We start from the raw sequence: 72,089 nt of genomic DNA, 5'->3' as shown, positions 1-72,089 counted from the left end.
GGAATCACTTCCAGATCCCTATGTGCAAGACTTGTTTGTACCTCTAGGACCAGGTGATGTCAGTTTGTTTGTATACTCTCTGTTCCCAAACACCTTCATAATTTTCTATGATCTCTCCTGTTTCTCGGGTCTCTGTTTCATTATACCTCATCGTCTTTGAGTTAGCCCAACAGAAGGACTGATACTAGCCCTTTTTCCAGCTGATCTTTTCATGACCCCATGAAAACCATTTTCAAGCAGTCAAGAGGAAGGGCTGAAGCAGGAGACAGCTCAAATGTGGTCCACCACTTTATAAAGCTAATACATTCAAACTCCATCTATGTAGAGATCTACTCAGAGGAGGAAATGTGCCCAAGTCACAGAGATTTATCAGAGAATGTAGCTGATAAGATGACAAATGTCACCAAAGTGTTCTTCCTTATTTGTCTGTGGCTTGTTTTTCGCACAAAGAAATTATTGTACAAGTTTTGGAAAAAAAAGAAAACAAAACCTAAGCCTGAAGCAGATGAACACAAGGGAAAATGGAGGTTGAAAATAAAACTTAGAAGACAAATGAAAACCTTGAGTATATGCACTGTTAGCAGCTTTGTCTACAATATATGCAGTAAATACCATCCACTGCAACTTATCTGAATTAGAGACTTAGGACATTTTTTTACCAAGACTGAACATCTTAAGCATTTGTATGAGCTGACATTTTTAATGTACTTGTACATTTCTACACAAACAATGGATAAAAAATGAACATGAGCCTTCAATCCCTCATGTCTAACCCCCGCCTTCCTGTGCCTTAAATATATCCACTTGATATTTAAAAAAAATAAAGTTAAATAAGTTCAGCTGTAATGACAATGTGATGTATATTGTTTTTGCCAAATTCAAGCTTGGGAGGAAATTATTTTCCTTTTGCTGGAAGAATTATACACTAATTAACCCTCTGGAAATAAGTATTTAAAATGGAGAGTGCGTTAGAAATTTAAAGAAACATTTTTACATGTATATCTTAGTTCATTTTTTTAATGTGTAAAAATGTTTGAGGATTACTTCATTTTTCATTCCCTCCTCATCCGTCCTCCCTCCTTCTGTCCAATGTAGGCCAAATCCTGCCAGGCAGATTAACACAAACTCAATAGGCCAAATTCCAATGTGAATTAAATAAGAGGTAAATTGGCAATATAAACAAGCATAATTTACATACTGAATGTTAAGAGCTGTTTGAGAGAATTGCATGGAGGAAGTCATTCACAGTGCATATCAGGGTTTTTTTAGTCCATCAGAACCTGGAAACTATGCCATATAGCACTGAATGCCATCTAATGTTATTGTATATATTAATATTAATATGATCAAAGCTTATAAAATAATCCAATAAAAGTAGAAAAGGAAAAGCAACCTCCGGAGTTAGTTTTTCTTAGTTTTCTTAGCTTTAGATTATAGAGAAGTGTGTCTATTTGCCTATTTATGTAGGTCTAGTCCTATCCAATGTTTTTCTTTATGGTCTGGATGAGTACGTTTGTTAAATTTGTAGATGACATCAGAACAGGAGGAACAGCAAATGCTTTACAGTACATAATTACAATTCAAAGTGAATTTGAGATAAGAGCTCAAAAAAGGAACTCTCCTCAGTAGAAGCAAATACAATTTTTTAAAAGCTAATGATTGTGAAAATACAGAATAGAAATCTCTTAGCCAACAGATCAACAGAAAAAAAAAAAGGAATGACTTTTTCATGAATCATAACATGAATATAGCCGGTGATATAGCATTGCCACAATAGAGGTAAACTCTATGCTGAAATATATAATTGAAGGTCATCCCTACAAAATCTGCTCAGCTTTTGGCCTCAGCAAGAGCACTGCCCACTTTAGATGTTGCCTTTCTAGTTAATTAGGGGGGAATTAACAAAAAGGGAGGCCAGCAACCAGAATCTCAAAAACCATCACCTGGGAGAAAACATGGATGCTGCTCAGCCTAGGAGAGCGTTGTGAGGGAGGATGAAATCAGTCTTCAAAGAAAGTAATAACCTTTATTTTTCGTTGTCCTGATACAGTGGAAAAGACAAAAAGGTTTTAAAATCCAGCGGGGAAAAATTGCTTCACGTATTAGGAAGAGCTCCTGACAGTGAGGCTAAGGAAGCAAAAGGAAAGGTTGTCTGTGGAAGCTGTGCAGTTTCTACCTGTGACAGCCCTCGAGATGAGATTACACAAACATCTGTAAGGAGCAACAATGACAGCCAGCCAGGCGTGGGAACAGAAGGTGGACCTCCATCCTCAGGAGGCCTGAGAGACCTCCTTCTGGCAGGGGGGAACATCTCAAATTCTACGAGATTCAGTGATGTTACGGGTAATGACAAGAAGTCACTGGTCCCATCACACTTTTGAATAGCTGAATGGAAATGCAGTGTTGCCTGTGACAAGTTATTTGCTTAGCGTTATTGTTCATGGCTCAGTGAGGGTTGGAGAGCATGCCCTTAAGCAGCCATGATGAATACTTTTGTTATTTCTAATCCATATTTTATAGTGATGTATCTCATTCTAAGGTGCTGCATGCAGGAAAGACAAGACAGACAAAAATATTAGAGTCCATATTCATCCCACTTTTTTTTTTTTTTTATCACGTGCTAGGAGAGTAACTTCATACTGCAGTCAAGGGAAAATAATAGTTTCAATCAGAAGTCAATTCCTATTTTTGGGGGCATTGAATCATTGGACGGAGGTTCTTATCTCTTCCTACTGACTAGGGGGGAACCTGAAATGGTGAGGCTTCTAATTCAAGCTCCTGAGTTAACTTAATTTAGGAATGATGTATCTGTTGTACCCCAGCACACTCAGAAAGTTAGTTGTGACTTGTGCTGGGCCTCATCACATTCCTGATTTAATCAAAATGAGTGTTTTGTTGAACAGAAATTCTTGATTGTTGTAATACAGACAGATTATGCCAACCAGTTTATTATTATTCTAAAAAGATTTTAAATAGATCTATGAACAGGTTTCTTCACCCATATTTCTTGCTACTTCTGTCAGCACTAAGGCATGGAGCCCATCTGGCCTTGGAAACATTTTTTTTTTAATTTTTTTTTCATGATGCTGATTATTCTGAAGACAATTGTCCAAAAGGAGAGTAAGAGACGGTTGCTATTTTTCTTTGCTTTTTCATTGGCTAGAATGTCTGTCTCCTATTGCAAATTGACTTAAATTCCTTCCATCTGCTGCTGGGAAACTAATCTAAATGTAAATTAAAATAAATACATTTCTTAGAAAAAAAGAGGGAGGGAAAAAACCCCAAACTTTAAACACTCCGAACCTTAGCATATTTCGTAGTGTCCTAATTATTTTTGTGTCATCTTTTGCTTGCTTCCAAAAATATTTCTAATGATATCACTCAGGTTTCTTGGAACAGTAAGAAGGACTCCTGGGTTGCAGTTATTTTATGAATAATCAGGATGGAATATTTTAGGAACTTCAAAATTCTTTCCAGACTTACAGACAAATGGGGATGAGACTGTTCACCAAATTTAAACAGTGACAGTAGATGAAAAGAAGCCAAGCAGAAGACTTGGACTGTTGTTTTTAACTAGAATAAGAAAGAATATTTAGAAGTAGCTAGCCTCTTTTTATTACATTTTTTCCCCTTTCCAATGACTTTTTAAAAATATTATCATGAATACAGAATCTCAGTCTCAGAACAAATCATGCCTAGGCAATGTATTTACTCTGTTCCTGCAGTTGCTAGGAATGCTCAACATATTATAGACTTCAGTATTTTGTATAAAAAAATATCTTTTGTATTACAAAAATGTATTTATCTTCCTTTTCTCCTTTCCCTTTCCCTTTCCTGAAATGTAGCTGATGCAGTAAGGTTGCCTGAGATCCTTTTTTAAACTGTGCAACTCTAAGGTTTCCTGTCCTATTTTATTCTGTGAAATACATGTTCTTTTAAATTTATTCAAAAAATATCTTTCAACAAGTAAGAAAAATCTAATTCAGATAATTGTTCATAGCTTATGCAGTCTTTTAGCATCAGGTTATCAGTTCAGATCCAACCCAGACAGAAGGGGGTCAAAAGCAGCTAACTGCTGCTAAGTGTTTGGCACCCTCTTGGAAAGAAACTCCAGTTCGGTATTCCTGGTGGAGACCTGTTCCCACCACACTTCCCCAGGTTTGGCACAGGCTGACAACTCCCAGTTTCCACAGAGAGCTCAGGGAGAGAAGCGGACACCGAGGGAGTATTTCTCTCCCAAGCATGGCTGATATTTTTATATCAAATTGGAGGTCTCACAGCAAGAGCTCATTCCATCACATCTCCCTATGATCTACTGTAACAGCCTCTGGATAAATGAAAAGGTTGTTGGAATTTAAAGACAAAAGAAAGCAGCTAGTATCTCAACCCCAGCATTGCACAGGTCAAGTCATTGCTCCCTACATGCCTCATTTTGCCTATCTATACCGAGCACAGTAACACATACTTTCTGTAGCTTGCCTGTCAGTGTTATCTCTTGATATAACGAGAATCAGAGATAGAAACTCATTTCTGTTTGCAGTTTGTTCCAATAGCTAACAATTTCAGCTGTCATAAAAATCATCTTTCGTTTTTTGCGTCTTTTTCTTTCTGACCCTCAGCTTTGAGTTATGTGCTTTTTTATATATCCCTGTTTAATTATATTTGGTCACCAGTAAATTAAAGTCTGTATTTCCAGTATCTTTAAGAAATCTAAATTAACCCACAAAATAAATTTAATTTTTTTGCCTTCATCTTAATTCTAAAAAGGACTGAAAAACAAAATGCTAAAGAGCTAGTTCTTTCAGCTTGACTAATAAAGGCCACTCAGGTTCTCTGTTTTTAGTTTTAAAATGACTGTTTGAACTACCTTCATTTCAGACACTGAACTCTAAATGAGCATTCACACATCTTGGTTCTTACCTCAGCTGGAAGTAAGCATGTCATTAAATTTACAAAGTAAATTTTAAATAAAAGCAGCATAAACAACAAAATGTTTGAAGATGGCCTAATAGCATATCAAAACAACCCGAGCCAGCAAAATGGCCAAAAAAAAACCCAAACAAACAAAAAACTCAAAAAGCAAAAGTAACCAAACAACCAAGCCCTTCACAATCCATAGAAAACTAGTTCTTAGCTCAGTTACTCATTTTTATGTTCGTACTTTTGTATGAGGTGTCTCGGAGCAGTAGCAGTGCATCCACATAGTTTTGCCACAAATGGTCACGAACCCATGGGTGCTGTGCCTTCCTGCAGCACCAGCTGGAATCCAGGCAGGATACTCAAGGACATCCCTGGTGCTTCCAAGCGTCTCTGTGCAGGGACAAACTCGCCAAATGGTGAGTCCCAAAGAAAACCCCTATTTTATCATCATATCTGAAGCATAGCTGTGTGTCTGGCTGCCACATTTCTTGCTCTGTGTTTGCTCAGATTCTGCAGCCCAGTAAATACAGTAATGCCAGTGCTAATAAGAAACCATGGGGTTTACAGTAATAACATATTGGTAACAAGTGAAGGCTTGTATTAACAGAACAACATAAATCCTCAGGACCTGTCGGACTTCCTGGACTTGTCTTGGCTGGCCTGAAGCTTATCTGAGCTTGTTCATTAGCTGTAGCAGTAATTTGCCACAATGGCTGTTCTAACCAATTATTAGCTGTAACTTAACCTCTTGCAATTGTATAGTTTAGCACCTAAAGAATTTATACCACATAAAGCAACAGTCTAACGAACAAAAGGACAGCTTTGTGAGCAAAGCTACAAGCAAGTAGGAAGAGCAAGGAGGATAAAACATTGTCTCAAAACACCTAAAACTAACCCCAAAATACCCAAGACTAAGGTGGAAGAAACACCAACTGTTTCTGTCCCACATAAATTGCGTGAGGTGCAAAGGCTGCGAGTTATTCCCTTTCTACCCCACTGTCCAGAACACTCTCCTAAATTAGCACATCCCAGAGAAACTGCAAATTTCAATCTGCTTCCAACACAGACTGGACAAGAGCAAGTAGGCAGTCTGCCACTGTTCTTCTGCTTTTCAGCACAACAGAGGAAAGAGTAACACTCATTACAGCATGAGTAAAAAAAAAGCAACAGCTGTGTCACTCCTCAAAAGGGTGTTACCAAGACCTTATGTTATTTATTATCTCCATGAATTATTATGAAGTAGGCATAAAATATAAATATAACATTGTTAATCATAAAATGCAGGAGAAAAAAAACCCAGTAAATTAGAGTAAGGTTGGTTGTATTGTTCAACTTGTAGATTGTCAGTGAGTAAAAAGCCTCTGTTCAACAAAGCCCTATGGAAACTAAGAAATCTAGAAAGAAGTAGTGCAGTCTGTACCCACTGAGCAAGGATCCAGATCTAGGAACCCAAAGAGAATAAGGAGTCAGTGGTAGATGTTTAACTGGATGGAAAAAAAAAAAAAAGTGGGAGGATCCAGAAAAAAATATTCAGAAACTGCAGAAAGTTACAGTGCTTTAACTTTGATAGGTGACTTAATTAAAGGCAAGAACATCCATTGAAAGAAGAAAATAGTGTGATAAGAAACATATAGCAAGGAAAGGTATACAAAGCATTAGTCATACCCTGGATATAAAACTCAGTTCAAGAGAGGCAAAGTGAGTATGTAGCCTGTGAGATGCAGGAAATAAAATTAAGCCTAGGATTAATATAAACTGGTTTTATCTAACTTTTTTTCTAGGAGTAGATGATTTACATTAGCTCCCTAGGCTCCTGCAATAGCTGTGAAAGGGTCAGGTAGATCCTATGTGTGAATTATCAAACAAGGCCAGACGTGTCATAGAATGGAGACAACTGTCCCTTGCACACCCCTCTTCCAGCAGGGCAAAGGGGGAACAAGTGATCAGTTTAAGTTAGACACTTATTTTAGAGAACTAATAGGTACATGGGGGAAATCCTATCCCAGAAAGGTACATTTTTCCTTTTAATCTTTAGATCATGGAATATGAGCGTTACTGATGTACCTGCTAAAACTTTTTAGAAGGTCTTTTAAGCACATCCTTCTCTTCAGGTTTTGGTTTAGTGAAACAACACTGGTCTGGAAGTCCTCATTCTCCTAAGTATGGACAGCTCACTGAAGAGAGAAATAGCCCCTTACAGACAACAGTAGCATACCTGCTTCCTAAAATTGAAGGGATTTTGTAACCTTCAGAAAATTTGTATGCTCATTTAAAACATAAAGGGCAGACAAACAGTCACAGAGGAATAGAAGACCTATATGTGTAATCTTTATTGTCCATTGCAATTACTGTTGAGGTACGAGGATAACTTTTAATTTTGTCATTCCCTTATCACAGAGAAAGGAGAAGAGTTTGATTCTTTAGAAAAAAAAAAAGTAAAAAAAACCACCAAATATTCATACCAAGAGTTGTTCCTCAGTTCAATGAGAATCTTTACTCAATTTCCAGGTAAATAGGGGAGATTGACATCCAGAATGAGCTACAGTAAACACAAAAGCCCCCACATTTAAATGCAAGAAGTTAGTATTATGAGTGGTGGTGTTCCTAAGTAAATGAAACGTCTGAAATGTGGAGTGAAGGTGTGCAAGAATAAAAAACATTATGACATAATGGTTTTGGTTTTTTTTTTAAGTAGGGGCAAAGTAGGATTATATTTAGATCACTTATTTTAGGTACTGATTTGTAAATGGCACTGTATAGAAGGTAGTTTTATTTCAATCCACTGACTGAAATACAAAATCCATAAACTTAACAAAGAATTATCTAGTTCTTTGTATATCTTAACATTTAGGACAGTGGTCTAGAAAATAAGAAATATGAACTGTGATTTCAGATTCTCTCTTTCTTGGAAAGGACGTTTTATTTACAAGGAAATTGGAAAAAAAAAAAAGGAGTACTTAATATAAGCAGGATGTGATTAAACAGACATTTCTAGTTCTATATGTGAATGTAGAACTGAGGATTGCTCAGTCTGAGGTAGATTGGTGTTTTATCCTAAAAGGGACTAAGTGCTGCCAAGAGCAGGTGGAATGGAGAGCAAGTGTTCCTAATTGCTTTCTTAGAAAAGACCCCCTAAATTTCAGCCAAGTTCCAATTTAGACAGGATATAGTCAGTGTGATTCTTGTTTTCAGTCTAGAAACTGAAATGTTCCAGGAAATGGTATCTACAGTTTTCTGTGGGGTGCTTTTTGTGGGCAGAGGAGGGGAAGTGGGAGTATAACATCTTGGATGTGCTAGTTTTTCTTCCTAGTTTCTTGCTAGTTTTATTTTTGTGGGGGGTTTTTTGTTGTGTTTTCTTTGTTTGGTTGGTTGTTTTTGGTTTGTTTTTTGTTTGTTTGTTTTGTGGGTTTTTTTTTTGTTTTTTTGGTTTGGGTTTTTTCTTAGATAAATAAGAGTTGTGCTTCTAGGGACCACAGTCTGGTACATTTCCCAGAACTCACTTGGCCTTGCAGAAATTCATTTAGATAAATAAATGAATGATAAGTAAATTCTTTTGCAGGGCAGCACTTCTGCAGTGAAACAGGGGTAGCTGTTATGGGTGAGCAGTCAAACATTGCAGTATTTAACAACTCTAGGCAGGTTTCCTTTTCTGGGTAAATTTCAACTGTATGTGGGCTCCAAGACTTGGATGGGAGAATATGCTAGGAATAAAGCAAAAAGTTTTTCTAACAGATAAAATATATTCCTGATCCCTATGTCGAATTCATATATAGATATTACTTCATAAAGCTTTTAGCTCCCTTTTTTATTTTTACAGCCTGCACATTTTATTTTTACATTGGTCACTTCCTTTAAGAAATACTTGTTCTAAATTCCCAAAGGTGAAAGCTTTTTGAAGTTTCGTATTCACACAAAGGAATATATTCAAGATACCCATATTCACAGGTAAAAATCAAATATGATAGTAGTAGCTAAAATCAGATTCATGAATCCTGTGAAAGTTAAGTTGTCCATAGTAGTATTTGTACTTAAAACATTTATCTGTATATGATTTCTGGAGATGGAAAAAACCAGGAACCATTTCTTTACAGGTTTGGGTGTACAATCTCTGGTTTTCTGCTTTAAAAATCTAGGGTAGGGAAGCTTTTTTTTCGTTCTGCTGTGTTGATATAGGACTCCTAAGTTCAGAAAGTGGAAGGGAAATTTTCTGCCCTCCAGTCTCATGATTTTGGCCTTTCTTAGTGCAAAATGAGGGTCTTTCAGGCGTGAAATCAGAAAAAAGGATCCAGTTCACATGATGGCCAACATGAAAATCATTCTGGGTGGTGGAAAACTGTTCTCTTCTCCCAGTAAGGATTTTTCTATATCCTTTCTGATATGGTCAAACATATTGATTTCAGCAAAAGGTATAAAATCATACAGATTAAAAATCATTAAATATTAGTGCTTTATTTTTTTCTTTCTGTTGAAACTCAAAATGTTCCATGGAAATTTTCAGAGCACTAATTTTCTGCCCCTTCTGAGAACAAACATATTAGAAGACCTAACCCAAACTATCATCACCTGGTAGTAATTCTGCTGTTGGTTTCAGCTGGGGAGGATTATTATCTTCATTCAACAACACAGTCCACTAAAAATGAGAACCCCAGTACCACCTTGTTATTCCTTTAACCTCACTTGAAAGTAAAAGAAGGCTTTTTCTTCTTCTCATATCTATCGTATTTGCAATTTGGCTTATCATTTTCTGTGAAAAACTGGAGAAATAATTGCTTATTAGTAGATAACAGAGATATATTATTTTTTTCCCCAGGAACGGAGATAAAGTCACTAAGAGTAAGGAAACTGAAAGACAATCTAACTGGTGAAATTAAGGGCAGTGTTTCCTAGTTATACCACATGTCCTCACAGAAGAAGAGAAAGGCCTGAAGTCTTTTGCCATAACTTTCCTTACTGGGTCTCCTGGGAAGCAAACTCAGGTGTGAAAGCCACTGGGGTCTGAGATACGCTCATGGAGGGCCTGAGACATGTGAGAAGCACCTTTGTCTCCTTTCACACAGAGTTATCCCAATTACTGAAAGCAATTTTGTGCATGTATTTCTTACAAGGCTCCTTTGCTATGTTTCCATCATTGGGCTTAAAATCTGCCACCCTGAAATACTGATATCTCCTAAGGAGTAGGTTTAAAACTAGAGCCGAGTCAGTCTGGAATGCGATTAAGCTGCAATGGTAACTTGATCTGACAACATCAGGAAAAGTCAGCACTGGCTTTGGAACAAGTAACTACCCACAGTCTGCCTCCTGTTTCTCGCTGAAAGCCAGCAGCATCTGGGAGAATGCTGCATGAGAGCAATTGGATATAATAACAGAGGTGTGCAAAGTCATATAAATCCGAGCACAACTTTCAGTCATGACCATCCCTCCAAAGCAAGGGGAAGGATCAGAAATTTTTATTCTTTCTGGAGAAAATAATAATAATAATAATAATAATAATAATAATAATAATAATAATAATAAAAAAATAATAATAAATGCTACACAAAAAATAAAAAAAAAGTTCTGACATTCCAAAGGTAGCTATGCTTGTGCCTTTTTTTTTTTCAATAAGAAAATTGCACTCCCCTGGTGACAGACCTGCTGAATATTTCTTTCCTTTAGCAAAATCCGGATGTACTGACATTTCATGTTCTTGCAAACAAATTCCCTATAGGATGAGTATATGATTTGTATCATTATTAATTTTGCATTTGGACTTAGAATTGCCGCTTCAAAAGATTTCACCTAATTTTGGTGAGCATGTGCTTATATGCAAATCAACTGCAACTCCCGTAACTTTCTTCCCATTATTTGTAAGACAAAGCAGTTACAAAAATTAAAATAAAATCTATTAACTGCTTATTACTGCGGGGGGAAATAACATTGCATCCAAGCTTACATCAGCAACGGTTGATTCTGAAGCAGTGACTGACAGCACCCAACTGACTAAGTAGGTTATAACAGGCTAGAACAGCCAGTAGAGTGCAGAGGACAAAACACTGGCCTCTAAACTTCTCTTCAGACAAAAGAAAACCAGGAGAAAAGGAATGAAAAAAAGGAAAGACGGAAGAAAGAACACTCTGCAAACAGTCACTGTCCCTGTTCTGTTGTGTGGCAGCAGCAGCAGCTTGTAATTGCCAGCTTTCTTTAATTCATAGTTATATCTTGAGGGGACAAGAAAGAAAATTCTTTGTAACAGATAGCAATAAAAGTATTATTCATCTAATCATTCACAAGCACGTGTGTTTTTATTTGAAATCTATGCCTTCATGTATCCACAGCGTATCACATACCTAGACAGGCAGAAGCAGCTACAGTAGTGTACAGGGACATGATCCAAATGAACACCACTCCACTGCACAATAGCACAATGTGCAGCTGAATGTGCTCTGCCCGGCTGGACACAGGACTGGAGTGCATTCAAATGCAAATAACATATATTTTCTACAAGAACTTTGACCTTCTGAGATTTTGTTTCTTCCTTTTGGGTCACTCCTTTCCCCATCTCTCTGCAACAGCCATGAAATGCTTTTTCTCCCACCCAAACCCCATTTTTACTGTCATACAGACAAATTATATTGCTCCTTCATGTCTAAGCACTCAGCGTAAATGCAAATATATAATATCACAACATGAGGTAAAAACACACTTCAGGACATTTAAAATGTCATTTCAAAACCAAATTCCTGACGACTCTCAGGCACTGACTTCTATTATTGTACTGCTGCATTATGGTGATTATAATTTCACTATGGGTCAGGCTGCAGGACACAAACAAGGAGAAAATCAGTTCATAAAGCACAATTCCCCAAAAATTCCATAAAACCACAGTGAGGTGAAAATGTTCTACAATTTGTCCCAGTGCAGATCAGGATATTGTGTTCAGGGGTAGCAAATTATATTTCCCATTTTATTTTACATTAAAAATGAAGACACCTGATAGACCAGTTAATTCTACTTTGATGGACTTAGGTTCCCAGATGGACACATATTATATTCAATAAAGTTGTGGCTGAGGCCAGGCTTTGCCTACAGTTTGCGTGATTCACAGGTTTTAAAGGCAGTGGGAACAATGGGATCATTAAAACTGACTTCCTGAATACCACAGGTCCTTTTCTTCAATGGAACATCTCCACATCATTCGCACTGAAAGATCCTCCAACCCTTATGCAAACATTCTCCCTCTCTTTCAAGACTCGCTCAAAACTTAGCTACTTCAAGAGATGCTTAATCTTCCAGAGAGGCATCCAAGCTTGATTTAAAGGCATCAAGGCAAAAAAGAATCCACTTTTTCCCTTAGCAGTTTGTTCCAGTGGTTAATCACCCACGCTGTTAAAAAATATTGTGCTTTATTTCTAATTTGTCTGGCTTCAGCTTCAGACATCGTCTCTTGTTATGCCTTGCTCTGCTAGATTAAAGAGCTTTTTAGTAGTTAGTGTTTTCTCCCTGTGAAGGTACTTAGACACTCTAATCAAATCACCTCTCAATCTTCTTCTTGATAAGGTAAATAGGTAAAGCTCTTTAAGTGTCTCACTATAAGGCATTTTCCATGGCTCCTAAATAATTTTTGTAGTTCTTTTCTGCATCTTCTCTGATTTTTCATCATTGTTTTTGAAAGATGAGCATTAAGAGTATTAAAAAAAATAGAAGAAATTCTAAATCTGTTTTATCTTTGTCATATATAAATGTTAAACCAGTCCCTATTCCTACTCATCTATTTAGACAGCCAGGGATTGCATTAGCTTTTTCACATTAGAGGCACAGTTGGGAGGATTTGCATTGGCTTGTTTGTACACTGTAGCTCCTAAAAGCAGAGCTACTCCTTCCCACAGCACAGTGCAGTCCTCTGTTTCTTAGTTGTGCCCTTCATTTGTTTGACTGACATTTATTCTTTTTATATCACACCAGAAAGAACACAAATATTTTCATGCACACTTAGAAATCCTGTTGGAGGAATGTTGCTAGAGTGGTACTCTCTTCAGTAAATAATTACGCCTCAGTTAAAAATCAAAGCTTTAACAAAACAGAGAAAAAAAAATAAAGTTGGTGTAAACCAACTGCATTCAATGCATAAGAATGTGTGAAATAACATCCTAACAATGAAGAGCACAAGAATGGTGACCAAATTCAAGTGGTTTGTTTATATTTAATGTTTTCTTTACTGTTTAGTGACATGTAGAGTGAGACTTATTCGCCCATGTTAAGGCAATTCAAGTAAATTTCTAGCGTACAGTAGTCATCATACCACCGTCTAAATTAATGGCAAGACACAAACCTCTACCTAGAAAAGTCATCCTGCCACCTTAAACACTATTTTAGGATGAAATGAATGGCCCTCTAAAGGTGCTTACCCTTTTCTATTTGCAACAAAATTGTTTTATGTGATTACCTTACATTAGTCACCTAATTTTAGATGGCTAAATTTAGGTGAGTTGAATCCCATCCTTATTGCATTGTTTAATGTTTCTGTGAACTGTTAAAACTACTATTTATCAGTAGAGAGATGGTTGCTACGTAGTAATGGGTGACATGAAGCATGAAATGTGTTTAAAGTGTTCTGACAATTGAAAGGAACAATATTACTCTGTGAATTCAGAAGTAGTTTGTGTTTTTAAGGCCACAGAAAAGGCAGTTGCATTTAATTCCAGAAGTGGATATGTCATTACATTACCAAAGTTTCAGTTACCTGAAATGCTATAAAATCATCATCATATCTATAGAGAAGTGTAAGGTATTTACTACAGGTATTTACTTAATTCTGACAGATTAAGGAATTCTAATGGGTGGTGAGATGGTTAACTTACAGATGATAAAATGAATAGTGGAGTAGTTAGCCAGAAGTTATGTTTACAGTCCAGGGAAAGAAAATATGTACAAAAGAAACAAGATAAGTCAAAATTACTAAACAAACTGTTATGTAAACTGATGCATAAATGGAGTCATAAGAGACATTTTAGATGAAAATAGAGATTAATTCCAATTACTACATTGACTAGTATGTCATAGCTTGGATAAGAGGAAATTTGTGCAAATGAATTGTCCTATGAGTCCTATGAATATTTTCAGTCCTAGGTGAGATGAGGAGAAATAGCCGAAATGTTTTGAATAGCTTGCAGAGCAGTTTTTCAAAAGCTTGAAGGAAGTCAATATTTCACTTCTAAAGATTGTGATTGGCTCTCAGATTAATTTAGGTCTTTTGTATTTTTATTAGCTTCGAATCCATACCTTTGATTAGTTGTCAATCACAACTTGCTTTGCTTTTCTGACCTCTAAACTCTTTCTATGGTGTATCACAAGAAGATACATAAATTTTCAGGAAGTTCTGATGATTTGAAGAAATAAATGAACAAAAGTCTCACACCCTTTTGGTCGAAAAAATTGAGATGGACAAATTGAAACTATCAGCAACAGGTAGTTGTTAATTGAAACAAGGGTGTAGTTATCCATCAAGAAATGGAAGTACATTGTTTATAATTCAGTAACTTCATAGACAGTGTACCCAAGATACTTATTGTATGAGTAAATAGAAAATAATTTATTTTTGAATAATAACAAATGTACCTAATATTAGAGATGGAGTTGTTCTGCACACAGGAGTAGTATTCATTACACTTTGTTTTAAGCATGGAAAAGGGTTTGATGTCTAATATAAAACAATTTTCTAGACTATGACAAACTAATAGGAGGAATTTTTCCCATTTCTTCACACTTCTAGAACCAATACTGTAATATGGTCTTAGTTTAGTCTGTTGTTACTTTACACCACTTCCAAAGTCAGGAAAACTAGTATGATATTTGTGTAGCACATACATATCACTATGTAACTATATGGAATCATATCAAGAGACCACCATAATAGAGAGTACTGTAATATATAGGACTTGTAATAGAAAATATTTCCAGTTTTGAAATAGAGTTGAAGTGCAACTGCTGTATTACTGCCACAGATGCTGTGTTAAAAAAAGTCTTTTCCATTCTGAAAAATAGCATTTTACATAACCTTTTTCATTATTACTGTTTTCATTTTAGATTATGAAACATATTGAAAAAGCAAATGAGGCTTTCATATGTTTTTATACTGCTCCTGATTTGGTTTGATTTTGTGGTTTCTGTTTTTTTCTTTTTAATGTTGATTCCCTTGCATCCTACCCCTGAACAAAACCTCACCTATGCAAGTTTACCTTATTCTTTCAGAGCTTTTTTGAGACACATACAGTCTTTACAGTCAGCAAGGGCAAAACACAAATAGGCAAACAAAAAAAGAGATACGTGGTTCAAAGTACGTTACATTGAATAAAATCTAAATTCTTTTAGAAGCAAGCAAGACTACCAACCTCTGTAGTGTCTGTTTCAGAGTACTGTTCATCTAACCAGTGGGTTGCTTCACCACACGTTTAATTTTTATGGAGCTTCAGCTTTCCATATCTTGCAGGATCCAGCCTCATTCCAGTTTTGGTGCATGCATCTTTCATGTATATGTGGATGGTTATTATAAATAAGCAGCAGGGCTTTAGGAGAATGAATCTTGTCAGATGAACTTGATTGCTTATTTATGACAGAATTACAAAATTAGTGGCTGAAGGGAATGCATTTGGCATAATATATTTGGATTTTAGTAAATCATTTGATACAATGTCTCAAAAAATTAGTTCAAATTGGCTCAGATATGAACTCAGCTTCATGTACTGAAAACTAACTGAACACCCATAAAGCTCGAGTAATAGTAAGTGGCACTGAATGGAGATGTCTGAAGGCCCAGCCAATATCGAACTTTTTTCATTAAATGTGCATGATGCTGTGATGGAAGGTTATACAAAGACAAAGAACAAACACATGGTCTGAGTAAAAATGTTTGGGAGAGATAGGTACTAATTTATAAGGAATTGGAATTGATACCTCTCTTTATTTCCATTAAAAGTATTTGGAATATGTTGAAGGAGCCAGAATATAATCACTACTCTAAACTTTCCTTTTCTCCCTTTTTTTCCAAATATAAAAGCATTATATGTTTTATATTTTACATTATGCACTGCAGATTGAATATTACTGTTACAGGACCTCACATCAACTAAGAATTTTCTGTGGATCTTCCTGAGTCTCTGCTTAAGGTTTTTCATCCTGAAAGAAAATCAAAAGAACCTTAACAGCAAAGAATTTAGAGTTAATTAGAATAGGCTGGCTATACAACTTTTCCTGGGATCAAAATAAGGCCAACTATCCTATAAATATCTAGGTTGTACTTTTGGTCTTTTTTAAAAATGGATTCAATATTTACCATTCTTCAGTCTCTGAGAGCTTCACTTGATCACTACAGTCCTTTACAGATGATGCAGAGGTTCTTGTGAGGACATCAACCACCTCAGCAGCTTTGGGTGCTACAGGTTTGACCTCACCTTGCTGTGTGGGTCAAGTTACCTCTCTTTCAAATTACTACAGCAGTCAAATTAATTTGTTTTATATCCCTAAATGTTTGCCCAGGTGAATGAGGAGGGAGGATAATCTGACTTATTACTATAGAGTATATCCTTATCTGGGCCAAAATTAGTGCTTTAGAATTTACAAAAGTCTATAGCTGTAACATTATTCTTATAGGATATTATTATATCCCATTACTGTATCATATATATATATATGTCATGATCTTAAGGCAGTCTAGACTTCCACAGTATGTGGGAAGTGATTTGAAAATGTTTTGGCTTAGGAATAGTTCTCTTTCCTTACCACTCTTTATGCCCCACCTTGCTGTTCTTTCTCTCTCTCTCCCCTTCATATTAGATTGTAAGTTCTTTGCAACAGGGGCTGTTCATTTGCATTTGTTCTATAATGTGCATGTCGTGCTTGAGAGATACTGACTGTTCTGGTATACATGAGTGCTGGCAACAAGCTCTGCTTCCGATAGATGTACCTGAATTGAACTGTCAAATGGTAAATAGTGTCTGTGGCAAGTGCACTAACAGTGAGTGGCAAAGAAGCCCTGGAGATTGATGAATAATAAATAACAGCTCCCCTTTCTTTGTTAGCAGTATGTCCTTGTTCACCTGTGCTCATGCTGGGCAGATGGTAGGTGAATTCCACAGTGCTGGCATGTGGGTGGAGGGGATGTCTTCACATGAGGAATCTTAGTGTTAGCTTAGTTTTTATGTCAGTGCACCTTCAAAAGTAGCGCGGCTCGGTCTGTTTTTTTCCCTTTGCCAAGTTTTTGCAGTGACAGAGAAAAATAAAATGGCAACTGATCAGAACAATAGGTCACTTCACTGCAAATTCCACACTGCTAAATCCAGGCATCATTGAAATTTAATTTTAAAAAGAGTGGGAGTTATTAGCGATATTGGTAAAGCATAAACTAATCTCTCTTTCACTTCTTTCCAAATATTCCACTGCCTCTTTCACGAAGCTGCTGATGAGATTCTATCAACAGGTATATTTTGAGCTTATTATCTGTGTACGTGTTTATGTTTAGTAATAATCAATAGGGAAGACACCCTATCCAAAATGTCCATTATCAGTGAGTGATTCAGGTGGGTTTTAGTCTATTTAAGTTTGATTAAATTGTCTGTAGTAAACCAAAAAGTAACTTGTTGAATGAAATAAAGGAAACTGTTGCTCTTGGTGAAATTCTGGTATTCAGATGGTGGTCATCGTGTTTGGGATTTACAAAAAATTTATGCATGACCATAAAAAATTTACTTAATCACCAAAGTTTTCCACTCATCCAAGTGTAGTGATTATTTGATGATTTAACTAGTACCACCAGCATCTGATTTTCTGAGTCCGTGGGTCACTCTCATCTATTTTATTTATCTGCTCTTTCATTGGCAATGAACCATGATGCTGTAATGGAATTAATGAAAAAGAAATTGAATGTTGTGATTGAAAAATGGTCTCCAGCTTTGAAAATAAACATGTCTGCTTTGCTTGAATACTTGTATTCACTATCTGTTGGAGGCCATTATTCAGTCACAACATTCAATACCAATTACATTATCGGGTAAATTCTCATTTTCTTTTCCAGTAACTTACAAAAATTTGTGCTTAAGTTGTCTGAACCAAGGACGGACATGTGAAAATCAAAGGCCAATGAAATGAGCAGAGTCAGAATTTTGGCCACAGCTCTAGGATAAGTTTTACTGCAATGTAGACAATTACTTATAGTATTTTAGGCCTTGACACTCAGTATTAATCATAGTAGAATTCTACTATAACTCAAAATATCACCCTCTCTCTTTTATCAGATCTACAAGTCCTCAATTTTATGACATATGTGGTTGTAAGAAACATTTCTAGGTTTCCACCTCTTTTTCTCCTGTTACCCTCTTCCCTAGTGTCCCAAGGCCAGTGTTTTCATCTACTGAGGGTAGTGGTGATGGCAGCAGGTGAGTCTTCATTATCCTGAGTCCTTAGCTGAGACAAATATCATTCTGATCTTCGTAGTTTCTTCTTCCTCTGGGATCTATGTGGAACTATTTCTTCATATTTCTAAACATGTTTTTACACCATGCTCTTTTTTAAATACTCTGTGCTGCCATGTTACACCCAGAAGTACTATATTTTTTCCCTTTTATGAAAAATACGTATTATATCTTTGTTATCTTTGTTACCACTTTAACTAGTTTTTTCCATCTTCAGTTTTTTCCCCCTCCAACTAGTTTTTCCATCTTTGTTACCACTTAAACTAGTTTTTTGCATGTTTGTCATTAACTGACACAAATGAATTGTTATCATCCATGTGGTCTCCAGTGACAGCATGTGTCCTATCTTTTATCAACCCTTGTCCTCACTTCTCAAGTCTTCTTCTATGTCCATATTTCTCTACGCTATGTCATTGTGTTAGTCACAAATCCCTTATGCTACATAGGTGAACTAATTATTGTTTCTATCTACATATAATGTGATTGTACCATACAACTACAAACAAAAACAAAGCAAATCTACCACACACACTCAGGCAATTAAAGCAAAATGCATTTACAGCTAAGCCAAGTAAAACAGATCTGCAGGCAGGCCAAGAAAAGATCAAACAAAGTGGAGGTCTTGCTAACTCCAGACTTCAGGCCTTCCAAACTCATGGCAAACTGTATGGCCTGCTATCAACAACACCAATAGAATATTACAGGGCTACCACTGTTGCAGCACCAAAAATAGCCTTCGTGCTGCATGGAAGGTAAGGCTTGTAATTTCAACTAGTTGTGTAGACTTACTCAGCCACTAATGGAGAGGATTAGAGATGTCTCGGATGGAGTTCATCCAGTTCCAGAGTAATGTCTTAATAACTAAGAAGCTGAGGTGGACCAGGATGTGGAGCTTTCCCTTTGTTTCCATTGACCATAGCAGAAATTTATATTCCTTTCTGAGATAATTAGGCACTGGATGCAACTTGTCTGGATGTCAGTAAGATGAGGAAGCTCATATCCAAATTTTAAGTAAGAAAGTTGACAGGATAAGATTTTGAGAAACATTAACATCCTGCTTTATTGCCTCCATTTGTTTTTAGATTTGACAGACTAATTCTATACTAAATAAGACTTCCCTTCTTGAGATGTGTTTTGTGATGGTGTTTGTCACAGGTACTGTATCTGACGAATAAATAATAGAAGTAATGTCCATATCTAATGGAATCAGAAAGCTTTTAACAAGTTGATTTGTTTCCATTGCATTTTCTACTCATTGTTTCCTTTTTTATATTTTGATTGTTTTACTTGTATAAATAATAAGGTCTCCTGGGAAAAACTCTATATTTGTTTCCCTGGCATTATGTTATTGGATCCTGTTTCTGGTTTAGGACCCTAAATGCTACCCTAATCAAGGCAACTATTGTTATCATGTAATCATGCTTTCTAAAATTGCTCCATTTTCAAGTTTGTCATGAAAATGTTGACTGAAATTACTCCACTCCCGTTGCTATTTTACCGTGTTTCAGACACTTCTACTGAGACTTTCAGATCACAGAATCAAACTATGATTCATATTCTGAGTGTTCCACCAGATGTACACTGGTGACTACCAAAGTTGATCACATGACCTACAAAAATTGATTTACAAAAAGAAATTCACAGGATCCTTTTTAGCGAATGATGTAGGTTTTCTAAAGAGAAAATGGGAATCAGACCTCTGTTTTATGTTTCAGGTGTGTACTTAATTTGTTACCATAATTCTGTTTTATCCCAGATGTTATGTTCTCCAGAAAAGAAGTATATCACGTTCTTACTTGAGTTTTATCATGGACTGCCTCTGTAAAAATATGTGAATGGGATTTTTTTCTAATAGAGTTTGCCAGGAAAAAAAAAAAGTCTAATTCCCTTTGAAGACTACCAAGAGGACCAAGAGCTTCACATTTGTCAAAACAGCTAAACTAATCCATTGTAATTCTCAAAACACTATTTTATGGTATTTCTTTGGCCCATCTTTGGTATATGGCTAAATTTCACTCTTAAAGATTCTTGAGACACAACAAATAATAGCTAACAAATGCATTCCATTTACACTAATAAATGAACAGATCATTCATCTCTGGCAGCTTGTGCATATGGACTATTTAAATTGTCTTCACTTGATATTATAAGAAATACCATTCTTAATTTGTTTGGCATTTCATTATTTTAGTTCTCCTAAATAAATGAATTCTGAAAGGTTACAGTAGAGATTCCTATCAAACATCTTATCTGGCAATGAACAGAGAATGGAAAAAAAAAAGCTGCCTATGTACATTGCAAACTCTAATCTAAATATGTCATTTATATTGCGAACAAGTTGTTAATGTTGTCCTTGAAAGTGACCTTGTGCTGAAGACATGTAGAAGGTTGCATTGCTGTCTTTATCTGAGCTGGCCTCCAAGCTTACTCACTCTCCGCCTACTTATGGAGAAATCTATCATTTAGATATTCATATTCAAATCAATCTACGATAATAAAATGCTTTCAAACAGCTTTGGTAGAAGGGCTTGAAAACACAGAAAATGCTTTTTTGGAATAATTTGTAAAAAATGTGCATGCAGAAAGATCTGCTGATAATTCATGTGAAGAGAGAAGCTTGTGGAATCATTAATCTCGGGGGTTCTAAGTGTAACCGGAACCCCGATTTCTGTCTGATTGGGATTCATAAAGTGTGCAGTTGCCTTTTCTTTGTTGTGCTGGCAACTAAAAATTCGTCTTTTAGCACTTCAATTTCCCTTCTGTGGAACAGGAGATGATATTGCATTTCCTCACACAGCAGAGCTAGGAGTTTGATTATACTTATGTATATGAGATCCTTCTATTTGCAAGTGGCAGGAATAGTAATGTATTTAGAAGTGAGGTATTTTTAGGTGTTGAAATACATTGCCAAGAGGCAGGACATGCTGATAGGTGAGTTTTGGTGTACTGTCTGAAGAAATGAGATGCCTCTACCTTTATACTGACCTATATGGTCAGTATAAAGAGGATTCCTTTATACTGACCATTTGCAAAACCATCATAACTTAACTGGATAAACTATTAGATTAGCCCATGATTTGTGGAATTCATGAGCCTCCTTTTCACTATGAACTTGTGCAAATGATTGGTAGAAACAGAGTAGATCACATCATACCTAGGAACATGGTTGAATTAGCAGGGGAAAACACATTTCTGGAAGAAAGCTTATTTAGTCTCTCCTTCTCATTTTCATTTGCTCTTTCTTTCTTTCTGTTATGAAGCATTTTTTCCCTGACATCCTGACAGCCAGGGCCAAAGCTTTCGGAAATCAAATGTGAACTCATTTTGAAATACCAGCAGCGTTTGAATTTTAAATTAACCTATTTACAATGAAACTATGCCTGCTGATTGCCATCATCTTCAGGAAAATTAACAGTAACGATCATTGGTGTCATAATGCAATTTCCCCGCAAAAATCACATAGGCTTCATTACTGTTTACATAAATTGTCATAAATACCAATTATAGCTGAACATAAAATGTAATGCTCTTTTTTTTAATCATAATCACACAATTGTTCTTCTAATTCATATGCTGGGGGAATAGGGTTTTGATTCAACCTTTGTTGTGAAGGAAATGTTTTGGTGGTAGTTAGTTTTGCTGTAAGTGCTTGTTGGCTTATTTTCAAATCCTCTCTCTCCCTTTCTCTCTCTTTTCCTCTCTCCATTTGGATCGTTTAGTCCTTGTCCCCTGTTTGCTTTGCCCTCTAATACACCAAAAGGAATGTGTGGATGTGCTAGTAACAGACGAGGGAGATGCACCGTTCATGTCCTCTAGACATCGGACATCAGGCTACAGAGGAATAAGTATTTCCAGTGGGAATTTATAACATCATTCTGTGCAATTACGTAGAAGACCCCATAAAGGAATAATGTAATAATAAACCTGTTAAAAGCACAAATTTGTTATACCAATTTCTGTTTCTCTCATAAGTCAGCAGAACAAAGAGCTGATAAAGGGAATGACATGTTAAATTACTAAATTAAAAACAAACAAAAACAAACCAAAAACAAAGGCCAGAAGAAAAGGTCTGGCTTTATTTTAAGCACACTGTTTGGTACATATATTTTTGAGTAACTACATTTTAACTGTCAGCCACATGCTACATAAGCAGTGCAAGGTGAGCACTGTGTAATCTCAGGGTAATTATCTTGCTATTTTTGTCTTCCAGCTTAAGCAGCAAGTGTGGAGTCCAGTTCCAGGGCCTGCTCCTGAACACTGAAACCCCTCCCCTCGGGCTGCGTGCGTGAGCATATTCATATATATATATGGACAGATGAGTGTACACATACACTTCTGTGTGTGAATGTGGACAGTAAATGACAAAATGGTAATTACTCACTTGAGGAATTCAATTTCTGGAAAGAACAGCTCTTTCTCCTGTTTTTAATGGTGTGCTCACACCTCTACTGATGATGTGGCTCAAGTTGCAGCCCCTTATTGTGTAGATAGGTGGGACTAAGAGCAGTTTCCAGAGAAGAGGAATTTAAAAAAATATTGAATATCATGCAAGGTAGTCTGGTACTTAGATAACCTTTGCTAGAGAGAAAGGGAATCAGATGTTGAAAAAAAATGAGTTTTCTGATTTTAGTCCAGGCTTTAGAGCAGACAGATCTGTTCACAAACCAGAAAATCTGCCTTGGAGGTTTTGTTAGTCTGGGTAGCAGTCCAGAATTTTCTCCCTGAGCTTGACATATTCAATATATTTGCTCCCTTATCCACTTTGCACTTACTAGATCCATGCCAAGCACATCTGTAATGTCTGCTCAGAACAGTTGGGGTTTTTTTCTTTTTTTTCTAAACAGCCTGGAGCAGCCACATTGTTAATCTTACTCAGTTTTTCTGCTGTGGTATAAATTCTTAGGATAATCTTGATCCGTGTTCTTCACAGGAGTTCGATGAAGAGCACTCAAGCATGTATCCCCAAATTATGGACCATCCATTGTCAGAGGGAGCAGATTCATCTGCAGGTCTATTTGCCAATACAAAGTAGAAACATTATTTTTCTTTTGACATAATTAACGGTCCCTCTATAATATGGATAAAATATTTCTTGCAGAGATCCCACTCTCCTTTTTCTTTCTCCTTTATTTCTGACTTTTTTATTTGGTAGCACTGAACTGAATTTGTAGATTTCAAATAAAGCAGGTTATGAGTTGCAAATTTACCGGCTACAGATGTTTAAACAGAGGAAGAATACCAGAGTGTTGAAAAATTTGTGATATTTTGAAAAGACTATAAAATATTTGCTTTGTCTCCTGCAATAAAATAAATCTGACCCTACTGCCTCTAAATCAATGAGAATCTCGCAACATTGGAGGATTACTACCGGATATGATGTGAATTGTCCTGGATCTTGACATTTTCACTTCAGACCTCTGTTCTCCAAAGTCAGTGGGTGTTAAGAGGGCATAACAATTCTACCTTTGTTATCTCATTGAATCGTTGGTCGTAATCAAAGTATTTGTAAAGATGTTGAAAAGATATGAAATATTCAGCGGTGAGTGTATTTCGGTCTGGGTACTTTCCATAGTAATATTTTTCTGGGCTAATCCTATGACCCGAAACTATAGGTTAAAGATCCACCTTCTGAAAAAGTAACATTTTGTGTGCTTTGGCATCAAAAGAGATATGTATTGAACCATCATCACTGATAGCTTAGGAGAAATAGATATCCACTAAAATAGGGAGCGCAGTACAATAATTTTAATTTAGGAATTCAAGTTCTCAGACAATGCTTAACACTTCCACTCTTCTTCCATAAAACAATGAAATAAAAGAAGCTAATCTTCTCCCTCAGAAGGAAGCTATCATTTTGTCCCATCAACAAAGTGATGTTTTTCATAGACAAAATGAGAGTACAGAAAACAATAGAGTGGTTTGAAAATCCTCTTTTTTTTTTTGGACAAAAAATATTAAAGAAAATCTGGGCATAATTTCTACATAAATGCAGGTTAAACACAGAAATACAATACAATCAAAACTAATTTTCAATAGATTTGTGAAACCATTCAAGTAATTTTTTGGATAAAAAGTAATTTTCAATAGACTTGTGAAAATATTCAAGTCATTTTTTTGAAAAATCACACGCTTTTCCATTTTTCTTACATTTAAAACAGATGCAGATGTTAATTTTTCCTGTTGTCAGTTTTTCATAGGTTAATTCTGGTATAAGTTAGTAGATGGGAAATTCATAAATATTGATTAATCTCATTATTATCAGAGATGTTGTTTATATAACTAATGGTCATGTTAATGTTCCTGTACGTCTCTAACTGTGACTTTGGCTGTGACTACTATTACCCTCTTCCATTTCTTGCCACTATTGTCTCAAAGAGCAATGTATGTTTTTTAGGAATGGGAGTTGTCTATCCCTTTGTGCTCATATGTTTTTAACACAACATTCCTTTAAACCAGATAAGACTCTGCTAAGGGATTACAGCAGCTCAATCTGTGTTATGTTTTATGGTTGTGTAAAATGGCAATATTTCAGTTCTGAGTGTTCAAAAGGAATCTCTCAGACTTCTTGGATGAATAAATATATTTCCACCCCCAAAATGTTTAAATTAAAATATTTTTAATGAAGCAATTCAATAAAAGAGAACATTTACTTTTCACTTTTCCTTTTCATGTGTAAAAATGAATAACTGAAATCAGCTTTGAATTTTCAGTTCATCAAAATTCACTGGTTGTAGTGTCAACAAATGTCTTTGGCATAAATTGTGACAAAATTACTACTACTATTACTAAACCATAAACCAAGCTAAAATACAGTAAGAATGCATTAGGGAACTAAAACCAGGTCTTAGAAAAAGTTATCTTTCTGGTTAAGAAAAGCATTATATTCAGGAAGGATCCAAAGACTGAAAATTACAATGACATACCATTTTCAGTTGATTAGTCATGGTGTCTGCAATAGATTAGACAAGTCACATAGTATGGCTATACTTTCGATTTGAATTCAGTAATATACAAAGAATGACAAATAATGAACACACACACACACACAAAGAATAACAAATAATAAATTATATGCACACATGGGAATTTCAAGGTTAATCCAATACAAGCTGAAATAATGAAAAGATTCACTTTTTATTTCAATAGAATTTGCATCAGACCCATGAGTTGTTGTATAAACAACATTAAACATTAATTTCTTTAAATATCTGTGTAATAAAAACTCTTATAAATCAAAGCAAATAAAATGGAAACAAAAAAGGCTGAAACTGCATACTGAAGAGTAACAAAGAGTTTGAGACTTCGGGGAAATATTTGTTGGGTTTTTTTCCGGTTGCTTTGTGGTTTGTTTCTGGTTTTAATTTTTGCTAGCATTTAACTGTGCTAATTAATTTTATAAAATTATATTCAAGAAATGTATCTGTGGTATGGATGAAGATGATTATTACAAACTTGGACTCTTGTTTATTGATCTAGAAGAGGTCAAGAAGTTTTTCTTTTCTTAGTTGGGATTTTGCAAGAACTATTTCAGAAAAAGTCTAAATAAAGGATGTCCAATTATTCATGGAAATGACACATAGTGTGCAGAATAGTGCCTGATAAGATCTTTTGTTGTAGTTACTTAACACTTGTGAGAAATTGTAGAATCTTAGAATGGTTTGGGTTGCAAGGGACCCTAAAGATCATCTAATTACAACTCTCCTGCCATAGGCAGGGTCACCTTCCACCAGACCAGGTTGCTCAAAGCCCCACCCAGTCTGACCTTGAACAATTCCAGGATGAGGAATCCACAAATTAACTGGGCAACCTGTTCCAGTGCCACACCACCCTCACACTAAAGAATTTCTTCCTAATCTCTGATCTAAACCCACCTTCCTTCAGCTTACAGACATTTCTCCTTGTTTTATCACTCCATGCCCCCATGAAAAGTCCCTCTCCAGCTCTCTTGTAGCCTCTTTAGGCGCTGGAAAGAGCTCTAAGGTCTCCCCAGAGCTTTCTCTTCTCCAGGCTGAACACTCCCAACTCTCTCAGCCTGCCTTCACAGGAGAGGTTCTCAAGCCCTATGCCCAACTTAGTGTCACTCCTCTGGACTTGTTCCAACAGGTCCAGAAAAAGTAGGCCTTCAGGGCTGCAAGGATGCATTCCCGGGTCAGATTGAGCTCTTCATCCACAAAATGCTAACAAAAAAATAGGTACTGGCATTTAAGTTACTGGGAAAAAAAAAATTCTACAGTTGTGCCTAATGAATGCACTTGCAACTGCCTTGTAAAGGACCAAAATTTGATTTCTCTATTTTGGTAAAGGAAAATGGAAACACATAAAGAGGGATCACTGCTATAAATTAAAGCCTCTTTGGAATACCATGCTAGTTGCCTGTTATTCAAGCAAGGACATATTTTGATCTGTTGTAATTATTTTAATTCCATCCTAATGCTAACTTCCAACTTAAATTTTTTTTTCTCTAAAGGTTTCAGAAAACCCTTTTGATTTTCCATATGAAGTTCTTTAATGCCATCATTATCAGATAACCAATCTGTACAGTATGGAGTCACTTCCTCACTCAAAATTTTATGGTAAGAAAGACTTTATTTTCTTATTTATTCTTTTAAAGCAGGATTTCCGTTCCCCTGCTACTACAGGTGTAGTAGTCTAAGGCTTTGTATTCTGGCACTTCTAGCCTCCTCCTTATACCAGATCTTTTCAGTAATATTATAAAATGTTATGATACAGTTATATTTTACCCAGTTTCAACTGATCAGGTTTTCAAGGGCACACAATATATTCCTTATAGCATTCCAACTTCCATTTGCATTAGTAGTTCCTTCCCATGCTGCGGGGAATATACGTAGCATGTCACCTTTTTTACAAAGCTCATTAGCAAAATCATGGAGTAAGATGAGGGTTGAGTTAAATATTGGAAGAATACATTGAGCCATCAGGTGCATTCAGTCACGTGCACTTCCCCATGTGTTTCTTGTGGTCCAAGAGACAGAAATCTCTAGTTTAAACTAACACAAGGGTTACACATTGCTAGAAAGTTAACTTTTTGTGTTGGTCTGTATTGCCTAGGTGTTTATGCCCAGCCAAGATCTATTTTCAATGCATTAACTGGGGGAATTAAGAATTCCATGAATCTTTAACTGGAAACAGAAGATGTTTCTCATGAGCAGAGAATCTCTTTCTTACTGTGAACAACAGAAGAGGTAGAGGAGGAAGTGAAGAGGTACCAGCCTACTCTGTTTGGAAAGGTAATTATCCCGGAGTGTATCAGACACCACCTTCTCTTATGTTCAGAATGAGCTGTGTGCAGAAGCAATAGCTTTAAACCACAAATTCCCAGTGCCCACGCTGTGAATGCTCTATCTGAAAACAGTAAAAGGGAAGACAAAAGAAATTTCACCATTCAGTTACCCTTATTGAGGGATACAAGAGAAAAAACACATTTTTTAAATATTATATGTCATCAGTTCCATCATTATCAGACTTCTTGTGCAAGAATAAATGTGTCGATGAGAGAATTGATCATATATGAAAGTTATGAATTTTAAGGAGGCTCTAGTTCATTTGTATTTTATCAAATAGTTCCTAATGATGTTCTATAATACAAAATTAAATAGTTCTGTCTCCACTGTGTGTTCTTATTCATGAGTTGGGCATTAATCGTTAAACAATGTACCTGCTTGTTTATTTGTACTAGATGTGATTATTTATATTCTGAATAGTCTGCAACGTCTTTAACTGCATTGCCTAGCCATTTTTATAAGTTTAAGATTGTGTGGGGAGAAGGGAAAGGTTAAGTTATTGAACTCATTTCCCTGCTCTTGTAATGGAAACCATTTTCTTTATTATTTTATTAAAAATAAATTGATTTTTTAAAAAGACAAGAAATAAGAGAGCTATAAAAATATGTTTACACCTGCTACTCCACTTGATATGAATGATATATGTACACTTAAAACATGTCCATATTCTTATTGACAACTATTTGAATGGTGGAATTTTAATAGGTTTAGATACTTCACTAAATCTGTTTTTTGTTAAGGAGTGAAATTCATATGACCGGATACATGCATTATTTAGCTCACTGAGAGCTATTTAGATTTTCCTTCTACTTACTGAAAAGGATAGGTAAATTTAGATAATAAATCATATCATGATTCAAGGCAATGCCTGAGATAGACCAGATAAACAAAGTAATAAAATGCTTAGTACTTTTCATTAATTAGGGGAAATTCCTCAGACATGCTCTGTAAAACCAGGGAGTTTGTTAAGAGGAATTTTCTCTTCTCTGAAGTTCTATCCATTGTCCTTGTATGAGGCCTTATGAGCAATATCAAGTACTGTTTTACTAATGATAATGATAGGATATAATATGAGTTTTAAAATTACTATCAGTATACTTGTGTTTAGCCTTTAGCAAATGTAATGTTCATTGTGAAGTACATTTTGCAGAAGCTCCAACAAACATAGACAGAGCAAAGAACTTTACAGCAAATACAGCTTTTAAGGTTCCATAGAAAATAGACTTCACCTGAGTCTTACTAAGCAATATATTTTGATTTTGAAAATACTTTTTTTGGATGTGATTTTTTTAAGTGTGGATTTTCTTTTTTAGTGTGACTTTTTAAACTTAAGATTTATTGCAGACTTTCATGTCTGAAATAGTAGCAGGATTTTTATTTGTCTATGTATCTTAGCCTGAGGTCTTAGGTCAAATCTCTGATTAAAAATTGACACACACACACATCTCTTGGTGTAAGGATTCAGATATTAGAATACCTGGTTGAATAAACAAAGCAATTTTTTTTTTTAATATTTGCCATAAAATAACTATAGATATAGTTAGACAATACATTAACTGATTCTAGCCAGTTTATTCACCCTCCTTTATCTCCCTCTGGGTTTTTCTATGATTCTTGATTCCATCCATGTTTTACTTGCATCTAATGAACTTTAAAATGTGTTTACATCTGTAAAAGACATTATTATAGTTCATCTATATTCTTTTTTGCTGGAGTACTCACATGAAAGAGGACTAAGTTTATTGGAAAATTATCTCTGAATAAGACTCAAGGAGGGATTCACCTCTCCTTAAGTTATACTTCTGCAGTGTAGAAATATACAGCTCATCTTCTTGATCTAAACACCTTCAGAATGAAGTACTCTGAATTCTCACATATTATCTATTTTAGAGACCTACTTCAGAAGAGTGAAGTTTTGTCTGAGCTGTGGTTAATTCTCTCCATTGATTACACAGGGATGTTTTGTAAGTGAGTAGTTCAGATAAAGTTGTTTATAACTTATATCTGATTAGGTAAATCCTTATTTGAAGTAGTTTCTTTTATCTTTTCCATGTCATATATCACAATGGCCTGAGACCAGAGAAGTAGGATAATTTAATTCAAGATCCAGAGATATCAGACTAAGAGCTATCAGTATTAAGCAGTTTTACGTCAAACCAGTAGTGTGTGAACTAACCAGTTCCTAGCCATATTAGAGTCATAAGAGACCTGTGTAACCTATTCAATTACCATAATAATTTCCTAACAGCCCTGAGGGTTTCTTTTTGGAATTTTCTTCCCCAGTGATGCTCTTGTTTTAGGCAATGCACAAATCCTCATGAGTTTCAAACAATTCAGTTAAGCTGGGAGAACACAGAAAATACAAAGAAGATGGGGAAGTAATTCTAGGGAATGATAGAGCCAGACAGAGCCAATCATGAAACATCAACAATAATGTAAGGCCAAGAGACAGTAAAAGTAGAACAACAATTAAAAATAACAACTATCTGCTTTAGAAGAGGGAATTTATTGGAGCTCCACCTCTAAGTCCCTGGTCTGCATCCAGATCTAACAAGACTGACCAAATGTCACTCCAATTACACAGCAATAAAAGTTCCAGAGTAAAATGAATTCCACAGTCTGAACTCAGCTTCAAGTGGGCATTTGTCTTCATTACAAGACTAGCACATATTTGGCACAGTTTGAACTCCTGTCTTTAAAAGTGCTTCATAAGTTAATGAACGGGAAGATTGAAACATTTGCCTAGCGCTTAGTAACTACCATATATCCAGGACTGGGGCAGGGGATAGAGCGAAAGACCTCAACTTCAACATCCTTTCCTCTCCCTTTTTCACATACAAAATGGATTTACTTCTTGTGGATCTTTCAATTTTTTAAAAAAAACAAACCAAACCAACCAACCAAACAAACAGAAAAGAAAAAACACATCACACCAAAAAAAAACCAGAAAACAAACAAACAAAAAAAAAAACCCAAGCCAACAAAAAACCACAAACCAACCCACACCAAACCAATACATTTCCTCTCTTTCTGCCCTTCCTGTCCTTTTCCCTTCATTTCCTTGCTCTTCAGTGCTACTCCAGGACACTCCACAAACTTGCCACAAAAATTTGGAAGTTCTAGATTTTCATTGCTTTTCCATAATTCAGTGTTCCATCTTTTAGCTGTCATAACTGCCAGGGAAAAAAAATAAAATAAAAGAAGTTGTAAAGATTTCAGGATCAGACACAAAAAAATCTTTCTGCTCTACTACTAAATTCAGTCTCTCCCATCTGGAAGACCTGCAACTTTCCTTGATAGCTGCAAAATAGTAAGTATATTGGTCTGTAACATAGGTTTTGAATTTACTTCTATTTCTCATTCTGGGTTGTTTTTGGGTTTTGCCTTTGGTTTGGGGGGATTTTCTTTCTAATCATTTCATTTTCTGATGGACAGAATAAAAACAATTTGGTCTTCTATTCACATTCTCCCCATGCATGTCTTAGAACAAATGATTCACATCATCCAAGGATTTGCTGATGCTGTATATCTGGGAAGAAACATTAGTATTGTAAGGAAGAGTAATAGCTTGCTTAGGAGTTTGACAATCTGAAACAAGGAGGGAGCTGATTAGGCAGTGATTTGAAAATGTTTGAAATGATAGTACTAGCAGGAACCCAATTTTTTTTTTCCTCCTTTTGACTGTAATATAGAGCTGGCTGGATGGAGACATTAATGTGGAATCATTGGTGTTAGTGTTGAGCAATGCTCTTTGGCCAGGGCAGGGGCAATGCCAAAAATTAGTAATATTATTAAGAGCACCGTGAATTTAAAGCAACTCAGCTAAGTCCTGTAGTATTACCTCATATGTGCACCAATAGACCAAAGATGATGTTTATATTCCTCTCACTGCTTAAACTGATCTTCTGTCATGTCCAGATTTTGCCATTCAGAGTGTGTATTAATATAAAATTAATTTGATCCTATACCTTGACTAAGTCACAGTATTACTAGGATGGTCAGAAAGAAAGGAACATCCATCTTCTGACAGAAGACTGAAGGATTTCTTTTGTTGAAGCAAGCAAGATTAAAGCTGATATGGAATAGAGAGGAAGAGAGGAAAAACAACTACTTGAGCTAAAGGTAATTTTAACACTGAATAAATCAGTATAAATGACCATGAATAAATTATATTTAGTCCATTAATAGTCTTTTATCCACTGGAATATAGAAACCTTTCTGGAGAACCACTCCTATAAAAGAAGTGGGGGGAAAATAATAAGTGGTTTTGAAAATTATTGCTCTAAGTTTATAGCAATGGTTACATGCCATTGTGCCAATGGAAAGAGACGTGGGTCTGGATGGGCAAGAACACCTATTCCACTTTGTATCTTTAGGTTAGCGTAAAGCCTGACGTAGATATCTCCTATCCCTTCCATTAGTGCTGTTCATTAGTGTCCTAATGAAAAAAAAAACAAAACAAAACAAAACAAAAAACCACTAAAATTCTTAGCAATTGAACAAACAGAAAGATCTAGACATTTCTTGTAACAAGGTTCTCCAGTTTCTGATTCAGTAAGCTGACCCACAAGCATGCTGTGACTGTGAAGTTAGCAGGCAGCAGCCCCTCTTGAGTCCTGATGGCTTTTGAATACCCTATTCTTAAGTCAACTATTTCCATGCTTTGCAGCAACCCTGTCACAACCCAGCTAAGAGCTCTGACTCATTCTACCAACAGAGTACTTAAAATGAGGTGTTATTCAATTCTGAGATTTGCCACATGGCTAGATCATAAGTAACTTGCAAAGTCCATTGACTTGTACTGTGAGTCAGAAGTCACTTACAGGATTTAAGAGCACCCATATATTCAACTACTCTCTTTTTACCACTTTCTCTTAGACAGCAGACAGCACCTTTATTAAAACGCCTTAAAATACGTTTCTTTACTTAGGACATTTTATTTATTCTTCAGACTGTCTCAAGGAGCCTGTAAACTCCATTGCTAAAGACTCTCTCTTAAAAACTTGCAAAAATCATCCTGACGTGTTAACACTTACAATTTAGTATTATTTATTTTTTCTTTTTTTCTTTTTTTTTTTTCCCTTTCTTTTACACTGAACATGCATTTCACACAGTCAGTCAGGCTTGAAGTGACCACGCTGGGACATCTAAGCCAACCTCCCTCCTCAAGCATTCACTCTTTTTTTTTTTTCTTTTTTTATTTTAATTCAGGTAAAACTCATTTTTAACTAAGTAACTGTCTTGATTCTAGGAGAGAAGAAAAACAAAACCAAACCAAACAAACAAGAGGAATGTGAACAATTAAATGTAGATGTAGTGATGATATGGCAGTTAAGGAGAAAATTTCTACCACTGACCTTTTGATCACTGAGGTAATAGAGAGATGTTAGGATTCAAACTGTTTCTTCCCACTTGAAACCAAGTGTTGTGGCTTATTTGTAGACAGTAAATTATAAAAAGATCTCACAAGGACTCTCCCAGATGGAGGTACAGATCAGAAGAGTTGAAAGTAATGCCATGTACCATTTGAATTTCCTTAAGAGTGAGAATCAGCTGTGTAATTTAAAGGTGGCAAAGAGCACTGTAGCATCTTCTCCTGTGGGAAGACATTTCCAGGGCATTGCTCTTGCATTTTTCTAAGTTGGGAGGTGTCTATATGATTTATATTTTCCCTATTATTCCAATAATATTCTTTTACCCTCCTTATCACTGTTAAACTGGGCACCCGATTCATCAGGTGATGAAGATCCCAAAAATTTTATCAGATAAGTAGATCTAGTGATTTTACTGGCTTTATGTGACTGCTTCTTAAAAGTAAACACTTGCAAAATCTTTATTTTACTTTACAAGGAATTTAGGGCAGTATCTGTCTTATGTTTATGCTTGTGCAGTGCCAATCTCTTGTTAGCATTATAAATAATTATACTTTCATTAAAACTATAAGTGTCCTGATAGCTTTATGGGGGTATCTATTCTTAAGGAACCAGTCTGACAGTTTTAGTTCATTTTATGTAAATTGACAATACACAATAATAAACTACCTCAATTTCCTGTACCTCTTCTACCTCAGATTTGTAATATGACACCTTTTGCCCTACAACTAATTTGAAAATTTATATATATTTTTCCAAGCAACTTAATTCCAAGAAATGCATCGAGTCAGTGTATTTCCTAATTTATTTGGGTCCTTGTAAAGTTTCATCTGATAGACATAAAACTGTAAGATGATAGCATTGAAATGCAAGTCACAAGCTTCAATTAGGTACAATCAGAAATCATGCGGTGACTTCATTAAGTATCATTAAGAATGATCAAAATATTGCTCTTAGGAAAAATACATCAAAAGCATGCATTTACACATTGATTAAACAGGATCTGCAATTTCTAAAATCTGGTACGAGAAAAAAGAATGTAGTAAATTAAGTGCTCATACCGTACTTAGCAACAAGGGACTGCTTAGCAACCAACAAAGTGAAAAATAATGGATATGGCAGCGCACAAACTCTCAGCCCCCTTCAAAATGGAAGTATTGGACAGCCGTAGTCGGAAACTGAAATAAATTGATAGAAAAAGTAAAGAAAAGAAAAGGTTTTCCTTGTCTCAATAAATTTCACTCATGTCAAAGATCGCTAATGTGGCCTAAGAGAGAAGCAGCTGGCAACCATAAGCTACTGAATGAGTGTTACAGCCACAATTCCTTAGTCCACTGATTCTCTAGCCCACATTTGCCCTCCTCTGTTATATATCTGCAAGCTCTTTTCCTTCTGTGCCCACATGTGGGCTCAGTATTCCTTCTTCGTGTTGTTTCAGACAGTTGAGGCTACAGCAACTGTACAGAAAGTCCATTTCCTAGCTGTCCCTTCCCATGTGCTAATGTTCCTCCACCAGATACGAGCAATGTGTATGCCAGTTGTCGTCACACAGCAGAAAACAAAAGGTATGATGTCTGGGACCTGAGAATCTGAGCTTAATTACTTGAAAGAACATGATTTCATATGCACACCCTTCAGAAAAGTTCTCTTAGGTCTCAGTTTCTTCTTTCTCCAAACAAAATCCTTCCATTTTTTCTCAAAGTAAAATCTCACAGTCCTTTAACATTTTAGCACTTTTAGATGGAAGTGAAGTATTCTTTCTCTTTAATAGGTGAATTGAAAAACAAAAATTGTTGGTTGTCTTGTTAGTTTTCTCAGAAGTCTGCTGAACCAGGATTATATATGAATTATATGTAAAGGAATTGAATATATGGGAAAGTGATTGTTTACACAGGCAGAAAGCGATAGGACAGGGGGAAATGGTTTTAAACTGAAGAAGAAAGATTTAGACTAGATATTAGGAAGAAATTCTTTCCTGTGAGGGTGGTGAGGCACTGGTACAGGTTGCCCAGAGAAACTGTGTCTGCCCCATCCCTGAAGGTGTTCAAGGACATGTTGGACAGGGCTTGGAGCAATCTGATCCTAGTGATTGGCATCCCTGCCTGTGGCGGTGGATGGAACTAGATGATCTTCAAGATCCCTTGCAACCCAAAATGTTCTATGATTCTACAATGTATTTGAACATTGAGAAAATATTTAAAGATTATGGAAGTGGACACAATCATTAGTAGATACTCTGACTCCATCTGGTCTGTCCCAGGCAAAACTATGAAGATGCTATAGTAAGATACACAGACCTTTAAAAAAACCATGTAGGGAAATCCCTTCCAGCACACACTCCTGCAAATGGTTCAGGGCAAACCCAGTGGGACTCATCTGCATTTTCAATACAGGTATTGATTAGAACATAGTAACGTAGTAATTATTACATTGGCTAAGGTCCACAAATCCCTCAAAATTAGTGGTTTTTACTTGATGGAAAGTTTTTTCCAAATGGTCCCTTGCCTACATTCTGATCACTAATGTTAGAGAGTAGCTTACTCTATCAAGATAGGAATGAATCTCTAGATCCCTTCTGATTTAAGTTGAAATGTCACTTAGGATAACAAGGGATATTTATGATGTGCATACATAACTACTTGTACTCTGTAGTTGCTTAAAAACTAGTCTTAAGTACTTCAAGTGACTATGAATTCTACCATGTAAACAAAGACATACATATCTTTTCCACCACTGTTTATAATTTTCTCTTCCTAAATAATTTTGTAACAGAAGAACAGTATCCCAGTCTATCTTCACCACATTCAACACTTGGATCTGAAAAACCTGTTTTATTCAAAGATCTCAAAGCAGATATCAAATATTAAAAGCAATATTTTCTGAAGTGACCTCAGATTTTCACTTGACTCCTGTAAGAGAATTACAAGTCTGAGTAGGCATGAATGGATGTGTGTTGCCTAAGGTTTACAAATTACATTTCTCAAGACCTTTGTGCAGTATGCAAATATTGTTACATTTGCTTACAGCTGAATAAACTGAGGCATCAAGAGGTTAAGTGGCTGGCTCAAGGTTGTAGACCAAAGCGATTCCAACACCATGAGCAGACCCACAGGGTCCTAGTTTCCAGAGTGGTGCTGTGTCTGCTGTATTGATTCTCCCCTTACAACCACTCCAACGTGTTAATGGACTACAAAACTAATGGAATATTAAAAGAAGCTTAAGAATTTTGTCTCTTGAGGTTGGCTAGACACATAATTTAACAAAAGAAGGTTTATAAAACAGAGAGAGGAAAAAAAAAAGAATGAAAGGAAAAAGGAAAAATGTCAGAACTGATTGATTAAGGGAAGAAGTAGGTACCTGGGAAATGCCTGGTCTGATGCCAGCTCTGGTTCAGGTCAGACAGGGCTATTTTTAAATTATTTGGTATTTTCAGAAATTGATTACTTGACTAACACATTAAGAAGTAGCTCTACACATTCATTTAATGGGCCAGTGCCTCTTGTACAGGTCTGGAACAGTCACATTCAATCTCATCTACTCCTCGTTAAGTAGTGTTTTCTTCTTCAGTGTGTTTATTTACTGCCAATGCTGTAAGCATAAAACATATAACAAAAAATAAATAATACCTTAAATAGTCTTTCAGCAATATGGGCCTTCAGGACAAGTGACTTCACTTCAGGCCTTGTGAGCTCAGTTATGGCTCAGACATCAATTCTCATTCTTTCATATACCTGCAAATTGAGCAATCCTTTCTTTTCATACTGTTACCTTTTTAATGTACAGCCACTTCAGTCTAAATCTGCCCTGAAAAAAAACATGGTGGGTTCTTACAATAAATAAAGATGAATAATAAGTCATTTTAATTTGATGACCCTGTATGTACTGGAGTAAAAGCAGAGTATTTTAGGCGAGGCAAAACCAGTAAAAACTTTTGGAAAATAACTTAGAGTCTTGATATCTTGTAGACATTGGCTGTTAGACTGTTCCACTTTTTTCACTGACTTTTCAAACAAAATAATATCCAGAGCCACATTTCTGAGTCATGGCATCTGTTTCCCTAGAAGATATTTCTAATAAATGTAGCCCTAACGATAATAAAGATTTTTCGTAAATCGTCAACAATTACATACTTGTGGCATTATCTGTGGGGATGTTGGGAATAGCTGGATAACTGGAACTAGATAAAATATTTCAGCTACAGGAGTACCCTGCTTTTGGTGTCACATGAAAATTTCAGGAAAACACACAGAGGAAGGTAATAATATAATGATAATAGTAATGATGATGATGATGATAATAATACTAATAATAATACATGCTGACCATAAGAAACTGCATTATCAACATGAACAATACAGATCTCTCACCTACACTTAGGCCTGCCTTCCACCTTACTCACTGTAAGTGAAACAGCATGTCAGAAAAGCTCATATATCTCAGCCAGGGAGGTAGAAATAGTTTTTCAGTCTCTCAAGTTAGATGCTTAATTTTTAATGTGGGTATTTGACTTCTCGCCCCAGACTTAGAAAGGTTTCCCTTAGTCTTTAATATCTCTAAAAGGGTCATCCTGGCATGCCTTTGTCTGCTGTTGCCCTCAGTGAAAGCCATGACTTACACAAACCATGAAATGTGCGGCCTTCTGCTGTTGAAATGGCTACTTAGATTATTTTTCTGTAGAAGTTGTTCACTGATTTTCTGTACAAAGTGTGTACAAACAATTGTGCAGAACAGTTCCACTTGTGCAGGGCTGTACTATTAAAAGACACAGCCCACACTGTGGGATATGCTGTCCTATACATCACTCCTCACTGATCATAATATATACTGACCCTGTCTCAGAATTAATCTGATCCTATAATAAAGTTGAGATATACTATTAATGTTTTTATTATCTTGAATATGATGATGATGATGTTGGAAATTAAAACTATCATCAGCTTCAATGATACCTTACGGGCTACCTTTCTATTTAATTTCCTCATAGAAGGAAAATAATTTCATTTTTTTCACTGGAACTTTTAGTCATTTTGGATAAATGTCATATATTGAATCTTTGATAATGAAGTAATTAATCAATTATTACAGAAAATTGAATGAAAAAGCAATGCTGCAGAATTAAACAGAGGTGATGGAACAATCTCTACTTTCTTATATTAAGGGGATGTACAGAGGATGCTGGACCTTCTGATCAAGTTGTATGACTTCTAGTCATCCAGTATTTGGATAGTCACTAAATGCCTGCTCTACTGTATATTTCCATACCAAGCTATGTTTCAGTAGTTTATTTTACTTTTCTCGTCCACTGGCTGTGCCTCTGAATTCATTTAAAAGAAAAAACATAGTTAAGCTTTCATTTTTAGTTCTGTTGTACATATCTGGCCCTTGCAGGACACCATTGCTTGCCAGAGAAAGTCTACATATGGAGAATCAGAAAAGAGCTCTCAGGTCACATTGCTCATGCCCAGTGTTCAGGCTCAGCACAGACATCATTATTCATTGCTTGGTAGACCCAGAGGTTTATCCATTCCAGCAATAAATATTTCCATAATCTAATAGATCTCACAGTAAGGTGCATGCTGTAATATTTTAACACATTTTTGTTTCCTTGATTTCATCCCATCATTCCTAATTATACCCCCCATGAATTTCTCACTAAATCTCTTTAATTGCACAATTGTATATTTTCTTTCAACTCAGCCAAATGATATGTACCTGATTCAACTCATCAGGCTGTACATTTTCTCCAACATGGGAGGAATTACTCACCCTTCCTTCCACATGAACTACAAAAAACCCTTCAGTGAAGGGTTCAGGATTAGAGCAGTTCACAATGCAGCATTGACATTATAACATCAGGTGGATCTGGTATGTACAAAGCATTAAAAACCTTGCTCTCACATTTAATACCTGTAATTATATATTATTTAACTTTCTGCAAAATTTTAGGAACAAAATTGCTCTAGGTGCCACTTCAGAAATAATTGGATTTGTTACTCATTGCAAGGAGAAAATTTGTGTGTCTTCTCACCAAGAATTTTGAACCCATCTTTATAGGTAGAGATCCTGAAGCACAGGAACACAAAGGAACTCACCAGACGTCAAACAAATCATTACCGCTGGAAAAATAAACAACACTGCTTATATTTCTTTGAAAATATAGCATTTCACTGTCACGATCGTCATTCTTAGAACTACCTACTGTTGTTGATATTGAGATACATATTAACTTACTTTTTCCAGAGATTAGTAAGGAAAAGCTCTTGTATTAGGCATTTTTGGGTCATGAATTTTCAATACGTATACATTTATATCTCACTCATGAAACTCTGGAATCACTGAATGTGTTTATCAATGCTTAGTGATCAACCATATGTCTCTAGTGCAAAAAAGACTGCAAACCCGACTTCAGCATGGTTTTCTGTACTGAAATATTCCTCAAAGAAAGACTTGCACCACTATCTAAACAATTGTCATTATAAACCTAGAAATTCTGTGTATCAATACCTAGATATTAAATAACAAAAAAATACAGACAAAATGCAAGTTTTTTTTGGTTTGGAAAGCTTAATGAACTTCACTGCCACTTTCATTATGCAATGTATTAATTTATTATTCTCTAACTGTCATTATTAAAACCACATAGAAAATACAGACTTTTCTAAAAAACAGAGTGGATGTTAATTATTTAAATGTTCTATTTCATAGCTTAAGAAAAAGAAAATAAACAAATTCATTATTATTAATTGACAATATTTTACCAGAGTGTAGAGCCCCTTGCATAAACATTATGCAAGCCGCAAAACACAGAATTAAATCTTGACTTGGGTAAAATGAGTACCATAATTCTATCAAGTTCACTGAAAATTTCATCCCTGGCTGGAGACAGTCCCTCTTCTGAAGAGTATGCAAAATTTAGTCCTCAGTTTTGCACACACACAATGTGCGTAACTTTTCTCAGGTGATTAGTAAAGCTCCTTTTTTATTCATCCCCAGCACCAGAACAAATTACAAAGATAAAAGCATTGCAGGGACTGAAGTGAAGTTGGATTAGTTGTCTGTGATGCCTTTATCATCTGTGATAACTTTACTCAAGGTTACATAGGTTTTTAAGAACTAGATTGGGGGTTAATTTAACAGATGATGTAACCGGTGGGTGTAATAAACAAATCTGAGGGAAAGGGGAAAGAAGTCTTGCAGTAATGTGGTTGGATATTTAAGAGGGACAGATTGGTACTTTATTTATTTGTGAATGTTTTATGGTGGAAATAAACTGCATGTAGATCAGACCAGAATGAGCTCATGGCATGGCACTCTTTCTGCAGGATGTGTCTTGCCAGCTTCATTTTCTGACTTGCCATTTTGCTGTGAATGCTTCAGGAAGCTCTTACTTCTCTGTGCTCTTATCATCAAATCACCTTTTCATTTTAACTCATAAAAAATCTGCAGAACCGAGTTTCAATTCTGATGTTTAAAAGGCTTGCACTTTCTTGAATGTGAAGCCTGAATAGGGACAGTGGGTTTCCTGAGAGAGGCATTTCTCACCACAAAAGCCTTTTCTGTATACAACAGTAGGTAGAAGGGCAGGGCAGTCACTGTCTGTCAGCATTGGCAGCGCTGCAGGTCACACAGCTTTACTTTCCTCTGTACAGACTTTGTTTCTGCAGTCAACCTAAGAACTGATTCAACAGTGGGGGAAGAAAACAGGAGTTTCAGTGCTTAATTTCCGGTATCCAGGATTTATTCCAGCATGATTCTCATCTTTAACCTCATCTAACTGAAGGTAGAGTATTCCGGATATCCAAGGTCCAAGTTACCCTCTGATTCAGAAAAGGGCATGAACACTTTGATCAATTCAGTTGTATAAATTTTCCTTGCTGCTACAAATTTCTGACTTACAAAAACTAGCATGAATATTGAGTAACTCAGAAATAAAGCCCAAAACATCCTGAAGCAAACCTCAGGGGCTGATCACTGCTGAAGGTCTATGACAATTTTTGACAAATGTCCAGAGGGGCTTGTGTTGTTCATCTGAATGGAGGTCTTTACACACTGAGAACATTTCACCATCAATGCTATTGTCAGGACAAAAGTAACTAGATAACTCGTTACCCTAGAAAGAAGAAAATGCACCCACCTGGTGCAAATCCGTTCCAGTTTAAATAAAGACTGATAACATCAACTTTTATTTCCCTTCCGCTCCTCCATTTTCCATCATGAAAGCATACAAATAACCAAAAAACAGGTATGTGACATCTAATTTATCCTTGTATTTGTAATTTATTAGTACTGTCCATTTACTTTTTAATGTCTCCACAGCAGTGATGGTGAATTTCACTTTCTCATCTGGCTATTCAAATAAATCTTCAACAAAACATGAGGAAAGGGGGAAAGCTTAAGAGATACTATTGTTCAAAGTTAGTCTTTTCTGCTTACTCTGATGTTGAATCATTCATCCATGTTTTGAAATCCAAAATTAGAGAAGGTCAGACTGGAAAGAAAATAACAGACTGGTGACAAGACAACCTTAAATCTCCATTCTTAAGAGATAAGGGGGAAAACACACCTAAACCCATATTTTTTTATATACTTCCCTTTCTGATTATAACAATAGGACAGAAAACTGGCAGTTAAAGCTGGATTGATCGCTGGTTAGATGACATATAGCCTTTATGAGTGGGGGATAGAAACTGATAAATGTTTTTTTTTCCCCTTCAGAACCTTTTTCTAAAGCTGCAGAAAATGTGTCACGCATAAAAAGTATGCAATTTTCATGTAATTAGAGGAACAGGAGATGAAAATGAGTTCCATCAGAGCAATCAAGGATGGTAATGTGGCATGGATTTGTCAGTGCCTATTTGTCATGAAAGCAAAACCCAACAAGTGTTCTATATTTTATTTCATTATTATCACTGCTATACCTTAAAAACCACTTTTAAAACAGTAAAAAAAAACAAAACAAAACAATTTTATAATAGTGGTGTAAAAAAGCAACTAACAGCTCACTGTATAAATGAAAATAGTCTCACTTTTTAATAAAATTTGTTTATTTTGGTTCTGTTTGAAAGACTAGATTAGCTTTGTTCCTTCAAAGAGAGAAAAAAAAAGTGTGATTTATTCTTATGATATTTTAGTTTTGCTCCAGTATCATATCTCTGGGTTCACCATTTCCATTCTGCAAATTCATATGGTAACCTTTGCTCTGCTAAGGACTCCCCCATTCATCCCACTGAGTAATAACTGAGGCATCCAAATTAGGAATGCAATCATCTTAAATTGCCCTATAATCTGTCAGAAAAAAAGAAGTGCATCCCACCTTGCCTGAGAAATGTGTTAATTTCTGACCTGCTTATAGAGGAAGGTCAAGTTAATAGTGTTCCAAATTGTGTGACTCAGGTAAGCACCTAAAGTTAGACACAATGAATCTGAGCCTTATACAAAACCCTCAGTAAAGTCACTCTCTGCTGTTCCTGTAACTCCTTCACTTCTCCTCGTGAACCTCAGGTAACAAATAAAAATATAGTTTGCATTGTAGTACCCAGACCTCTGTTTTATCTACAGCAATTAAATGACCAAAGGGTTGAGAATGTTAACTTGTGCTGTTGCTTTACTTGACACTTCCATGGAGAGGATAAATTCAGTGGAACTGTGGCTGTGTGTTTGCATAGTGCCTGGGGACAACACTTATAATAAAATTATAAAACAAGAGCACTGTAAATCAGTGTCGGTAACAATAATTGAGGATGATAGGACCTGCCTTGCAGGGTCAGATCAAAGGTCTCCCTAGCCTAATATTCTGCTGATGACAGTGGTCAAAGACAAATACTTAAGGAAAAAAAATAGCAAGTAGGCAAATATGCAATGGTTATTCCCCTGGTTTAGTCTCTTATCTTCTGTGGTTCAGACGGTGATGACTCAAACAATGATATAAATGGTTAATATGGTTCAATTTATTTCTTGAAGGAAGCACTAAACATTTACAGCTGTTATTGACAGCTTTAAAAATTGCTGCCAAGGAAATATCCCTTCATTTATTTCCCATAAATATTTTATTTTTAAAAAGTCTAGTTATGCACCAAAAAAATATAGGCATTGAACACAGACAGACACACTCCCCAACTTGTTAGAGGCTACTGTGATTAGAAATGCAGAGCCCTTTAGCTAAAGGTTGCTGATTGTTAATATATTCCCTGTTTTCTCCCTTTGGGCTGAAGGTGGGAGACAGTTGCTCTCAAGTTGCATATGTCTCTCTCGAGCCATCCATGATAAGTCTCTTCTCAGTCTTTCAAGCTGGCATATGCCCAGATTTCTTGCTAATGCTGTAGGAATAACACAAACAAGAACTTGAGAAGACAGAGAGTAGAAAACTGTTATAAATGGTTACTTCACTATTCTGAATTATGGTTTTCTCCTGATGGTACTTGCTGAAGGAGTGAATCTCCCTCTGTATGCAGCACTGGTGATGTACCTCAAGTTTTGTGTCCAGTTCTGGGACTCGCACTATAAGAAATACATTGAGGTGCTGGAGCATGTCCAGAGAAGGGCAACTGGGAAGAGTCTGGAGCAAAAGTCCTATAAGGAGTGGCTGAGGGAGGTGGTGGGGCTCAACCTCAAGAAAAGGAGGCATAGGGGTGACTTTATACCTCTCCACAACTCCCTGACAGAAGGATGGAGCCAGGTGGGGATGAGTCTTTTCTCCCAGGCAACCAGTGACAGGACAAAAGGAAATGGCCTCAAGCTGCACCAGGGAAGGTCCAAGTCGGACATTAGGAGGAATTTCTTCATAGAAAGGGTTGTCAAGCACTGTAATGGACTTCCCAGGGCAGTGATGGAGTCACCATCCCTGGAAACATTCAAGAAACAACTGAACATAGCATTTAGTGTAATGTTCTAGCAGCAGTCACAGGTATAGAGGCCATGTTACTGAGAACACAGCTGCGATGGGCAGGGCACGTCTCCAGGATGAAGGACCAACCACTGCCTCCCTAAGATCTTGCTCTATGGTGAACTTGCCACCTGCTGCCGCAAGAGAGGAGCCCCAAAGAGAAGATACAAGAACTCCCTGAAACAACATCTCAGCCTTGGCCATACTGATCATCATAACTGGTCTACTCTGGCCTCCAATCGGGAGGCCTGGAGACACACCATCTATAACGCTGCTGATGCCTTTGAGAACACACGCAGGATCACCCTTGAGGAGAAAAGACAATGCAGAAAGAATCGTGCCTTGCAGAATATACCACCTAAGGAGTCTTTCTGTTGTGCCTTCTGCAACCGGATGCACCTATCTTGTATTGGCCTTTTTAGCCACCAACGCGCTTGTAGCAAACGTGGGTGGAGCCCTCCCCAAATCTTCATTCGTGAAACCCAGCCATGATGATGAATGTTTTAGCTGACAAGGCGGTGATCAGTCAAAGGTTGGAGTCAATGATCTCAGAGGTCATTTCCCACTTAAATGATTCTGTAATTCTTTGCTCTGAACATGCAATCAGGAAGGAATTACTGAGGTTCACCCAGAAGAGCTGAATGGTGACTGTGTGTCTGCATGGATGGAGCCATTGACAAAGAGCAGGCTATACATCCCTGACCGTCAGAGGCCTTTGACCTAAAAATCCCTGCTGCATTCAGTGTTTCTGTCTGCTGTACACTGGTGATGGAGGACACAGTGGTTTTCCTTTAGTATTTTAATCTCATAAGCAGATAGGACACAAAGCTGAAATACCTATTAAAGGAAAAACGATATTTTGCTTTCCTGGGCACTTAAGATAAAGGTATTTGGAACTACAAAAGTACTGTCTCCTGGATCACATCCATGAGAAGAATGAAGAGATTCAATGATGATTTCCTTCTCAAAAAAGTAAAACAAAGAAATCAGACCATTTCCACATTGAGGGCTTTGTTTGGGTTGGAAAACATGAGAGTATTTTGGGGCCGAAAGTGAGTTCATGGAATCACAGAATAGTTTGGGTTGGAAGGGAACTTCCACTAGACCAGGTTGCTCCAAGCCCCATCCAACCTGACCTTGAACACTTCCAGGGATGGGGCAGCCACAACTTCTCTGGGCAACCTGTGCCAGGGCCTCACCACCCTCATTGTAAGGAATTTCTTCCCAATATTCAATCTAAACCTGCCATCTTTCTATTCAAAACCATTTCCTCTTGCACCATCACTACATTCCCTTGTAAAGCTGAAGAAGATAAATCAAAATTCCTCGAGGACCAAGAGACTAGGTGCTTGCAGTTGTTGTTTGGGTTGCTGTTGTGTGGGTTTTTTAGGGTACATGCACACACACGGTGCACCTCCCATGGAAGGAACTAGTTGTGGTATTTGCTATTACTTTAAGCATGTCCATCTGCCATACCTGTCTGGCTCCAGTGGTAAATGAGCAGAGGAACTGTGGCCTCACTTCTTTGTCCACGTGAAGACCTAGGACTGGCAGTGCCTGACTCAGTTCTCAAAGTCCTTGCTCAAAATGATCTGTGGCTAGAGGAAATTGTGTTGTCCTCCATATGCCAAGAACTATAAAAATAGAGTCCTTAAGAGGTGAAAATTCACTTGTCTTTTGGGATCCCCCCATTATGGACCCACTGCAGCCTGTGGAAGCTGGGTCTATGTGCTGCATTGGCTTAGTGCAGGACCTCTGGAGCATAAGTGATTTCATACCTCCTTAGGTTTCAGTCAATCTGCATTTTGCATAAATATACACGGCTTCAAATAGTCTCAGTAAAATAAAATTACTGACATTTATCACTAATTAGCTAATAATGTCATTATCTAGACTAGTTAAAAAATAATCATGAGAAGGAAAAAATATCTGGGGAAGAATTATTCAATTTAGTAAACTTTTTTTTTTTTTTTTTGAATTGAGTAATTATTCTTCCTAAGCCAAGATTTGCTGGGAGAAAAAAAAACAAACCCTACAAGCAGTTTTTCCAGTACTTTAACTCTGCATAAAGTTGGGATAAAATATTAACTATTCAATGAAAAAGAAATGTTTTGCAGCTAAAGTGAACAGAGTGGGTTTATTATTATTATTTCTAATTTATTTATTTAAGAAAACAAAATGATGTAGGACTATTTAACCCCTGAAGCAAGGTAGAAACCATGAGGAGCTCTCACTTCTCTGTAAAAATCAAAGTCTTATACTGAAGGAAGTGAGAGAAAACGTAACAAGGGAGGTGAGGTCAATATTTTTGGTTTGTTTTTTAACTCTCCAGTTTCTTGTAGCCCAACCTCATCTATGAAAATTGGTGAGCTCTCACACTCCTGGGGCCAGATACAGAGGTCTGGGTTTCTTTACTCCCAGAGGGACACACGTCAGCTAATTTCATATGACTTATCAGAAAAAGAACAGTCGATTTGGTTAGCATATTTTGGAATGATCTCTCAGACCAGGAACATCCATGGTTTTCCAGGCAAAAATATTGTGTGCTTTAGAACATGTACTAAGTGTATCGCATTCTGTGAAGTGTCTGCAAAGCTTATCTACCCAGTGTTCCTTAAGCATTTTAGACTTGTCGGGTCAAAATGCAACAATTCACATTTATAGTATTTCTGGAGTTTCTCAAAAGTATATACTAGGCAGCTACAGTGCACATGCTTTGTGGAATTCTGGAGTATGACATTCAAGCTGAAGGTACAAAGTGCCTCTAAAAGCATCTGATCTGCTGGGATTGTGAGACATCTGGAACTTTTAGGTAAATACAGACTATAGCTGCAACTCCAAACAGAGAACCATCGCCTATTCTAGCTGTGACCCTGATGGTCTGGCTTTTTATTAGTCATTCCTGCAAACCAAGGGCTTTCTCTCTGTAGAGGTGACAGGACATTAGAAGTGGGGTGAAGAGGGAAGAGGTGAGGGGTGAGTGAAAGAGGTACGTAATTGCTCCATCGAAGTTTCCCATAGTGAAACACAGTACTGCTGGTTCTGATGTCCAGAACACTCATTTTTCTCATTACAAAAGGGAGGAAAAGGGAGGCTCCACAATCCAGAGCCTCTGAAAGAGATATAAAAGTGACGGGATAGAAGTATCAAGAGGATTAAGTGATCTTCTGGACTAGCTCCTGATCCCGAAACAGTAAGAGGTGTAGAAATGCTTTTTACCATTATCTGAAATGTCTGTCTGTCTGATTCCTCTTAATGTGAGTCAGCTTCCTGACCACAACATCAGAGATTTAGAAGGAAGAAAGTGTCCATTTTAAGGCAGATTGGACTTTCATGTTATGCAGCTCATACTGATATCAGGGCAAGCTGAGTATGAATGAAGCAAAGACAGGCTATAGCTGTAAAATTTCCAGAATCTGCACTTGCTGCTTTAACATGCCAATATTCTGCTTGGAATATGGCTTTGGCATCTTATTATTTCTTGTTAGGAAAAACAGGGGAATAACAGAATGTGGACACAGTACTGAACACAAAGGTGGCACAATCTCATTTTCTTCCCTGGCATGATGATATTTTTTATTATTATTATTTTTTCTGGGCATGGTTGTTTTTCAGACCTCTCACTCTCCACCTACCCCTTCCCCTTTCCACCCTTCTGCTTCCCAGAGATGAGCAACTTTGCCATCCTTATTGAGGAAATAAATAAATAAATTTCTGCGAGACAGCTTGGAAGAATGTTTGATAATCTGAACCATTATGGAGGTGAAATTTCATTACACAGATGGTGACATCCCAATGTCTATCATCAAAACACAGCAGGTAGAAACAATCAGCTAGGCCCATTCCCCACTATAAAATTACACTTACATTAATGTCACTCTAGATTTCATTATGCGGAAAATGATATTGCACAGGTCTCTGACGTGAGGGAGACTGGGGGAGGAGAAAAAAAAAAAAGGAGAGATGTGAATCTGGGTGAGGGAGTAGGGGGGAGGACGGGTGGGCAAGTCAGAGAAGCAGAACATGGAGTAGGAATGATCACCTCTACCGATAAAATAAACACACAACCACACTGTCGCGGTCTTTGTTGCAGTGTCCTGGTCATCTCCAACATCAGCTCCCACTTCAGTTTCTGATGGAGTGCTTAGAAGCCCTCCTGTGGGAATAAGGGAGTTTCACAGTTTTTATTTACAGAAGTATAGAATTGTAGAATATCCTGACTTGGAAGGGACCCACAACAATCGTAGAGTCCCACTCTTTGCCCTGCACCCCAGGAATCATGTGTGCCTCTTAATAAGTCCTGACAGTCTTAGTGTTGTGAACAAGGTACTACACTATTTCAAGAAACCACTTCTGCATGCTGACCCTTCTAGGGATACTAGGGAAAAAACACCACAGGTCAGAAAATATCTGCTGTGATGGAGGTAAGGGACTGGCACAGGTTGCCCAGAGAAGCTGCAGATACGCCATCCATGGAGGTGTTTAAGACCATGTCATATGGGGCTTTGAGGAACACAGTTCAGTGGAGGGTGTCCCTGCTCATGACAAGGAAGTTGGAATGAGATGATCTTTGTAGTCTTTTCCAACCCAAACCACTCTGTGATTCTGTTTTGTCACTTCTGAGTTTAATGATGTTACTCAATCTATCACTGATATATTTCCATCATTTTTCTTCCTTAATTTGAAGTCAGAACAAGTCCTGATAGTGGGAAACAAACTCAGGACAGGAAATTCATATTTATGTTGCTTATATGTTTTTTCCTTCAGCTGGCAAATTTTTGAATCTTTCTATTCTTTATGCTAAGTGATAAGACAGAACAGAATGTCCTTGTCTTATTAGCAGCAGTATATAATGCTTCCATTTTATATTTCCAAACATGTTAAAGCACAGATTTATACAATAGTAGGAACCTCAGTATTCATATTATCCCAGACTCTCATTGTACTTAAGGGAAAGTGAGCAGTACTTTAAGAGAATAACTTTCATAGTAAAATAAATATTATCTGGCTTCAGAAGTTCAAATTGAAAATGTCTATATGCAACCTAGAGCAGTCTGCTTTTATAATCAGCAGGAATCTGATCAATAGAATTGACAGGGTTTAGTGTATGATACATCTGAGTAAATCTTAGTGTCTACTTTAGAACCACAGCTGAAATTACCAGCACTTACCCGTGGAACTACTTCTGGCCTCAAATTACAAAGTTAGAGTCTATAAAAATTTGCTTCTATATTAGGCTAGGGATTCATTGTAGTAGTCTGAATTGTATCTTATGAAAAAGTAGGGGAGATTCTGAAAGTGTTTTTCTCCATTAAATACTGAGAAATCTGAGACTGCAACTTAAATTAGACGAGGTTGCTCTCACTAAAAACCTGAGAAATTTTTATTCTGGGGTTCAAAATCCTTAGATGTCATAAAAGCTTTATATATATATATATATATATATATATATATACATATATATATATACTCGCATACACTAACATATATGTATGCATTCTGACTGGACAAATGGCTCTAATAAGCAGTCATCTGACAGAGGTTCTTCCAATGAAATTTTATGTCCAGTTTTGTGAAGTGAAAGGTGTGAATATTTTAGACAAACATTTGAAGACTAATTCAAACAGTATAAGAACCCTTACGTTTTAACCATCACTGTGTTACAGCCTTTATTAAGCAAGAGTATCCAGAGTACAAATAATGGATCTTCTTTGCATTTCATTTAACAAATATATTGATTGAAGTCCCCTTTCAAACCTCAGCAGACGGGATGCTTTAGGGGTAATTTTTTCAAAGCAAGTTTGCATGGGGATTTAACCAGCCAACTTCCCTTGATGTTAGCAGGAACTACGTGACTAAACAGATATGGTACTTTGAAAAGACACCCCTAAACACCTTATGTTGAATCACTGGAAGTCTTTGAACTCAGCAGGATCATTGCCTGAATAAGAAGTGGTGGTTCAGATCCAACATGTGAATCAGTTATAATAAACAGTGCTTTAAGTGGGACACAGATTGCATTTGTCCAAAGAGAGAGAGGGAAGGCTGGGGTAACATGGAACCAGTTGATCTGGCATTAAACTTTTTCTTCCTTCTAATTCCATCTTGGTGAACACTTCTGGGAAACCACTTCATCATCTATGATGAAGTAGCCTCATTAAAATTACTGTAATATTCTTCAGTCAGTTGCCAATAAGGTGGTCCCTAATGGATTTCCCTGCTGCATATTTTAAAGCAACCGGAGCTTATTCTAAGGAGTCATTTATAGACAGCAAGAGCACAACCAATCACAAACTAAGGCAAAACCCTACAACTAAAAGAACTTCTGTCTGGAGACTGGTCCAAACTAAGACAATATTACTTTCAGAATACTCTCATTTTGATTCAAACTGTTCACTGTATAACTGTATCATAATTTTACTCCAGACTTGTTTATCATCCTAGAAAGGAACTAATAGATGATTATGTTGAGTCAAGATGGAATCACTTCCTATCCTTTGACTTCATATGCTGCCTCTCTCCTGCTGTTCTCTGCAGGAACTCTGTGTCCTCTCCATCTCACACAGAGAAGAAATAGAGGTCTCATAGATGGCTTTTAGAGGTCATGCTGAGTGGGAACATACAGTAAAGGTCAAATTCAGTCTAAATTATTTCAGACCATAATGTCATTCCATGAATAAACCTTTCTTTTAACTTTGTAAATTCTTCAAAGGAAAGTGCTTTGAACCTTTGAATTGGAGAATTCTGATTTGACATAGTTTACACTCCTTTCATATATATATATATATATATATATACACACACACACACATATATACATATTGCTTCATGAGGAAAATAAAAGAGAAATTTAAAAAAAAAATTCCTACGTAATATATACATTGAAATTTAAAAAATGTAGCACTGCTCTAAGAAATGTGAGTCTGCCAGCATTATTTTGATAAAAATATTGTGCCCAGAAGTACGTTGTCATTAGATATGATTAAGGTAATCTTCCTCAAATTAGACAGACAGATAGAGATGTACCATTGTTATCTCCTGCAGCTGTCTGCCTACCAGATTTGTGACATTTTAGGGGTATCTTTTCAAAACAGCATACAGCGTTTTAGCTGCATGACTCTCAGAAACATCAACAGAAGCTGATCGATTAAATCCCACACTTACTTTCGCTTTGAAAAATTTTCCCCTAAGCATTCTGTCTGTTGGGCTTTGGGAAAGGACTTCACTGTTTTCATGAAGAAAAATACAGAAAATATTCAGTCTACATTAAAAGATAAATTAAGATAGAATAAGACTAAAAATATATATAAAATAAAATAAAGATCAGCATTTCTACTTGTTATCTGCTCCCTTGATTGCTACTCTGGTACTATGAATGCATTCCAAGCTTTGTTACATCCATCAGGGATGGTACAGATGGACATTTTGCCTGTCCAACCTGACTCAACCGCTTGAAGATTCATCAGAGAGAATCTGTTGGCAATTGCAAATGGATCTAATCCAGAGCCGGCAGATTTTGTCTCTCTAGAGGAAAGCAGGACTGTAAAGGGCAGACTAGACCGGCAAAAATATTTACTTTTGTATTTCATCACTTCAAATTTATAATGGGACAAAACGTCTTTAAAACTTCACCTTTTTAATAGGATACTAACAGAGATTTTCAGTGCAATTCGTTTGCTGGCAAGTCAGATACTTGAGAGTGGGAAACGTTTTAAGATAAAAAAAAAAAAAAGAAAGAAGGAAAGAAAAGAAAAAGCAATCAGCAGGGTGACATATACTTTATTAGTCCTCTTCAAAATCACTTCCTCCCCTTTCTCCCTTTTATATTTCTTGTCTTTCTATGTGCTCTCCTTCTTACATTACATCCCTCATTTTAGGCATTTTAATCCCTCCAAAGGGATGCATCCCAGTGGCACAGGCAGTTGTAAGGTACAATTCTTAGCTACACCATGGCTCTTTTACAGTGCTGCGGCAGCGAAAAGCAGCCTTATAGCCCATGGAACTGGCCACTGTGGAATATCCTCCCTGCTATGCACAAAACGGGGTTTCAGAAAGCAAGTAAAGTCAGCACATTGGGTATATAATGGCCCCTTATAATGGAAATGTCACATTTCCCAGTGTAAAAAGACCCCCATGCTTAAGGCGAGCATGAGGAATGAAGAAAGGGGAGAAATTTTTCTGGGCTAAATATGAATACATGGAATTTACTCTCTTCACACCTGAGGAACTGTCAAATATAAGTATTCTCCTGCCCTCATGTTCACTAGCTTAGGAAATTTTACTTATTTACAGTGGAAGTCTTGTTAGGTGGTCAATACAGTCTCTTTCTAGATCTGATGAACATGTATATCTTACCTTCTCCCTTTCTCCTGGGGCCTGTTTGGTCAGTTGTTGACTACACTGGAGTTGGTCAGAACGTTTTGCTTCGCATGTTCCATATGTTTATAACAGACTGACCAGCAAAGATTTCATATCATTGAATGATGGTCTGTGCCCACTGCTAACCCATTTGGAACAGAAGCACTTCCCCCTGTGCCAAGTCATCTCATGGGTACGGAGAGCCTGATGTGAAAGTCCTTTGTTGGAGGCTTTGCTCAAGCCAGGAAACCTGGGAATGCAGGTCTGCTTTTGTATATATGTTTTGGGGAGGTGACATAGAATAACTTAGAGAGTTAGCAGGTCCCTAAGCTTTTGAATCAAGAAGGAATGCTGCAGCATTTGCTTGTCCTACTTATGCAAGACAAAAATACCATTAAATTCTACTTTTCATTTATATATTCCCCAAAATTTTCTCAAAAGAGACGATGACAAAATAAATTTAAAGAAATGTTTAAAACTATTCTTCATCTACCATGGGTACTGCTGCTACTCTTATGAAACGCACTCTCAGTTTTCTTCTCACTCTCCTTGGGGAGTGCAGTCTACAATCCTTTGCAGAGAGGAAAATGATGAAGCCATACAGAAAGTGCAGAATCAGGATAACCTTTCTGTTCATTCTACTCTCCACTGATGCCCTTATTCAAATGGTGAGTCATCCCTCAGCTCTGCCACTCCATTTGGGCATACTAAATAATCCTGATGTAAATGGTCACAGCCACATAAAGCACACCGTGGAGTGCTCGATAGCAGGCACACTTCACTGCATATTGTCAGTAGATTCTGTGTGTATAATTCATTCCTCTCAAAAAAATCCCTACTCTAAAACACAACCACAGCACAATTTCTCAGGAATTGCTCTGTGACAAAGTTGTGGAGTGAACCCTCACTCTATTAATGGCTGCTGTGAATCCAGGTGGATTTCTCAGCCACGAAACAGAGAGGAACTTCAGGCTCATCTGGCTCAGTGCTCAGCACCAGCCACAAGATGTTGCATGTTCTCAAGTCCCATCAATTTCAATTGAGTTGAAAGGCCCTGATTCCCATTACTCTCTTCCTGTTAGTGAAAAGATTCCTGTTACCTCTAGTGAGTTTTGGGTCTGTATTCCCTAACTACAGAAAGCAAAAGGCAGAGGAGTTAAATTGACTTCAGGTACCTTTGTGCCTCCTTCATTATCAAACCAGACAAGTCCCTAAAGGAAGGTAAAAAAGCATTAGGATGGCTAAAATTTTATATTCTGCACACAAATATTGCATATCATTTAAATGCTGCTTTATAAAACTGTGTGGCTATTATTCTTTTATATTTTCAGCTTTTTTTGTATTCTGGAGATTAGAGAGGAAACAATATAGACCATTTCCAGCTCCTAAGAATTTACCACCACACTTTACTGCTTCTCTTACACCCTCTGAGAGTACCTTTAGAAATCTGTTTTCAGCTCTGTTTACTTTAGAACACTATTTAAATTAAACTGGAAAAGTAATATTGCAAACATTAGTTGGTTCTACATTATTTAATTAAAGGTTGTGAGTTTCTTTAGAAAAAAAAGATCCTATGCAAATGTAAGCTTTAACTGTATAAAAGTACATATACATGTATTCAAATATGTATGTGTGTATGTTCCTACTGTAAATATTATTTTTATTATTTTATTGTTTCACTATATTACTATTTGTTGTCTGTGGCTATTTCTTCCTTTGTTTGATTTTTCCCACTCTTTCTTCAGAAAAAAAAAAAAGTCGTGTCACTTACTGGTAGAAAACGTAACAGCCTTGAAATCTATTTTCTTCTTCTCTTTTTAATCCTGCTTTAATCCTTTAGAGCTATAAACCAAGGAAAATGCCTATTTTCTACTGTATATATTTACAGCTTCTATTCTAAATAACTTTAGTGCTTTAGGATTTGCAATCACCATGATTTCCTATATGGAGGAAAAAAAGAAAATCAAACTTTTAAGCTCCACAGGGAACAATTCAGCTCCACTGGGTTCTCTAATGTAGGATCCATATAAAAGCAATCAGAGCTGTTCTTTCTCCACTCCAGCTATTTGCTTCCTCTCTGCTATTGTCTGCCACACTCTTACCTTCAGTTCCAGGGCAGATACATTTAATAACTAAATGCACTGAGCCAATTAAATTCACCACCGTGAGCCTCCCAATGCATTTGAAGGGTGGACAAAGCTTAAAACCGTTTCCCAAACATGATAATTTTCTAATTTATGTGCATGTGAGAATTTGCCTTACACAATCTGTGATTGTGATATAAAGAAAATTGTTAATAGAATATAAACAAAGAGTGACCGCGAGCTCACAAACCAGTTTCATCATATTAGAGATGCAACTGTTCATGGCTCTATCTTGCTATTTGCCTCTTTTATGTGTATTAAGTAAAATGTACACAAGAAAAGGGAGCAGAGATGAAAAGACTCATTAAGCCATCATATTTTTGTGTCATTACAGCATTGTTCTTCATATATTTCCATTCTTTCTATGAGAATAAAAAGAGAAAGGAAAAGATTTCCTAACGTATAATTTCATAATGGGTACATTGAAGCTGTAGGACATTTCATCTCTGTTTACCTAGTCAAAAAATGACTATGTTTATGAAACATTTTGAAAGTTAATCCACTAATCCACAGATGTAAAGCTACAGAAGTATCCCCTTAGTATGCTTCAGTGAACTCAAAGCCTACACAGCACTCAAAATCAGTCCTTAAAGAAAGGAAGGTTGTAATGGAGTATCTTGCTTATTAAATTTAATTCCTTAGGGTCGTATGTAGTTATAAATGTCATGACCCTGGAAGCATCTTTTTTTAGAATGAGTTAAATTCTTCAATCCTCCTATTCCCAGAGATGGCTTTTTGCCTGGTCTGGCCCTTTCTGGAGCATATATTGTCATTTGGAATAAGGAGATGTCCTCGATGTTTAACCTCTGATACGTTTGTGCCAGTCAGCTGTCGATCTGCTGGAGAACTGTTTTCCAGCACTTTCAGATTGCCGATCCTCTACAGTTTTGCACTGGAAGATCGGACGTTTACTCAGAATTTTGAAGCCTACTGACAGAAGACTTGTTCTTTTTAGCTGACTGTCATGGACTGCTGAGAACTGCTCCCTCAGTGCTAAACAAATAAACAGCTTCACTTCCTGTTCCAATAAAATATGTTTCTACACTCTTGGTCATCAGAGTCACTCTCTTCTGTGCCTTCTACCACTCAAAGTTAAACTTATTTTGTTCTAATTTTCTTCCTGATTCTGGAGTGAGAGTGATGATAGTTGATCCATGTGGAGAAATATCTCTGCTGCTTCTAGATCCCAGCTGAAAGTGTTCAAAGATAAGCACCACATGGATATCAAAATGACAGCACTGACTTATAACTTGGTTAGTCTATAAGATAAGTAATATCTGCCACTTGATAGAAGTTTGAGGGAAACAAAAATCTGTGACTAAATATTGTGACTCGCAGAATTATTATGGAAAATCTTAGGAACACAGGAAGGTATCCTTTTCTAAAAGGAAACCTAACAAACTGTATGAGAAATCAAGTTTATTGCCTTTATCTGAACATCAGTTTTTTCTATTAGACAGTCATGTTTTGCTTTTCACGTTTTGAACAAAATTTCTCAGGTTTAGAAAAACAGTAAAAATGACCGAGTGAAGCAAAGCCAAGGAACTCCTGGGTGGATTGTTTGATAGCTAATGCAAGATGGGTTTGGTCAGGATGCAAAATTGTATCAAAGTTTCTATGCATAAAAGATTTCTCTATTCTTTAAACAGCCATAAATTTTCATGGTTGTGGGAAGAAATTAATATCACATTATTCTTCACATTTTTCTTGATTTGGGTGCAAAACACAGAAAGAGATATATGTAAATGTACAGTCATGCATCAAAACATAATATATACTCCCTATTCTCAGGAAACAAGGATAAAAATGTATCTGTCTTTGAACAAATGAGAATAAAGTAGCTTAGAGTTTCAAAAAAAATACCATGAAAATAGTTTTTTCTTTTCCCAACCAAGTCTAAAACCCACAAGATTTAGAAATTTAAAATCAAAATAAAATTTAATAGATAAAATAAAATAAAATTTAATCTGAAAAAAATTACTTTGGGCTTCACAACACACTACTTCATTTTGGCTTCTTTCTTTTAGCATGTGTTGTCATGAGTTTCAACTGGTAACAGAAAAATACAAAACACGATGAGAAAATGCAAGAAGTATTAGCAAATTGGCTGAATGCACCAAGTGTTTGAAAAACCATAAGCAAGCTTATTCTTTTGGCCATCCTAACATCAAGAACAAAGTTACAGTGATATTTGGAGACCAGTTTTCAGCTGTCATCAATTGGCATAGCTGCGCAATGGAGCTAGTCTAGATGGAGCTTTGGCGATTTCCATCTGTAAGGGATTTGATTTTAATCCTCTGATACTTACTACCATTATAGTGTTCTCCAACTGACTCAAAATAAAAGACCTGCTCTTTTCCTTTGGGTAATGCAAAATGACTCCTCAATGTCTATGTGAAGTATTAAATGACTAACACCATAGAGAGTGGATCTGTCTTCACTGATCTTCTTAAACTCTCCTATATCTGTAGGAATCATGAAGCTGAGTTAGGATAACTGATTAAAATGTGGTGCTTCCAACATTTCCTGTCCTTAATCTTGTCATAAACAAACTTTTTATTTCTATTAATCTACCACTTCATAGCTCAGAAAATCTGGACCTCTATTTTCTAAACATTTACTTGTGTATTACCCTTTGGATATATTTATTTATTTTATTATAAATCCTCTCTTTGCTTCTAGTCTTTATTTCTTTTCCTTTTTATTTACCAGTAGGGAGACTTAGATAGGCTCAGTTTTCTTAATCCTCTTTATAAATTTAAAAAAAACCCAATTAAGTCTGCACAAAGTCTTGTTTTTCTGATGGAAAAGAAAATCAGGCTTCCTGCAACATAATAATGCTTTGCACTTCTATAGACCCTTTTATCTGAGGTTCTCAACTAGCTGTAAAACATGCATTCATTAATTAAACCTTGAAAGAGCCAAGAGACAAAACATTACGCCTAGGCTGCAGATAGGTAAACTCAGAAACAGAAATTCCTGTTTTGACGGAAGTACCCAGATTTGAGAATTGGGACCAGGACTCAGAAATCCTAATTTCTAAATGACAGCTTTGAATTCCATGTGAAGTCCGGTGCAGTACCAACTCTTTTAATATGCACAATTCAATGTTTCTTCCAGAGTTAACAATGACAAAAAAACTGTATTACGTTGTTACCCAGAATGTTCCTAAATCACAGCCTCAGTTCTCAATGAAAAGACTGGCATGCAGGTTCTCAGCAGAGATAAACTACTGTAATTTGACTTTAACTTACTGAGACCTGATACCACCCAAGTAAGGTGAGTCTGTCCTTAAAACAGTCCACATACATGATGGACAACAGTAGCACTAAGAGCATGACCCTGTGTAGTGACCACTCAATACTCAATGGCTGTGCCTTTTCCAGCTATCCTGAAAACAGAACACAAGCAAAATTGTATGGGCCACCTAAGAATAATGCTGAAGGACAAAGTGAATAACATATTCTAATAACTGGGCATAACTTTCTAGTAAAATCAGGAGAGAAAGAGGGTGAGAGAAGAATTAAGGTTTGCTTGTCTGTCTTCAGAGAACAAGAAAGAGACAAAGGGGGAAAAAAAGCTGATAGTGTAGAAAAAGGGAGAAGTAACTTCAGTTTTAAATTAAATCAAGAACAAAATTCATCAGACAGATGTCATTTCAGCATCATGCTATAGAGGGTTCAAGGGAACACAGCTTCATAGTATAGCTGATCTGAGGGAACACACTTCCAAGATGTTACTAAGGAAACAAGGTGATTTGTTTCATGTGTAACTTCTTTATATTCATTCCAAATTTTTCTTGCAGTAGGATTAAAAAGAATATTTATACAGTTTCTTAAATTTAACTATGAAGTCCATAGCCTTTAGGAGATAAAAACTGAGATTTCAAATTCAGAGCTGATTTCACCACAGTTTTTAAAGGTTTCAATTCATTAGTAAAAGAATTTACTTTATCTAACTATAGGTGTCTAAAAGTTAGACATCTGAGTTATTCAGTCTCAACCCCTTCAGAGTCTAATAATGAAACAGGTACTTCAAGGAGAAACTGTACCTGAACAGATGTTTCCATCTGCAAGTGCCTGTTGATCACTACTGAACATGAAAGAAGCCTTGGTTGCTTATCCGGGCCATACACAGCCAAATTAAAAATATTTTCAACTGGTTTCCATAACAGACATTCATGTACACTTGTAACAAACAACCTTTGCTGGTGGAATGAAACTTCCACCATCCCACAGACGTGCTGAGAATAATTCATTTCTGTGCAGAGGCTCTTAATTGAATCATCTCTTCCAAAATGAACAACCGATTAACGATCTAGAAGACAAATGGCACCACAAAAAGATAAAGCTCATGATAGTTAAGAAGGAGGAATAGAAAATAAAAGAATTCATAAATAAGGCTTCAGAAATGAATTTTTCAATAAATTCAGAGAGCTGGACAACAATGCATTATGAAAAAGAAAGTATTAGAGAAGCTTATTTCTTTAAATAAGCTATAGAAAAAGAAAAAAAGCTATCTTAATATGACGGAAGAACAGAAACTGTAGTAAGGGATAAGATTTGCTACACCAGTATGCCTTTACTGATTTTAAATACAGAAAGGAGAAAAATGGAGCTGAGAAGAAATTTCAAAGCCAGCTTAGGCCGATCTCTATCTGTGCTGTTGATGAAGATATGACAAACCTTCCCTCATTCTTTCTAACTTCACTTGTGCTTCATTTGATGCCTTTTGAACTGATCCAAACCAGCCCCTGAGAGAAACTGATTACTCTTCCGTCAGATGAACAGGTTGACTGGGTTCACTGAGAGGTTGCACCATTGTTAGTGCCAGTAGAATGGGTGGAGTGGGAGTGTGAAGAAGGATTGCAGAACCTGGATGTCTCTTTCGTCAGTGCAAAGGTCCTGCCTTGACAGGTGTTACTGTGAAGATGGACTCCACAAAGTCTATAAAGATAATAGCATGGGATTATGAAGGAAAAATGAAAAAGAAAATTACACAAAGTGCAATCATACCACGAAAGGTCATAAAACATGATAATACTAAAAAAAGGGCCAAAAAAGTATGATGATTATCCTGCCATAGAGAGAGTTTTTTCCACAAAAACCTAGTAAGGTGCTTTTTTCATGATTTTTAAATAATTAGTTATTGGGTGCAGCTGCCATCAGGCAACTAACAAAATTTATGTTCTTGAATGGTGGTCAGGTACTCACTCTAAAATGGTGAAAGTCACAGGGTACTAAAATACATATATGTATATTTATATGCATTCTGTTTTTATGTTGGTTAACCATAACATCAGCATCCATGAAGAACTTTGAAGCAGTCTCACCGATTTTTCTTGAAAATTTGGAGATGAGTGTACCAGAAAAATGGAAGAAAGCAAACATTCCTTCTATGTTTAAAAAAGACAGAAGGAAAATACATGCAAAACTACTGGGTCTTATATAAATGTTTATTTGAAGTCCATTTATCTAAAATATATTTGTATATTATATGCATGAATTATTTGCTTGTGTAAGGAATACATGTTTTCTCAATAAATTATTAGTATATTAAGATATAAATATTTATATTTAGTCATATATTGTAGCCTAAAGAAACTTATTATGTAATTGTTCTCATATTCTGCTAATATTTTGTTTGACTGATTTTTGAATTCCCTGCTATTTAACAATTAATGGGGCAAAGAAGTGGAGCTTTGTTTCAGTGAAATTAAATATCTGTGTGTGTCTGTGTATATATACACCTCAAATTGGTAGAGAATTCATGTTGTTCATGGACAAGTGAAGGCCCCAGTTTGCCAGTAGTTGACAGGTATTTGGCATACTTCTATCTAAAAACTTCCTCTTCTTGAATTTTTAAGCAGATTATTTTAAACAAGTGGCATATAAATAAAAACTAATGATTCTGTTGAGATTATTCTCAACTTTGAGGCACCTTCAAACAATTCAGAGAAACAGAAACCCCTATGAAGATATTCCAGAGAAGCAACAAATTCTATATTCACAAGCAGGTTAGACCAATCATTATGATGATTTAGTAAAGGCTTTTTAGTAATCCTAGCTTGCACAGTAGAATAATGCTTTCTTAGTATTTCTACGGTTTTTTTAGGCTCCAAATTTCATCCACGGGTAGTACCGCAACATTCTTTTCACTTGTATAATCTTCCAGTGATGCAGATCTACTTACTGCACTAGACCCCAAATTGCTTAAGGTAGATGTTGTGTAACGAAACGAGGACAAAAGGAGCATTATTATTCCTCTCTACTCGGGAGAAAAGCCAGGCCCTGGCAAAGAACAGCACTCCTCTGTCCCCCAAAGTAAGCAATAGCAGTCTTGGAAATGGAGGCTGTGCCTTTGGACTAAGACACTTGAGTCCTAGTCCAAAGTTTAAAGGAAAATAAAACAAAAACAAACTGTAGTTTTTCTCCCCCACATTTTTCTTTGACACAAAGAAATCACTCCCATTTAGTGTGACTCTGTTGTTGACCTTGGAGTTGAACCTGGTTCCTACACAAAACCCCCTGAATCTTCCCCTTGTACGTACCTTCAGCCTGCACCTCTACTTCCTGCTTTGGCACTGATTATTCTTTACTTATGTGTTGACTGGTCTTTTCTGATTTGTTTGGATTTAAATCGTAAGTTACTCCTACAACATGGCTTTTGTTGCCACTAAATCTCGCCCATTGCTCAGATTTTGACACATTTATGCAATGAAATGTTGTAGGAAGCGTGTTTTAAATTTCAGTAGCTATCCTACCAAAACCCTTAGGTGTTGGATGCAAAGGGAGTGACTATCTCTGTTTTATTTCATTTGTTGCACTTCCAAGAAAAAAAAAAAAAAAAAAAAAAAGAAAATCCCTGTTAAATGAGTAGCTGTTATGGTTGTTCTGTGCATTTTCTCTCCCCATGCTTTCTTCCCTCCCGCCCTCATATTTTCCTCTGTTTTCTTTTTCTTTTTTTCCTCTGCAATATGTTGTTTTCTTTAACTTTAAGAGATAAGTATGGTAAATAAATACAGATTTAATCTTCAAATCCCCCATCAAGAGAAAATGCACAGTCCAGGTGAATGGGGGAAAGATAGACAAGAAAGGGCGTGAGAAATATAAAGAAAAGAAAAATCACTCTGCCGATCAAATCTTTCATTTCCAAACAGAAATAATTACAGTGATGGTCAGTGGGGAGATTTGGGCAATTTATAGTTGTATAGCAGCAAGTTCCTATCAACAATACTTGATATTCAGGGCAAGCCATAGAACTACAAGTCCTGAAGCGTTGCCTATAATCTTTATTTCATTTTTAGATGTTATGCTGTAATAAAATGTAAAAAGGGAATACATAAAAAGTTATAGAGGTGGGAAAAAACATGGTTTGAAGTTGTATGGCATTTCTTGACAGGGCATGTTCCTAAGGATATGCAGAGAATAACAAATGCTATTTGAAATAAGTACAATAGAGATCTGAAACTAGATTGAAAACCCAAGTCAATTTTCCTGAGTGTCATTTGATTAGCTTTCTTATATAGAACTGAAGCTTAAACAATGCTGGGGATTCAGAGTGGAGAGGTGCTTGGGAACACAGTGAGAAATGGGTTACTCCTACCAATTTCATTTCTGTAGCTTTACAACATTATCATTGCACATTGTTTCAGTGTTTTTGCAATAATCCATAAATGAAGCAATGTCAGAGGGAATTTGATTGATAGCTAGGAAAACACAAAAACTGTGAAAGTTATTTCTTTGCTCTCTCTCTGTCTGTCACTGCCTTCTGGGCAAGAGATGTTACCAGTAGCTGTGTAAAATAGCTAGAGTATATTGCCTAGCTGTCTGTATGGGAAGACACTAACCAGTTTGTGGATATTGCTTTGGACAACAAAAAGGTGACAAATATGCACGTAACATATTTGACCTGTGGATTGGTTTGAGTGATTTATGTTGGTGGTGCTTTTTTCTTTTTTTTCCCCACCAGATATTGCTTGCTTTTTACCTCTAAATTTAGCAAAAGGTCTCTTGCTCTCTTGCAACAAAATTAACCTTGAACTTGCTTTTCACCTTTGGGGAACTCTAGGTTGAGAATGAATGCACAGATAGCATTTTTATTTGCATTTAAAGTAAAGAGGTCCTTCCGGGCTCAGATCTGAGCTTTGTATACATACATGTAGAGCTGTTCCAAAGGGACTGAGATAGAGAGTAAATTCATACTGATACTAAAATATGTAGTATTTTTGCTATTTCATCTATACTTTCTCCATTTCTCTCCTTTTTCTATTATTTTGTTGTTCAAATCCTCTACCTCTTCTTCAAATTTAGATTACTTTTAAAAAGGCAATTTGTCAGGTACCCTTTATTTATTTTTTTAAAAAAATTTATTTTTATTTTTTCTTTGTTTTTCTTTAAATGTTCTGCAAGGAAAATATCACAGAGCTCAAATTATATGTAAGAATTAACATCCTGAGACTCAATGGAGATAGTAACAGACATTGTTCTAAGAGGGCCAGGGCGATTCCAGTTTTCCCTTAGGGTTACTTCACTTTGAATCTTGCATAAGATGGTGTTTGAATCTCCAATATTCCTCATAGATTTAAGAAAAATAATGTTATTTTAAGAGGTGTTTTATATTACTAACATTATTTCACTCTGTTTTTAACTCTCTCAGGATTCTGTCAATCTGTTTCTCTACACAACCTTGTAGCAATGGAGTGCAAACCAGCCTCTGTCTGAAGGGTATTTGAATTCTCATAAAGTTCCCAAAACACATACTCTGAAAGTAGTGCAATGTACTTAACTTGTGATCATGAGACGTGACACAACATGCACAAGTTGTAATTGTTCCTCTTTGCATTGCTCCACTTCTGTTCAACCATTTGTATATACCATGGCCTCCTCTAATGGATGTTAATAAAAATTTCAATTCATAGTGTGCGCTATGGCACATATTGTGTTTAAGTACTGAATGATGACAGACTTGGTGGGCTTCCATAGCAAATATTGCCCGTGGGGAAAAGTTGCTTCTGAGGCTGCGGAAAGCTGTCTCAAAATACGATTTGCTTTCCTTTTCTTTAGGATTTATTGCATTTTATCATGTATTATATATTTTATTCAAAGAAGTCTTTCTAGGGATAAGGACTTCAGTACATAACAACAGCTCCCTTGAGTGGGAGATTTCAGGGCGACCTGCCAGCTCTTCTTGCTGCAGATGTCAGGCCATCTGGCTGCCATCTCTGGGGCAGGACACATCAAGGGAGTTGGCTGGCGCATCTTCCCAGCAGGAGTTACTTGGTAGGGGTGGAGAGGGGAGGGGAGTGTGTGAGAATGTGAGGAAAAAATATAGCAGACTACCGTCATGGGAAGCTTGTGAGTGTGGCTGGTTTTATGTATATATTTATGTAAATAGAAAGACAGGTGTACTGAGGGACATTACTTCCAGCAAAGATGGTTCAGGGTTAAAACTGAGCTTGTGTTACTTGGATATGTAAGACTTCTCAGTCAAAGTGTTCAATATTTCTAATGTTTCTATTCCACCCTTTTCGTTTGTTTGTTTTCTTTTTTCTTCTCTTATGACAATGCAGATAACGTGTGCAAGCAGGGTGTGTGAATTCTGGTGGGTTTTACCAATGTGTGTATCACTCAATGTGTCTGAATGGGCAGCCATCTGTTGTCAGAAGAGGTACAAATCTTTCTCTGAACTGGAACACTGGATAATAATTAACTTGGATAATCTAAGTCAACCATGCAAAGAGTTGTGGTCGACGGCTTATTGTCCACGTGGAGATCAGTGATGAGCGGAGCCCCTCAGGGGATGACACTAGGGCTGATCCTGTTCAGCATCCTTGCTGGACAGTGGGATCTAGGCACCCTCAGCAAGCTCCCTGATGACACCGGGCTGTGTGGTGCAGCCACACTCTGGAGGGAAGGGGAGTTCCAGAGGAACCCTGACGGGCTTGAGAGGTAGGACCATGTAAACCTCATGGAGTTCAACAAAGCAAAGGCAAGGCCCTGCACCTGTGTCATGGCAATCCCAGACAGGTTGGGTGGAGAAGTGATTGAGAGAAGCCCCATGGAGAAGGACGTGGCGGTGACGATCGATGAAAAGCTCGACATGAGCTGGCAGCGTGTGCTCGCAGCCCAGAAAGCCAACAGGATCCTGGGTTGCATCCAAAGGAGTGTGGCCAGCAGGATGAAGGGGGTGATTCTGCCCCTCTATTCTGCTCCTGTGAGATCCCACCCGGAGTATTGTGTGCAGTTCTGATGTCCCGGACATAACAAGGACATGGAACTGTTGGATTAAGTCCAGAGGAGGATATGAAGCTGGTAGCAGGACTGGAGCACCTCCCTTATGCATACAGGCTGAGAAAGTTGGGGCTGTTCAGCCTGGAGAAGAGAAGGCTCCGAGGAGACCTCATAGCACCTTCCAGTACCTAAAGGGAACCTACGGGGAACTGGAGAGGGATTCATTATCAGGAACTGTAGTGATAGGACTAGGAGTAATAGGTACAAATGGAAAGAGGGGAAAGGTGGTGAGACACTGGAACAGACTCCCCAGAGAGATTGTGGATGCTGTCAGTGTTCAAAGGAGAGGCTGAGCAACCCAGTCTAGTGGGAGTTATCCCTACCCATGGCATGGAGGTTGGGACCAGATGATCTTTAAAGTACCTTCCCACCCTTAACATTCTATGATCTTCTATCCAGATAGGTGTACTTCGAAACAATCAGATGGTGCCACCTCAGGAATCAGATCTTTCTGCTTTTTTTCACAAGTATTAGGATTGGACACAGTAGCTGTTACAAAACAGACCAAAAAACCAAAGAGAGTGGTAAAGACATAATTTTAGAATGAAGAGATAGCCACCAAAAAAGTGAATATTTGATGCTTAGAAGCTAACTAGAGTTTGCTGCAAGAGTTAAAAATAAAAAATCAAACAAACCCTCCCCCCCAACAACAAACCCCTAAATCTGGTTAGGAAGGGACAGGAGTGTGATATAAGTGGATGATTTCTGAGAAGACCCAAGCAAAATTCAAGCAATGGTGGGGTGTTGAGGTTTCTGAAAAATTGCATGTGAATCTCAATCTGGGGCAGACAGGTCTAGGAGAGGACAAATGTGCATATGACACATCTCAGGAATGAAAAAGGGGTCAAATTAGTAACTCCACATTAAGATTTAAGTATTCTATTCATAGAAGACAGAAGTCTGATACTAAGTGCTGGCATTCCTTCCTAAGTAATTTTATTGTAAGCAAATAGATGGCAAGAGGATGGAAAATCCATCTTTGTCATAGCCTGCCAAGCTGTTTATTCAGAAATGAGCTGATGCCCTACCTTAGGCTGATCTTTCAATATGAATTGCAGGGAAAGAGGTTAATTGGAAATACTGATGATACCACAAAGACATAACCTCACTGTGTTCTTCAAGAGCTGATATTGCCTAATGAACTACTGGGAATGCAGCTGGCATGCTTTGGGAGTGCCCCTTTGGTGATCAGGAGCAGACTCATGACTTTTTCTCCTCTGCCACTATTTGCCTTCCTTGTCTGTAGTGGGAAGGGACCAATATCCCACCTCCCTGAGTGCTGTCATTACACTGAGGTAAGCAACAAGGTTAGGATCAGAATTTGCCATAATTTTTTTCCCATGGGGGTCTCTCCTGCATGGAATAATCAAAGAAAACAGGAACAGAGCCCTGAAAGGGATCCCTGCAGTCAGACCTTCTGACTGAGGCCAGCCCTTTGTTCTCACAGGCCTCTGTGTAATTTAAGGCAATTTTACTTCTAACCTGTATCTCTTACATAAACTTCTTAACATGGTTAGTCAGCCAAAGGATGTGATATCAGGAACCATGTTTTAGTCCAAAGGAGGGAAAACAACGTGCTCAGATGTTGCATAAGTAATGAATTTAGTCTCTAAATATAAAGAGTAGCCAATGGGAAATCGAACTTACACTTTCCAATAAAGACAATAGAAATTAAAAGCATTACTGGTCAACAGGCTATTTGAGTGTTTTGGGGTTTTTTATTTTTAATTTAAATATAGTCCTTATGCAATCACTCAAGCAGGATTTGGGGAAGGTTTTTTTCCCCCACTTAGTTTTTTAACACAATTGAAAAGTTCTCTTATCTTTATTTCCATTCACTTTTCTTCCTTGTTCTTCTTTCTTCTGCTTTGTCTCTCTTTAAAAAATTTCTCCCTTTGTTTAAAATACAACAAACAACAGCTAGAATTAGTCAAGTGTGCTTTAAGACCATGAGGCACTATCAGCAAATGCAATCTGTCCTCTATAGACCTAATATCCGTGGAGATGAAACAAAATGTTGTTTACTGAATCAACACTAACCACAGCATGGCCTGCATGGGGGAACCAGGCTCACATTATTGCAGAGGCTAAAGAGTGTAAAACCACTGATCCTGCAGTTACAGGGTCATAAAATCCTGCTTTCTATGTGAAAAGCATTTAATAGTGGGCATTTTTAATACCTCCTCTCTGGGAGACACAAAATACAAGGGACCTTGAATAATTACTCAGTATAAAATGTTGGGAGTAAACTTCTGTCAACAAAGCAGATGGTCCTCCCCCTTCCTCCGACACCCCCTGAATCCTCCAGCCTCGAATATACAAAGTGTGTTCTGACAATTTGACAGTTGATAAGGAAAAGACATTTACCATTAACTCTAAATAGGAACAAGGAGCACAAAATGAGAATAAGGCCCTTCGATGAACATAAGTGTGAGTTCCAGTCAGCTGATCCCGGTTGTGCTTTGTGAAACGGGACTGTTTTGGCTGTCCCTGTGTGTGCTATTTTTGATGGCAATAAATAGAGCTTAACTGAATAACATTTCAAATGGGTTGCAAGCTGCAGTTTTATTTGAGGTTGTGGTTGCTTTCAGTGCTGGGCAAAGGCATATAAGCCCTGTGCAATCTTCACATCTATTTGTTGAGTTTGTACAGCACTTTCTGGATTTGTGTGTGGTACAGAACAGGGTTATCATTTGCCTTTATTGAAATGAGACACTTGTGGTTAGAGGCTTCATATAACGGTAGGATTCTTCTTTCAGCATGTATAAACAACACAATTCATTTAGTTTAACCAAACACAGGTTGGATTTATGATGCTGCATGTGAAAAGGGATGCCTGCACTCTTAGAATTTAAAAAAAAAAAATCTTTAAAATTCTTTTAGTGGATTTATTATAGTAATTTTAAATTTAAAAAGGGCATTCTAACACTTGACAGACAAGGATACACTTGTACAGATGCAAGTATTAAGTGAATATCAGGTTTTCATATTAATCTCAGCCCATGAGAGATATGAGGTAGTTATAATCACCTACAATATTAAACTTATATTCCAGAGTTGGACAGAAAACACTTCCCCTAACTAAGTAAAATTAATTTTTAAAAATTCATTACCACTCATATGCCCAATCCTGTCACAAGATGAAACTGTCCTTCAAAAATGTAGTGAATAATCATAAGAACTACAGATCCACTCCTTTCTTCCCTTGTATCAACTGGGACAATATTTCTTCTTATTCATAACATGGATTTATTCCATCTGTGTAGATTCCAGCATTAGGATCCTGCTGTATCAGTGATTACAGTTATGTTTCTGCAGGTTGGTTAAGTCACTGTTCAGCTCAGCCCATGGAAGTGATTTGTTTTAGAGCAGGGGATCTGGCTCCGTGGTTAATGCAAGACAATTCTTGCCCTTGCTGGTTCCAGTGAGAACAGTGTCATTACACCAGATAGTCAACTCAGACACAAGAAAACTGTGCATGTTAAAAGGATGTGTGACCTGTTCGAATTTTTTAGTAGGTTTGTATCATTACTTTGTTCCACAGCAACCGAACGTGAGCCAGAGTGTGCCCAGGTGGCCAACAAGGCCAATGGCATCCTGGTCTGGATCAGGAATAGTGTGGCAGCAGGACCATGGCAGTGACCATCCCCCTGTGCTGGGCACTGGTGAGGCCGCACCTCAGATCCTGGGTTCAGTTTTGGGTGTCTCATGACAAGAAGGACATTGAGGTGCTGGAGGATGTCCAGGGAAGGGAGCAGAGCTGTTGAAGGGTCTAGAGCACAGATCTGATGAAGAGTGACCGAGGGAGCTGGAGGTATTTAGCCTGGAGAATGGGAGGCTCATGAGGGGACCTTATTTGTCTCTACAACTGCCTGAAAACAGGTCGTAGCCAGGTGGGTGTTGGTCTCTTCTCTCAGATAAAAAGTGACAAAACACGAAGAAAGAGGCCCAAGTTGTACCAGTGGAGGTTTAGATTAGATATTAGGAAAAAAATACTGCACTAAAAGGGTGATCAGGCATTAGAAGAGGCTGCCCAGGGCAGTGGTGGAATCATTGTCCCTGGAAATACTCAAAAGGCACGTGGATGTAGCACTTGAGAGCATGGTTTAGTAGTGAACAACTTGGTTGGACGAGGTAACAGTTTGGTTCAATTATCTTAGCATTTGTTTCCAACCTTAGTGATTCTATGATTGTATGATTATGAAGTTACAAAGACCTGCATTTTAGATGTTTATTTATGTTTCAGTCAGGAGTAAAGGGAAATCTCTGTTTGGTCCTGTTTTATAAGAATGCAGTATGAATCTGGGGGGGGTAGTTCTGACTTGCTGAGACTTTTTAATTATTTTGGTTCTGACTCATTTTAGATACTGCATTTGTGGTTGGAGACTTTCTGCAGTATTAAAAAAATATATTGTCATCCTAATGGTATTCAAACGCTGAGTCAGAAAAAAAAGAATGTGAAACCAAGAATCGTCTTTGATTTCTGAAGAATTACTCAAGTGTTGCAGGATGTAATGGAGAAACAGGTTTCATCCTTTGTATACAACAGCACAATAATGGAGAAGAAATAAGGCCAGGACCTCAGCTCTACTAACAGTAATGTTGTTATACCAACGCACAAAAGCTGAGACTCTCTTCCCTGTTGACTGCACTGTATGTGCATTGATTTTAAGATTAACCATTTTTAATAATCTGCATACATACAAAAGCACAGTATTACAGGGATAGCATTTTGTAATTATGCTCTGCATAATATAGCAATCCTGTCTGAATAATGTCAGATTGCAAATGGATGTAATCCTGTATGAAGAGTTTCTTCAGTTGTGAATTATGCTACATTATATTGCAGAGACTTTTGAAACATAGGGCTCAGTCTCTGAATTGGGGGGTCTTTATGCTTTATTAACAGGTGCAACTGATTGGCGGTGTGCTTATTTTAACAGATATCTACTTACTACTATGTTGTGAGAGAAGAATTGTGACACTGCTGTGGAAAGAGATTATTCGTACAAATCTGCCAGTGACAGTATCACTTGGCTTAAATGTAAAGTGACTGTGGCTTGAATAATGTCCCATTCTCCTTTTCTGCTCAGGAAAATTAAGAACAGCACTGTCAAGTCAGTGGAGTTACAATTACACAAGAAGCAATGTCCATTGTCAACAGCTCTGTTTTTCACTATTCAGAGCAACAGTGAGGAAGTTTTTCAGAGCACAAACAAAAACATAAAAGGATAACAAAGAGATAGGAAAAAAGTAGTAGAAAGATTTTTATTTGACATATGAAGACTCTTTGCCGTGAAATGCAACTGTATCAACATCACCAACTCAAGTTTGAAGTTTCAAGATGTAGTTGAGGTGTGATCATCTGCACCTTGTTATCTTTCTACAGTATATAAACACAAGAAATTCAGAAACACTTAACTGTTTAAATCCCAGAGATCTAGAAATCCAGGGGTTAAAAATACCAAAAACCAACCAACCAAACAAAAAAAACCACAAAAAAAAAAAAATGAAACTCGAACCAAACCAAAATCAAACCACTTAAAGAGGAGGGAAGGAAAGACTCAAGGAAGGAAAATTATTATTTCAACCACACTAAAATTTAAAAGTAATTTCCAGGAAAATTAATTTAACACACAAGACATCCTCAGTACAAGAGTGACATAGAACTGGAGTGGGTCCAGTGGAGGGTGACAAAAATGATTAAGGGATTGGAGTATCTCTGTTATGAGGAAAGGCTGACGGAGCTGGGCCTGTTCAGCCATGGGAAGAGGCAGCTGAGAGGGGACCCCATCAATGTCTGTCAGTTTCTGAAGGGAAGTGACAGAAGATGGAGCAGGCTGTGCTCGGGGGTGCCTAGCAGTGGCTAAAGAAGCAACAGGAGGGAACTGATCCACAGAAAGCTCCACTTGAACATGAGGAAAAACTTCTTTCCTGTGCAGTGACCAAGCACTGAACAGGTTGCCCAGAGAGGGTGTGGAGTCTCTTTGCTGGAGATATTCAGGAACCTTCTGCACTCCGTCCTGTGCCATGTGCTCTGGGATGACCCTGCTTGAACAGGGAGGTTGGACCAGATGACCCACTGTGGTCCCTTCCAACCTGACCAGTCCTGGGTTTCAGTGGTTGTATGACACTGAAGATGAGCACTGCTATCTTGAGAGGCAACTACTGAACACCCAGTTCTGTTGCCTTGTTTAATCAAATAGAAACCACTGTTTGCCATTTTGATGTCACATGACAAGAGCCACAGGATAAGAACCTACAGTGATATCTACATATGAATTCTTATACTGATAGCAGGTGGTAGATTTGTGGTACATTTACAGTCCTGTGAAGATGTTCATCCTAGAAGATTAATTCTTAGCAACCTTGAATTAGTTGGGAGACATTTTTGACCAGAATAGACATTAATAGTGTCTTGAGGACACATAAAATATCCACTATTAGATCATACTTCTTTCTTCCTGAAGTTTTTATATCTCTGAAGGAGGATACAAAGGACTGTGCACTCTCAGGTATGTCAACCTTACACTACCAGGTGGTCTCCTCCTATGAAGTCCTTATCTCATTCCTCTACCTCACTCTTGTGATGTTCTGCACTGCCTGACCAGAATAAAGATCACCAGGGTACTGTTTCTGTTTATAAGCTGTTTTATCCCTTCCTAATGAAAAGTTTGATATAAAACAAGATACAAGGCAGACGAGTAAGATGATTTGTAGAAATTGCAGCAGTGCCTAAGATGGCAGTGGTCTCCACATACACATTTCTATGGTTACAGACTGATAACAAAATGACTAAAATTCATCAAGTGCTTCTATAAATCTCTTTACTGAAACAGCAGTGCAGGAGCCTCCCAGGAACTGTAACACTACAGATGAAAAAGCTTAATCTCTCCCTGCACTAGCCTGCAGCTAGACCACCACTGTAGGTGGTGCTGTGAGAGGAGTCGATTGGCATTCGGGTCTCTACAGGGGGAATAAGTAACAAAAAATTACCATCCTTCACTGCCCTACCCCCACCAACCTCTCAAAAGTAGTTTTTAGAGCTGCTGAAATGTTCAAAATAAGAAAAATCTTATTCACCCCTCTCCCAGGAAGGAAATCCATAACATAATTATTTAGTTCCCCATACAGATTTCAAGTTTTCACTGTGAAAACACTAAAGGAAACACGGGGGGGGAGGGGGGGGGGGGGGAGGGAGGGGGGAAGAAAAGGAAGAAAAAGGAAAAATCTTAGTATAAAAAAAAACAAATAAAAAATCCAAAGCCATGAAGGCATTTTAAAAAGCAAGCACTGTAGTGGAGAGATTGTAACTGTCTACAAAATGTAAATGAAAGGTACACAAGCAAGCGAAGATAGACTAATTATTCTACATCT

This window comes from Pipra filicauda, unplaced genomic scaffold (genome assembly GCF_003945595.2).
Source record: "Pipra filicauda isolate LSUMZ 115617 unplaced genomic scaffold, ASM394559v2 scaffold358_size1319798_pilon, whole genome shotgun sequence".
Lineage (NCBI taxonomy): Eukaryota > Metazoa > Chordata > Aves > Passeriformes > Pipridae > Pipra > Pipra filicauda.
The sequence above is the reverse complement of the archived record's forward strand: the minus strand, read 5'-3'. Positions refer to the sequence as shown.